General features: G+C 36.0%; 1 non-coding gene and 2 pseudogenes across 1 annotated transcript; 2 read left to right on the top strand and 1 right to left on the bottom strand.

Moving 5' to 3' along the window:
* The first annotated feature begins 12,412 nt into the window (after positions 1 to 12,412).
* On the top strand, positions 12,413 to 12,849 carry LOC124529119 (40S ribosomal protein S16-like; annotated as a pseudogene).
* Positions 12,850 to 36,050: 23,201 nt separating this feature from the next.
* LOC124529529 (small nucleolar RNA SNORA76) lies at positions 36,051 to 36,179 on the top strand. The gene has a single exon (XR_006966415.1). It is a non-coding gene; the product is annotated as a small nucleolar RNA SNORA76 (small nucleolar RNA).
* Positions 36,180 to 45,465: 9,286 nt separating this feature from the next.
* On the bottom strand, positions 45,466 to 46,345 carry LOC124529009 (40S ribosomal protein S2-like; annotated as a pseudogene).
* Positions 46,346 to 72,089: the final 25,744 nt, after the last annotated feature.

Below are 72,089 nucleotides of genomic sequence, written 5' to 3'. Positions count from 1 at the left end.
GGTCGGTTAAGCGTCGGACTTTGGCTTAGGTCATGATCTCACAGTTCGTGGTTTTGAGCCCCGTATCAGGCTCTGTGTTGACAGCTCAGAGCCTGGAACCTGCTTCAGATTCTGTGTCTCTTTCTCTTTCTGTTCCTCCCCTGCTCACTCTCTGTCTCTCTCTCTCAAAAATAAATAAAGATTTAAAAAAATTAAAAAAAATGAACACTTGTAAAAGGAATATTTGACTTAAAAAGATTTTTTCAAAGAAAACACAAATCAAATAAAATACTAATAAAGGGAGCAGGTACACTATGCAAAAAAAAAAAAAAAGTATAGGCAGAGTTGACATTTTATTCTTTTTTACTGATAATACAATGTAAAAACAATGATGACCTGATAGGTCTAAAAAGAAGTTGGCCAAAGAAATCAGACATTATTAAGAGCTTTAATTTATGTGTTATTTACATTCTCTATCATAAGATTGAACTTCATAGATTCTGTGTCTCCTTCTCTCTCTCTGCTTATCCTCCACTCATGCTGTTTCTCTCTTTCTTTAAAAAATAAATAAAACCATTAAAATTCTTTTTAAAGTAACCATCCAGATTATGAAGCCAAAAGTCTACAACTTGTTCAGTTATTTTATAATACTCAATGAAGTACCCTATTATTTTCTGAGCTGAATGATGAGTAATTTAGAAGCCTCTTTTGAGGTTTCTTGATTTTTTATTGTTTTTGATGATTTACCCACCATGCACAGCTATGCTTTCTCTTGTCTCTTTCCCAACCTCCCTTGTAGCAAGAGGGGGCCATGTGTTCTCATCACATCCAATCAGGCATGGGCAAAATCTGTTGAAGGACATTGGCTGATATTTTTTTGCTGACATAAGCACAGCTGGTACTGTTTCTTCCCTCTGCCTCTAATCTTTAATTTGGTCTTATTAGTGGGAATACTGGCCACAGAAAGATGGAAGAGCTTGGTGTCTGCTGATATTCCTGAGCAGGTGCACTAGCCGTGGACCACTGCCCTCCATACTTCTCCTTATAACCTACCTGACTCTCTTACCCAAGCCAATATGTTTGGAGTGCTTCTTTAAAAAAATTTTTTTTAATCTTTATTTATTTTTGAGAGAGAGAGAGTGTGAGCAGGGGAGGAGCAGAGAGGGAGACACAGCATCTGAAGCAGGCTCCAAGCCCCGAGCTGTCAGCACAGAGCCCGATTCCGGGCTCTAACTCTCGGAACTGTGAGATCATGACCTGAGCTGAAGTCAGACGCTCAACCGACTAAGCCACCCAGGGGCCCCTGGAGTGCTCCTTTTAATTTATAGAGATTTTCTAATGTGAATTCAATCATGTTAACCATTTCTTTTGTTATTTATACCACACTCTGTTTCCCAGAATCTTTGAAGTGACATAATTGTAATACAGAAAAAAATAAGAATAAAATGGATAAAATTAGTTACCTAAATCTTAGTATCAACAAAGATCAGCTTTAATAGTTTCATAGCGTAGCCCAGATTTTTTTGAACACTGATTTTTAAAAATTTTTTTAAATGTTTTTATTTATTTTTGACGGAGGAAGAGAGAGAGAGAGAGAGAGTGAGAGAGAGCATCAGCAGGGGAAGAGCAGAGAGAGAGGGAGACACAGAATTTGAAGCAAGCTCCAGGCTCTAAGCTGTCAGCACAGAGCCCGATGCGGGGCTTGAACTCATGAACTGCAAGATCATGACCTGAGCTGAAGTTGGACGCCCAACCAACTGAGCCACCCAGGTGCCCCAACACTGATTTAAAAAAAAGTTTCTTTATTTATTTTGAGAGAGAGAGAGAAGGAGAGAATGAGCAGGGGAGGGGCAGAGAGAGGGGGAGATAGAGAATCCCAAGCAGGCCCCATGCTTACAGCATGGAGCTTAATGTGGGGCTCCATCTCGTGAACCATGAGCTCATGACCTGAGCTGAAACCAAGTCGGATGCTTAACCACCTGAGACACCCAGGCATCCCTGAACACTGATTTCTAAATAGCATTTCTTATGTGGATCTTGATATGAGGACCACTGAATGATACAGGGGGTAATGTCTTCTGCAGCCTCACTGCATGAACTACAATTAGGAATTTTACAGAGTTGCTTGTATGCATTCTTCTACGGAGTGAGTCAAAGGCATCAGTAAACAACTCAATGACATCAGTTATGGGTGGGGCCGATAGCAGCCATATATGGTACTCTGTAGTGAGATATTCTGATATGAAGCAGGATTTTTAATTTATAAGGGAGAGATTGGCTTTCAGTTTCCCCCCCGAACATCATAGTTCCCTCAGGTTGAATTTTGATGGGCATAGAAGATCTGAGAGATCAGCATTCTACTCTTTGATGAAAGCCAAGAGAAGAAATATTCTGCATTTCTGTTCAGAGCAGATCCATATGTCCAGGAAACAGTAAAATTGGTCATGTGTTCTATATCCTATAAGCAATACTTGATGTATACAGTGAAGACTCATAACTGAATATAAAACCATCACACTTTGCCTGAAGGTGGCCTCATGGGTACATATTTTCTACTGAGGCATTTCTGGGTCCCTTGTAACACATAAACTAGTGATAAATTAATTTTTAGATTTCTGCCTCATAGAAAATCATCAAGATGATTTTGGCTGAGAAATGTTCAAAGTGGGTATTACCACTTACCCATCATAGCTATAGTACCATCACACACACCCTCCCACCCAGACACACACACACACACACACACACACACACACACACCCTATATCCTATGTTATATTCTCCTATTTTATCTGGTTTTGAGCAACATGATTTCCATCTGAAAGCATTAGAACAAATTCTCTGAAGAACAAGCTGATAGAAAATGTAGATATTCCCTATGACATATGAGAACTTGGGCATTAAAATATTTAATCTGAAGTCACACTTTCTGACAGTGGTTTCTTGGGTAACCTCCAGTTTGTGACAATTAAATTTTACAGTCAATGTATAAAAATCGTATTTTCATACTTTCTTGGGGGAAACAAGGAAAAGTGTTTTCTCTATGAGGTACATAATAAGAGCATCTTCAGATGTTTTCTAGAATATGTGTCTGAAGTGAGAGGAATAAAGTTATATTCATTCATATGTTCTACCTTAAGGCTAAGAGCAGGAAGATAAGGTAAGCCAGACTTTTTATAGATTGTGCCTGAGTGTTTATTCTTGTCTGGGGGTGTCTCTCCTTATATCAGATTTTAAAATGAATAAAAATCTAAAGAATTAATAAGATATACATTTAAAGGACAAAATGTGAAAAGAAATTTTAAAAATTTTGCTTACTGAATGAAGTCTCCATCTTTCCTCCCCTCCCTGGCGTTTTCTATGTTTTAGAGATAATACAAATGATAGTCTGACACTTTAACTGGCAGATAAACTAGTTTATGTTTTAGTGTAAACATGCTCCTGAATTATTTCATTTCTTCAGCTACACCCTACTGAAAGAATTAAGTTAAAATATGACCCATATTTTTCATTTTCCTTCACTTATAGCAGGTTTTTCCAAACAACAAAATCTTTCTTTTCCTTTATGGTTCTGGTTTGTTTCCCAGGGCTTCACCATCAGCGTCTGTGTTTATCTTCTTTATCAAAACTTAGTCTATGAAGTCATTTTTGATCATTTCTATGTAGCTTAGCCCCACAAAATCTATTATTCTGAAGCTAGGATAGCCTGCCACATCCCGCCTCTGCCTGCGCTGCATAGGCACTTTGAATGATGACAGATCAGAGAAGATGGGCCTGAATGCATAATTATTGTGACCTGTAGTTAATGTTAGTTGATAAAAGTAGGCACACATAATTAAGAGAACATGCTTGATAAAACCAGGCAGTTTATTAAGGACCTGGGTGGAACAACTGTGAGGAGTTACAAGGATTCATAAACTTCCTTTTGCCTCCTTGAATGTCAGTGTCTCCGATTGTCTTTGCAGTCAGTGTTTAAGGTTTGTCTCATGCATAATAATCTCTCTCTTTCCCCCCACCCCATTCTAGAACAGTTTTGCCTTTTCAACTAGTTACTGTTACCACCATTTAATAAGAAGGCTTTGCTGGGCTTTCTAATCGAAAACTTGCTTTTATCTTTCTTCATGAAAGAATTGAAATGGCTTCTTTCAGGTTGCTGTAGCCTCTGGGGAGATAAGGACCCTGCGGTTAACAGGATGAGAGATTTTTGTTTAGAAATTTTTATTTAGACAATGAAAAATGACCTCTGTAAACTCAAAGCTATCTTATTTTGGGGCTTTAGGCTTCTGGCAGATAAATCAATTGGGCCCTTGGGACAGCAAAGGAAAAACCTTTGCAGTAACTATGTCAGGGCAACGCAATAGATTTGTTGTGAGTATGCAGTTGTATTGAATGTAGAATGCACTTAAAAATAAATATCATTTTATTTTCTATTAAATATTCAGGATCTGGATTCTACTCTTTTCAGCTTTTGCAAAGAAATATTTCTCTGTGTGATGCAAACTGGAGAAAGCAGGTCTTTTTTTATGTATAAATTATGTGGCTATTGTTGGTATTTTGATTTTGACTTTTTAATTATTTACCTGTGCATTCTCTAATGGGGACTATTTTTGAATTTAGATTCTTAAAGTTATATCCTTATATTTAAAAAAAAATCAGTGTTATCAACTGCTCTTCTGTGGGTAAACAATTTCATTGTTACCTAAATAATACAATAGTAGTTTGTCTAAAATATGCTTTTCCAGATTGTTGCAACATTTTTCACACCTGTTCCTAGGCTCAAGGAGCTTTGCGGATCTTCACAGCATGAATTTGCGCTGCACATTCACTCGCAAAAGAAGGAGTGTTGCACTTGGCTGTGTGCTTTTTTACCTATGTCATGTAGAGTATGGATTCAGGGTGAAAAGTTATGCAGAATGATCTGTAAATTTGACAAGAAAGCAAAACAGGGGACAGATGCTCACTCAATGTGCATGGATTTGCAGTTGTTACTGATAAGAGTGTTAATCAACATAGTAAAGAAGCAGTTCTGAAGGGGTTAACTGTTTTTTTCATTGCACATGAAACCTTCACACACATTTTGCAACGTCATTAAGACTATAATGCAAACTAATAAACACATGAGACCAGAAATTAAAGTATACTGGAAAATAGAGGTGGAAAGTGACGTAGCAAATATCACATGAGGAATCACAGTCAAAACAGTAGAAAAGACAGAAGTGAGATTAGAGAGATAACCAGGGAATATTTTTTAAAAAGCCATGTTCCCCCTTCTAGTTTTTTACTTTAATCATGTCTGACCATTTTGGAGTGAGGGCAAGCCTATTTGGTAAACCTCTTGTATATGCTCTCATTATTTTCTTTAAATCTCCTTTTCATTTTTTCCCACCTCACATGCAAATTTGATTAGTGTTAGGCTATGGTCAGAATTAATGGATAAACCATGTTTTACTTATTTTTACAAGTCCCTCTATTTAGAACTCTGAATAACACACAGATATACAATAGAGATATTACTTAAATATCCATGATTTGACCACAGTGACTCTTTATAGTGATCAGATGTGGGCTTTAATTTGGGGGACTTGGGAAAAGATAAGTGGCCTATATTTGTATTATGGTTTTGTTGTCCAAAAAATAATGGTCATAGCACCAATTTCAATGTATTGCTCTAATACATGTAGTAACAGCAGGTAAAGATTTTTGGCACTTGCCTGGGTAGACACTATTTATGTGTATTCACTTATCTAATTTTCACAAGAATCCTATGGGATATGTGTTACTATAATAATCCCAATGATTGGAGAAACAGCGGCACATAGAAGTTAATTAATTTATCTGCTAGTAAGGGGCAGAGCTGGTAATCAAGCCAAGAAGACTTTGCTCTTAACTCTTACACTGTGGCCCTCTATGCCAGGTGCACACTGCATTCAGTAAGCATGGACATCCCATTGCTTCCTTTCACTGGTGTACAATCTATTGACCAAAATATCTGCGATCACTTCTTATGATTTGGATATTAAAGAAACCTATACATTTAAATTTAAAGGTGTAATTACGTTATTAGACCAAAGTATGCCTGTTTATACCCTTTTGCTTAACATAATACATTGTGAGTATTTGGTTCAATAAATCATCAACATTTACCATGCCCCTAATACCACACGGTCTGCAGTGGTTATGTAGAATGAATTTGGATGTCTCAGGCTCTTCACCCATAAACATTTTAAAAAGATGGAAAGAGTAAGTTTACTTAAAACCAATAGAAAATGATTTAAAATATTACTATCGATTGATAATTTAAATAAAATCACTGTTGGGCTATATAATGCAGATAATAAATCCCGTGAGCTATCAGACTGAAAGATATTATATTTGGTTACAATGACTAATAAATGCCTCATGGAAAAAATTTTGAATATAAGTTTATTAGACGCTGTCTGAAAATTTGGTTCTTCATACACACATAAATGACATAAAAGATCAATTATATTTATAAGCTATTAATAGGATCCATGCTTATGAATCTTCACTGGTTCTAATATCTGACTTCTTATTTTTAAACTTTTGAAAAATCATTGTAAATTCAGGGGTGGGCTTCACAAAGCTATAAAACAATTGTAATAATCACCAAGTCAATTTACTAAAAGTCCATACATGCTCTCTAAGGTGGTCCCCAGACTCCCACTCAGGACTGGTTATTATGCTTAGTTATGTTTCCAAGGTAACTGTAGATTCAAAATACCAAATAAGAAAGAAAAAAGCGGACTTTCGGGGTCATACAGATGACACTACAAAGTCCTATGCATTATTGGTTGTGCCTAGCTCAGTGTCTTCTGTTGATGTCCTGTAAATATGTGTTGAGTAAAGTGGCAGTAAGGAAAGAGAAATCAAATTGCGAAAGTAAGTAGAGAAATAGGACTGCACAAGAATCTATGATTTCTTACTACAGGAGCCAGTGCAATGTTTTAAAACTCTTAAAAGCATTACTTTAGATTATTTTGTGTTTATAAACAATGAGATTTTCTTATCAAATAAGGTTGACTTCTCCTCTAAATACTTTGTTTAAAGCACCAAAGTTTCAAATTATTTGAAGGCTTTAATAAAAGATCTTAATATTTTAGCAAATATTTAAAAATCTAACCAAGGAGATAGAAAATTAAAACAAAGAGGTAAAAGTGAACATCAAAATAATTAGTAACTAGTGACATAGTGATGTTGAGAAACAAAATAATCAAGACACTAAGATAAATGGGAGTATCAATCAAGGTCCCATCCGGAAATAGATGGCACATCTGTTTAGGTAAATTGAAAATTGCTATTCTTAAAGGGACCATTTACAAAGGTGTGGATGAGGTGAAAGGGAATTCCAAAAGGTGGAGTTCGTAAAAATAAATAAATAAATAAATAATAAATAAATAAATAAATGAATAACAGCTGTTGTCACTTCGGTCCCAAAGGGAGGAGAAGGAGCAGTTACCAAAATCCAGAGAGAGAGAGAATTACCTTGGAAGTAGTGGTGGAAGAACATAGTCAACTGAGGAGATCTGGCAGGGGAGAATACAGGGCAGTAATATCTTGAGGTCATTCTCCATCTTTCCAATCTGTTGCTGGTGCGCCTCACTAACTATATCCAACTCTAAGCTGGAAGGCAAGGAAGCTTGTTGATGGAGTCTATCTAGAGTCAGCCTCTTATGGCAGAGAGAAGAGTAGAGAGACTTTGGAAAGATCAATGGAAGATACCTGGCATTATGAGCAAAAGTCAAATAATGTCTTAAAGCCTAAAGCACTGCGCAATCAAGATTTTATTTAAATTATTGGTGAAACTTAAGAAGGAGTAGAAAAATTGAAAAATTTGAAAAAATGGTTAAAACTTTGGGAAATAAAATTCTGAAAAACACCGAGAGGAAATGTAGAATTCTATAAGTAAAGATGAAGAAACAATTTTGTGTGCGTGTGTTGTGTGTGTGTGTGTGTGTGTGTGTGTGCTTACGTGGAACCAGAGAAGGAGGAAAAAAAACTATAGGCTAGAGGATATTGATTTGGAAAAAAAGTTTATATTAAAATTTTACTTCTATGAGAGCAGACTCCCTAGTATATTCAGACACCCTATTTTACTTTGTAGGGTGAGGCCAATGAGATACAAAGTGGAAAGGAACACCAATACTAAATAATCAAGATAAATATTTGAATGCAATATTTTTTAAAAATGTGAAAAAATCCACAATGAACAAAATATTTAAATTTTTTTAAATACAGATTTATCTTTCTTTTTATGATCCTGCATTATAGTCTGATTGGTGTAGTGGTTTCCAATTGATCCTCAGTCTTCCAGCTCTGTGAGTGCTATGGCCAGCACTGGTTAGGTTTATAAGGGTTGAACACGGCATGCAAACACATTGAGCAGTGTGGGGTTTTTATATGTAACTATGCTTTTGATTGTAAAAACCATGGTTTTTATTGACTTTTTCCACTGGGTTCAAAATATGGGAAGACATTTGATGAGTCGTATAGAGGGGCACACATTTTTCCTTTTGCCTCAGGCTCCAATATGATTCAGCACATGACTGTTGAACACTGTAATACATAGCTGATAATTGATGTTTATTGAATGAAAGAATGATTAAATGAATTAATGTGGTCATTTCCTACTCCAAATATTATTACATATTTGGTGTCCCTTCCAGCTCATTTTTTTTTCCTTTGGCTGCATAATTTATGGCCTCGCTCTGACATTCTTACTCAAAGTCACAAGGGCAGGATTAAGGGCATGATTAGGGACATATAGATGCTCAAAGAAGGGTGTTGTAAAGAACTCATGAATAATCCACTAGGTAAGAAATTTTCATAATAACAGTTTACCAAAATTGCCAGTATTTTTTGTTGTCATTGTTTGTTTTGTTTTGTTTTTTGTTTTCCTTTCTGTTACTACTCTTTACCTGGAATCTTCCTCAGTTTCTTCTCAATCCTATTCAATGCATGCTTTTCATACTCAATTTGGTTAAACATTCTGAATGTTTAATTTTAAATAATCATATATCAGTATAGGAGAACTTTAGATTTGCGATATTCTAAATTTCCATCTTTCTTTTCTTAGTTGTTCCCTCCTGTTATTCTCAAGTGTGTTTTTTAATTCATTTTGTATGCTCTCTTGTTTGGAACTATGTATATCTTAAAACTATATACATCTTAAAACTCTCTGCAATACCTGGCAGATCAGGGAACAATAAATATTAATTAATGATAATTGTAATAGTAATGAGTAGCAATTTAATTTGCTCACATATTCTGCCTTAAGACCCCACTGGAATAATATGGATTTTTACAACAAGCGTAATTTCTTGTCCTTGAAAGCCTTTTCTTTGGTTTCCATTTTAATGTCTCCCATTATTGTTTTGTTAGACATAGATGATATGAAGACAGACTCTGATGCATTATTTATCTTTCCCATAACTAATATCTGGGAAAAAACAAAAGTGAAATTTGACATAGAAAAACTTTTATCTAAGAGCCAGATCATATAAATGCATGTGGTTAAGATGCATTTTTGAGAGTTTTTTGGAAAGATTATGTGGAATGTTGATTTTGTAAGTAAATAAGAAACAGTGTCCTTTGTGTCTTATATATTATTTATGATTCTATTTTTTTAAATATTTTTTCACAAGAATATTTTGCTTGATCTTCAAATCGTCCATGTGTTGGGACTAGTTCACCTACTGGTCCATATCCACATAACTCATGCTTTACTGTCATAGACTGATGTGACACAGTGTAATAGAATATGATGCATTGCCTGAATTTAAAGGAACATGGACTATTTCTGGATCTGCTGTGCAGCATAAGATCTGTATCACATTTGAAACAAAGCTAACCAAGCAGACAGAGCAGAAAGATATGTATAGCATCCATTAATCAGGGTAGAGTATATATTTTTTCAGCATCTTACTCTATTTGCCTGGTATATTTTAAGTCTGAAACACAGAACAAAAATAGCCTTAGTGACCGTTCATATTGTTTTTTACATTACTGTCCTTAGAGAATCATCCCCTCAAAAAGATGAAAGCGATTTCATTTTGATTAAAAATGGTTAAATACGTTGTATTACATATATTCCTTCATTCCACCTTTTCTCACTGGGGAAACATTAAATATTCTGCAATGTATGCATTTTGATTAATAAAGAAATATATGACTATTAGTACCAAGCTGAGCTACTATCTGCCATTTAACCCAATCAAATTCAAAATAATTTAAAGCATGTTTTTTATAAGAACTGCAGGTATCAAATTATGTCAGATTTGAACTAAGGAGAATAAATAAGGTAATAGAATTAACTAAAAGAAGCATATTTACATAAGTGTGTGAAGTTATAGAAGACCTTCAGTTTAAGTAATACTTTAGAAGCTCTTTGAGGCATAACTGCCACACGTGCTCTAAAGAAGGCAACTTACAGGGGTGCCTGGTGGCTCAGTTGGTTGAGCATCCAGGTCTTGATTTGGCTCAGGTCATGATCTCAAGGTTGGTGGGTTTGAGCCCACATCAGGTTCTGCACTGACAGAGTGGATGGAGTCTGCTTGAGATCCTGTCTCCTTTTCTCTCTGCCCCTCCCCCACTTGCTCTCTGTATCTTTCTCAGAATAAATAAAAATAAGCTTTTTAAAAAAAGAAGGCAACTTACATCTCTCTCTGTTTGATAAGGTATGTTACCCATTTTCAAGTTCTTTTCATATAAGTTTACCCCATCTTTCCTACATATTTTAATATGTAAAATCCTTAAAGTTGGGCCACTGCTTCTTTCCTCCATTCATAGAATTTATTCACCCAGATTAGAGAAATAGGAACTACCAGATGTCAGACTGGCACATGTTTTCCCCATTTGGTCCCCCATTCTGGAAAGAGGTAGTAAAATACCTCTAACCTTACTGCAGTGAGGCATTTACTATTCAGACCCCACCCTTATCCAGAATTTCACTAGTATTTTTCAGGGTTTTTTTCCTTATCCATATGTCCTCTCTCCTGCTTTCCCTCATAGCTACATTCCATTCCTCTGAGATAATTACCCCTTGACCTTCCGGTTACTGACAAAATTACTTCTCAACGGTCTTTAAGTGATACAAACTATCAGTACATGTAGCTTGCTCCCAAAGCTTATCTCCATCCCTGACCTACTCACATCTTCCCAGATGCACTGAGATCACCTGTCTTTAGAAATCAGCCAGATGTGTTATGTCACATATGTGTCTTCCACCCCAAAACAATCATCTGTTCACCATTCCACCATGCTCATTAACCTTATCCTACTTTCCCAACTGGCCAACCTGTGCAACATGACTGGACACCTGAAGGTTGGAGAAGGGAACGTATGCTTGTGGGATGATGTTCAGTATTTATTTGATCTGTTCAGTTAACATGATCCCTCACAGCCAGTCTGTAAATAACATTTAGCAATTTTCCTTATAATTTTTCTATGTTTCCCTCCCCATTTTTTGTCTCACACCCACCCTGAACCCAGATGCAGACCCATTACTACATATGTGGTTTCTTCCCTCATCATTCTCATGCTGCAATCTATTTGAGGTGCAAAGGCTAGAATAATCTCTCACACATCTGTAATGTTTCCTTTCTCCTTACTGCATAAGAGTGACACTCTCCCATCCTCTTCCTGTCCCTTTCATCCCAATCAACTATATTTTTTTCTTAGTCCACTTCATGAATGATTCATTCAAGTCTATGTAATCTGTTGTTTGCAGAGAAATTGGAGTTTGGAAAGGAGAGAATTGGAAAGGAGAAATTCTCAGTTTCTTTGCATTTTTCCCTTCCCTTCTCTTTCCTTCCTTTTGTAAATGTATCCATTTATAGCCTCCTCCCCTCCCCTCCCTTCCCCTCCTCTTTCCTCTCTCTCCTCTCCTTTCCTTTCATCTATCTCCTCTTTCTGTCCTTTACTTTCATTCATTAGATACTTATTGAACACCTGATATGTTTAAGTACCTTGGGAGCTAGAAACTAAATCAACGTAATCCTACTTCAACTCAGGGAAGTAAGTAGCATGACATTAATCCTCGCAGCACATTTGTTAGGAAGTATTATTATCTATATTTCATAGAAGAGGAAACTAAAGTTGAGAAAGCTTTCATAATAAGTGGAAGTCACAATGCTAATAACAAATAATCTGAGATTCAAATCTAGGCATTCCCAATTCCAGAAATCATATTTTCCCCCCACAAAACTACTTGATTGAAATCTTTATCCACGAAATCTAAGGTACTAGTGAAGATATGGACTTCAGAAGATATGGATAAATGAATCCGAGGTCATAAAACAAAGCCAATATGCATAGAGGTAAAGAGGGGACAGTGGGATTTTGTGAAATAAACTGGAGGAATTAGAGAGGAATTTGTGCACCACTTGGTGAGGAGGTCTTGTCTACATTCACGACCATGCCATCTAAGGGTCCTCTGCAGTCCAGTGCAGGTCCTCAGATGCAAGAAGAAGGTCATAGCCGTGGAGCACTGCAAATGGGGCAACAGCATCAACAGGGTGAATGGGCAGGCCCTGGAAGATTGAGCTGCTCATGCAGCAATACAAACTACTGCACCTGTTTTGTTTCTGGGCAAGGAGTTGTTTGCCAGGGTGGACATCTGAGACTGAGTAAAAGGTGGTGGTCATGTGGCCCAGATTTACAGTCTTCCAGTCCACCTCCAAAGCTCTGGTGGCCTATTATCAGAAATACGTGGATGAGGCTTCCAAGAAAGAGATCAAAGACATCCTCATCCAGTACGACCAGATTCTGCTGGTTGCTGATCCCTGGTGCTGCGAATCCAAAAAGTTGGGCAGTCCTGGTGCCCGTGCTCCCTATCAAAAATCCTACGGATAGGCCTATTGTGAGGATCAGGGTTCACCTTTATAATAAGTAACTGGTGGGAATCAGGGTTCACCTTAATAATAAACTATTGTCACGGGGAAAATAAGGAATATCTAGGACATAAAATGGTAGAATTTTATGATGAATTTGGTATATGGATTACAGGCTAGAAGGTTTCTATAATGACTCAGAGGCTTCTGCCTTACATAATGGAATGTTTGATCTAGAATGGGATAAGGAGGTAAAATATTAATTGACTGCATGTGCATGTGTGAGACAGAAGAAAATATAGAATAATGAAAAAGAAGTATAGGACCAAGTTGTGAAGAGCTGCAACATTGACAGAGGGGCGATCTTAGTCAAGGGCCAATGAAGAGGAAATATGCTAGAAAGTACGTGCAGGAAAACAACAAGGGGAGCAGAAGAAAGATTTTAAAAGAAGGAATGTAAATAGCATCAAATGCTATTAAAATTAACACTGAAGTTTTTCATCAGATTTGGTGACTAAAGATCATAGCTAACCTTAGCAAGAGCTGTTTGAAGGGAAGTTTCCAGAGGTCAGAATGGGAATGGGTAAAGTTAGAAAATGGAGTCTGAAAGAGCAAGGGATCCTGCTATGGAGAAGTAGTGGTGCTGATCAAGAAAAGTTTTTAGAAGAAGTCATATTTTTTCCCCGTTTATCTTAACAACGTTTTGGAAAAAAATTCCAAATAATTAAAATAATTTGAGAATGTAGACTTGTAGTATAGTTTCCATATGCGTATTTAACTAGTCTCATATTTTTCACTAGTTTAATTCTATCTTTATTACTCTATTTTAAGAGCCTTAAAAGGACAGATTCATAAATCTAATTATTTTATATCCAATTATAATCTTATTTTAATGTAGTACACATATCAATATTGATCAATTAGTCATCGACTATTTATTGCAGATATACTATACATGAAATAGTTTTCTACTACAGACGGAAGTTCTCTATCAGAACTTCACTTAATATTATGTTTTCATTCAAATGATAACCTTAAAGTAGTAATTAATCATATTTTAGATTATGCCGTGAAATTTGAGTACCCAGATTTGCATTTGTAGTTTGCACTTTTTTTTTAATTCCCATATAAAGCCATGATTTGCTCTATGAAAAACTGTGTATTGATTCAAATGAAGGAATGTTGGGGGAAATTACATCCACATATGTATGTAAACCTCCAGATCAGAGAAGGCTATTCTGTGTTAACAGAATCACATTTGGTTAAATAACACATAACAATAAATAGATCCATCTGTATAGGTACCAAGTTTTTAAAACAGCAAATAATGAATGTACAATGAAATTTTATTTCTGTTTTTAAATGTTTATTTATTATTTTTGAGAGAGAGACAGAGTAAGCAGGGAAGAGGCAGAGAAAGAGGGAGACACAGAATCCAAAGTAGGCTCCAAGCTCTGAGCTGTCAGCGCAGAGCCCAATGTGGGGCTCAAACTCACAAGCCGTGATGTCATGACCTGAGCTGAAGTCAGACACTTAACCAACTGAGCCACTCCGGTGCCCCATGATGTTTCATTTCTCATTCTAATGTCTAGCAATAACAGATTGAATATCTATTTGAAATAGAGTATAATAGCAATAATATAAACATCTTATTCAAGGAAAAATGCAACTTTAAATAATCAAATAATACCTTATTAAATTAGGCAGACTCATGGTTAAATATGAGATCTGTTTTTCTTGAACCAGCAAAATATTGAAGTCATTAATAATTCTCACTTTGTACAACATCTTGGTGAATAGGGATTCTCCACTTTAAAATATTAAACTCAAAAATGCAAAGTCATATCTTATATAGAACTGGGCTTGTGCCTATCTCTTCCTACAAGTTATTCAACAATGGACCTTGACCCAGGGATATACAAGAACATACACAGTTGCAGTTCCACGAACACAGAGGTCCAATGGGCTCTGATGCCAGTGACAGCTCCAAGGAAGAAGCAAAACTTGGCTTGATCCTTGCTATAGATTGAATGTTTGTGTCCCCCTAAAGCTCATATATTGAAACCTAATGCCCAGTGTAATGGTATTTGGAAGTAGGGCCTTTGGGAGGAGCTTAGGTCTTAAGAGTAGAGCCCTCGTGAATGGGATTCATGCCCTTATAAGAGAGATCCCAAAGAGCTAGTTGTTTGTTTGTTTGTTTTCCTTTCAAAGTGAAGGCACAGAGAAAAGACCGTTTATGAACCAGGAAGTGGGTTCTTATTTCCCAGTCTGCCAGCACCTTGATCTTAAACTTCCCAGCCTCCAGAACTATAAGTTATAAAGTTCTGTTCTATATAATCCACTCAGTTTCTGGTATTTGGCTATAGCAGCCTGAATGGACTAAGGTAATCCTTAAAATTAGTATAGGCATTGACTCGATATTCTAGGAGAGGGAGACAAAATGAGCAAAAGTATATGGAGGTGCTCAGGAAAATGAGGGCTGCAGTTTAGCTGAAGACTGTGTAAAGTGATCAGAGGACATACAATTACAAAGTAGTCTGGGGCCAAGCTCTAGATTAAATGCTTTTACTGCTAGGCCAAGCCATTGAATCATATAAAGTTTCACTCTGGATTTATTGTAATTTCACACTGTTTTTACATAATTACATATCTCTTCCTGAGATTTTCAAGTTGCATAAAAAATATTTGCAAACTAGATATTTCTTCATATGAAACACATAAATCAGAAAAATAAAGAAAAAATTAAATAAAACTTTACTGAAACAACCATTGTGTTTCAGTTTAGTGTTTTTAGTGAAATTAGATTCATTATTAAGTTCACTATTCTTTTCCCCCACTATTTTGTGGCCCTTTCCTCATTGTGCTTCACATCATACCGGGAGGAAAGTGAGATAATATTCGTGTAATTACCTAACTTATTTCTTTACCACCCCATTTCTTTCTTTCATTTCATTTTTTTGTCTCTATGAAAAACATTAAAATATTTATAATTACAACCCTTTATTCCTTTCATTTTCTTTCATTTTGTTCATGCGAATTCTCCAATTGAGGAATCTGTGTTATCTTCAGAAATGTTTTGTGTCTTAAAAATGGAATAAAAAGGACAACTGATAAAGATATTGCTTTTTCCTTCATTAGTAGACCTCAGACTTAATATTTATCATTGTTTTTGTGGATGTCTTTTATATATTTAAACTGCCAACATATAAGAGATGACCAATAAAAGCATACACATACTTTTAAGTTAAACAAATTTCATTTAACATTTTAAATTAATGTACTAAATGAGAACATTGATTTGCACACTTCATGACATACTAGTTCTATTCTGATTTTCATAGAATTCTGTAAGGAAATGCCAACAGAAGAAATTACCTCTTATTTTAATATTCTCCCAGAGAAGTCATCTTACACTACAGAACACTCTTGAAAACAACAACTTGCTAAAATTTTAAAGATAGCCTCCTTCCAGCAATCAGAATTTCTTCAGAAGTAGAACCTTTTCCAAACATATTAATATTTTCAAAAAGATGATAACCCTGTCAGGGATTAGACTGTCTCCAGGGTTAAAACCATAATCTGGTAAATAATTTCAACAGAGGACTTTCTTTCTCCCTGAATAGAAAACTTCCTCACCAGGGAATCCCACAGATACTCATTTCTTCAAAGACAGGACCATTTAAACATGTCAGAATCTTCAAAGTGGAAAACATGCCACCCCTTAGCAAAATGAAGTCTTTTAAAGTAGAAGCCCAACAGCATTATGAAGGCTCTGAAAGAAAATTCCCACAGCTCTACAAAATACTGCTTTCAGTACCCAAGTCTCAGATTATAATTTAAAAATGTTATGCAGATCATACGCAATCTACTTTTTAAAAAAAAAATAGACTTCAGTTTTTAGAGTAGTTTCAGGTTCACAGCAAAATTGAGCACAAAGAAAAGAGAGATTACATATACTTTCTGCCCCCTCACATGTACAGTTTCCCCAACTATTACTATCCCCCACCAGCGTGGTACTTTTGTTGCAACTGAGGAACCTACAGTGACACATCATTATCACCCAAAGTCCATAGTTTACATGAGGGTTCATTCCTGGTGTTGTGCATTCTATGGGTTTGGACAGGTATCAATGTTATGTATCATACCAAGTAGTTTCACCCCCTAAAACTCCTCTGTGCTCTGCCTAGTCATCTCTCCTCCCCTTTAACCCCTACTAACCACTGATGTTTTTACTGTCTCCATAGTGTTGCATTTTCCAGAATATCATATAGTTAGAATCGTGTAATACATATCCTTTTCAAATTGGCTTCTTTCTATTTTTTAGAATAATAAATGTTTATGAAGCTGACCCATATTCAATGTTTATAAAATCAAAATAATATGGATAAGAAGAGACTTGAAGTCAACTCATTAAATAATAGGACTAGCATGTACTTCTCAAGGTCTTTTTTAAAATTTTAATTCCATATAGTTAACATGTAGTGTTATATTAGTTTCAAGTGTACAATCAAATTGGCTTTCAATTAGTGATATGCACATAAGTTTCCTCCATGTCTTTTCATGGCTTTATAGCTCATTTCTTTTTGGCACCAAATAATATTTCATTATCTGAATTACCACAGTTTTTCCACTCTTCTACTGAAGGGCAACTTAATTGCTTACAAGTTTTGGCACTTATGAATAATGCTACTATAATTATGTAGGTAGGACATAAGTTTTCAATTTCTTTGGGTAAATATCAAACACTGCTGTGGCTGGATAGTATGGTGAAAGTACATTTAGTTTTGTAAGAAACTGCCAAACTAACTTGCACGGTAGCTCTATCATTTTGTACATCTACCAGTGATAAATGAGAGTTCCTGTTGCTCCACATCCTTGCCAGCATTTGGTGTTGTCAGTGTTCTGACATTTGACCATTCTAATAGGTAGCTAATAGTATCTAATAGTATCTTGTGTTTTTTTTTTTTAAATTTTTTTCAACGTTTTTTATTTATTTTTGGGACAGAGAGAGACAGAGCATGAACGGGGGAGGGGCAGAGAGAGGGAGACACAGAATCGGAAACAGGCTCCAGGCTCCGAGCCATCAGCCCAGAGCCTGACGTGGGGCTCGAACTCACGGACCGCGAGATCGTGACCTGGCTGAAGTCGGACGCTTAACCGACTGCGCCACCCAGGCGCCCCAATAGTATCTTGTTTTAATTTGCATTTCCATGAAGACATATGATGTGGAGCATATTTTAATATGATTATTTGCATCCATATAATATTTGTGTGGTGTCTATCCAGAACTTTGGCCCATGTTTAATTGGGTTATTTGTTGTCTTATTGTTGAGTTTGAATGTTCTTTGTGTGAACATATATATATATATGTATATATATATATATTTTTTTTTTTAAACAACACTTTCTCAGAAATATTGTTTTTGGAAATATTTCCTCCCAAATTGTGGTTTGTTTCTTTTTTTTATTATTGTTTTGACATTCTTCTGTAGAGAAGAAATTTTTAATTTTAATAAACTCCAGTTTATCAATTCTTCAATGGATTTTGCCATTGGTGTTGTATGTAAAAAGTCATTGCTATACCCAAGGTCATCTAGAGTTTCTGTGTTGTTTTCTAGAAATTTTATAGTTTCACATTTTACACTTAGGTCCATGATCCATTTTGAGTTAATTTTTTTAAAGAGTATAAGGTCTGTGTCTAGATTCCTTTTTTTTTTTTTTTTTTTGCATCTGAATATCCAGTTTTCCAGCACCATTTATTGAAAAAAATTATCTTTGCTGCATCAATTACCTTTGTTTCTTTGTCAAAGCTTAGTTGACTATATTTATGCAGATATATTTTTGGGCTTTCTATTCTGTTCCATTGATCTATTTGTCTATTATTTTGCCAGTACCAAATTGTCTTGATTACTGTAGCTTAATTGTAAATCTTGAAGTCGGGTATTGTCATCCTCCAACTTTGTTCTTCTCCTTCAATACTATGTAGGATATTCTCAGTCTTTTGCCTTTCCATATAAAATTTAGGATCAGTTAGCTGATATCCACAAAATAACTTGCTGAGATTTTGATTGAGGCTGTACTGAACCTGCAGATCGAGTTGTGAAGAACTGATATGTTTATATACAATCTACTTTTGAAATGTTCCCATTTGATTTGAACCATTTTAACTGTTAAGTAAAATATGGTAAGATCTACTTATCAAGAAAATAAGATTAGTGTCAAAAGCTATATTTCTATATTCCTTTAACTCTCATATAAGAATCCAGGGGAAAATAGTATGTAAATGATGAACAAAACCCTATGGTTTTGAATCATGTAACACAGTTTTACCTTACTTCATGTTATGTGTGATCTCGAGGAGGAGCCTACAAGTCAGGAGAACAAGTTCTGTGATGACAAGTAAGTCATCTGGACTGCTGTACTTTTCTCTTTAGGTAAAAACGTTTATCTGCTTCATCCACTTGACTGACACACTGTGAGGTTGAGTTAATCTTAGGGAAAACTGTGAAAAGTGATGAGTGCTAAGCCATCATCACCATGGTCATCATTGTCAAGTACACAATTGCCACAATTTTCCATCCCAGAAATTTGCATGTAGCCAAATAATCCTTTTTTTTTTTTGTCTAAATTTCAAATTTGTTTGGGTTGTGAGAGTTTTGGACATAAAATGGTATCATAATTACAAGTAAATTGAATGTCTAAGAAAAGTTACTGAAATGCATAGATGTTAGAGGAAAGAACAGAAAACTTTTGCAGTAATTTTTACTTTCTACCATTTATTGCATTGTTACTTATTATTTCTATATTTACATTTTATTATTATCAGTGTAGTCTAAGTATTGTTTGTAATAGAAAATATAATTTTATTCCTATTTATAGTATTCTATTTCTAAAAACATATGGAAAGCTGATTCAGAATATATTAAATTTAAGATTATGGGGATCAGGAGCAGGTCATGGGTTAGGTTAATCCTCTTTTCTCTCCTTCAATTATTTGTTTTCCCAAGGTGGTTATTTCATTCTACAATTGAAAGAGGACTAAAACATGGAGCGTGTGTGTATGTGTCTCTGTGTGTCTGTGTCTCTGTGTCTGTCTGTATGACTCAAATATATGATAGAATAGAACTCAGTATAATAAATGATACAGTTTTATAGACCATTTAAAATGTACACATGGCCAGAACTCACCGTGAGCAAAATTAAATGAATTTGAATTTCTGAATTGAAATTTGTGGTTACAAAGGTTTGGGGTTAATTGATATTACGTTTTTCTGCCTATTAGTCTCTGTGTCTTATTCATAGTCAACTGAAGCCACCTCACAAATCTTTGTAGTTCCATATCCCAGGACAGCTTTCCACCTAGTAACAGATTCACTTAATACATTCTCAACTCTTTAGCTCTTTGGGCAAACTGATTTTCTGGACTCCCAATGCTTTTCTGACCAGAATTTTGAGAATTTTCTGACTGCTTCCCTAGGAGCAGGGCTGCCTTAGCATCCTTGCCGTGTCAGTCCTTGAACAGGAATAGCCTGTGGGAAGCGCAGCTTTGGTGCAAACTCTGGGTCTGAGAGGAATGAGCTAAGGCCCAAGGTCAATTATCCTTTGTTGCAGTTGGGAAAGATCTGAGAGGCTTATTTTCATGGCCACCATAGTGGATGAGAGCTAGTTTATTATCAAAGGAACTCCTGGGGCCAAGAAAATGAAAATATCAAAAGAAAATCAAAATGTTTAAGTACCTGTAATGTTCCAGGTGTTTTCAGTGTCTTAACACTTGTTAACTCTTTTACTTTTTATTATTTTTAAACGTTTTATTATTTATTTGTGAGAGAGAGAGAACGTGAGCAGGGGAAGTGCAGAGAGAGAGAGGCGGGGGGGGGGGGCGGGGCACAGAAGATCTGAAACAGAGAATCTGACAGCACAAAGCCCCACAGGGGCCTGAACCCATAAAAGGTGAGATCATGACGTGAACCAAAGTCAGACGCTCAAGCTCAACCGACTGAGCCATCCAGGCACCCCACACTTGTTATCTCTTTTAAATTTTACAAAACCCCAAAGAGTAAATCTTACTATCCTGATATCAAATATATAAATATGAACATATAAAAACTGACATCATCTTAATTTTAAGGAGATACTTGAATAGTAAACAACACTATGTTAAAACTCAGTTGCTAAATGGATGCCTCTGATGGGTTATAGAAAATATGTTATCAGTATCATCACCAATTTCATCAGAAAAATCTTAAGTAATGTGAAGCTCAAAGTTTATCACTGGCAGAAAACACCATTGGTTTCTTCCTCTGACAAGTTTATTTTAATCATTTTCAATAAAGTATCTCCCAAATATCCATGCCTGAATAACAATAGTTTGTCATTAATTCTTTCAAGTAAAATGATATTCCATGAAAGACTAGCTAGTTCAGCTTGTGATTCATTTTTGCAAGTGCTTCTCCTCCAGATAACCATCGTACTGCAGCATATAGCAAAAGTGCATTTTGTATACTTCCCACCTCATCACACGGTTATTAAAATGAGGTGTACTCAAGTGTCAAGATTTAATAAAATCATAAATTTCTATTGCTTTACTGAGATATTCTTAAGGGAAGCTCTTCATTTAATTAATTAGTTGAACTATTTATTTATTAAATGTGGATCTGTGGTGGTGAGAAATAACCATGACTTCTAGTGGTGTGGTGCAAACTGCCAGCAGCTGTATCCACCTCTACTTTTTGTACCATTGGTGCAATTATGAACACAGTGAAAGAAATAAAGTAAATGCGTTAGTATTATTATGACAAAGTTTGATCGTGTGTATCCACTAAAAGTATCTTGGGTGGCCGAGGGGTCCAGACCACATTGTAAAATATTGTTCACGGTTGTAGTTAAGAACTCTTGAGACTATCCTAGAATATGTGTTCCATGAGGGCAGGGATCTTTATTTTGTTCATTTATGTGTTCCAAGCACTCAGAATGATCAGTAACACATGATGTAAATATAAAAGTATTACCTGTTGCATTAAAGAAAGAAACATTGAAATCCTGAATTTTGATCCCTCTCCTCTCCCAGATACCCTCGTCACCAATCAGAGTATGTGCTGAATGGTTTTGTGATTTCCTTCTCTAATTTTTAAAAGAGATAATATAAGTACCTAGCTTACAGGTTTGTTTTAAAGATGAAATGTGAAAATGCATTAGAATGCTTCATAAAATGACCAACACAAGGTAGTGATATTCCATTATTTAAAAATATGTTGAAAAAAATACATATATTAAGGTTCAATAATTGTCTCAGTTATAGTTATAGCTGGTTCTTTTGCCTATAATAATGTTGCAATCAGAAGAGTGAAGTATCATATATAAATGAAAACTTGGGATAGCAGGTCAAGGCTTAGATGGTAGCTCCAGAATGACTTCAGGCACTCAAGCTTCTATTTTTTCTGCACTAATATCCTACCACAGGCCATGTCTTGATCTAGTGTAGCTGCTGAAGCTTCAGTTTTTGCTTCTGCAGTGCAGGCCAGAAGATGGAAGAAAGATAGAAAGGGTTTTTAAGAAGTCTGACCTCAGCTGAATCAGCTCCCTTTAAAAAGGTTTCTCAGAAGTCTCATACCTCATATTTACATTTCTTTTGGCCATAGCACCGTAACATACAAAGGAAGCAGAGAAGTTAGTCTTTTATTCTATGTGTCAATGCACCTACCTAAAAACTGGGGTTCCTATACTAAGGAGAAAGAAGAAAACTGATGGTGTCCACCTATCACTGGAACAATGTAATAGTTGCTATGTAACCTATAATGTGGGTATATTCTATCGTCTGATTGATGCAGATGCTTTTTGCTCCTCTGTGGACATAACAACTCTTTGACCTAACACTGAACTCAGCACCTTACCATAGGCCTTTAACCTTACTAAGGGACAGAGATTGTGCATCAGACTATATCTACTGCCTGTATGCTCTCCCCAGGATCAAGCGATGGGAATCTCTATGGACAGTGCATCAAATGTGATTCAGCTACACCGATGACTAACCATTTTAGGCTGAACTGAGGAGCACTACAGCTATCCACGTTTCCTGAATCTTATCCCAATTATATTTCATTTAATAACGCTCAGTGAAATATCTGGTGGCAGGGGAAATGAAACTACATGCTTTTATGGGATCATTCATCAAGAACTAATTGAAGCGTTCATACAGTTTAGCGCTGATAAAACAGCGTTACGATAAACAATAACAAAATTCACCAGAGAAGGATTTGTTTTGCCGTGAGGAAAATGGTTCCGTTTCATCCTGGGATTCCTGGTTAAAAGAGTCTCCAATGTACAAAGGGATAAACGCAGACCCCCCTGCATAATGACGGGGTGGAAGCTGTGTCAAATGTATTAGTGTTGCTCCACTGCAGCCATTCTCCTCCTAAGTATTTGCTATTGTGTGGGACTCTGGCAAGAGGCTGCAGGACCAATGGGATTTTTAAAAGTTTCTTTTTGCTATTGATTGTTACTATGCTTGAAGCAGCTCCTTCACAGCATTTATTGGAAAATACAGAAAAATCTTAAAGTGTACTTTAACAAGTTCAGCTTTTCTTAAATCCCAATTTAAGAAGTTCCTTTTTGAATACTTCTGCATATGGAGTTAGTTGGCTTTTTGTCACTGCAATCCCTGTTCCTCCACACGTGGTACTTGGACATCTGGCTGAATTGAAAAGGAGGAAATAGAAAATGGATACCTTACACCTTACCACTTTGGGGGGAGGGATTGAAAGGAAATAGTAGCAAAACGAAATGTATGAGAAATGTGCCACAAACTGCTGTGAACCTGAACATTTATTTGCTATATTTATATGACTTAAATGGCAGTAAGCGTGATACGATAGGTGCAGAATTTACTGGGTAATTGGTATATCTTATATAAAATGACCACAGATTTTATTGGTAAAACATATTACCCAGATTCAACTTAACTGTAAGCAATAAGACTAGTCTCTTCTATCAACACCACTTTAATATTGTTTAAATAGCATTATATGGATACAGATTTTAGATAAAAGATCAACATATAAGAAGGCTCATGAGATGATATGAACAAGCATCTTTCACAGACACCACTAATATATATTAGTGTGTTTTGAAAAACCTGCCTATAAAACAAGAAACTCTGGTAATATAGTTATGGTCAAATATTATAGCTTTAAGGTGCAAATTTTTGTTCAAATTTGCCTTGCATTATAAAAGTAACTTCTATTAAGGGCTTTTTAAACAGTAGTTTTCTAAAATTCTTAATACATTTTCAACAAAGCACTGCCAAGCCTAAATTATTCCCCAAAATGAGAAGGATTTTTATTTTTTTTAAAAAATTCTTTTTTTTTAACGTTTATTTATTTTTGAGACAGAGAGAGACAGAGCATGAATGGGGGAGGGTCAGAGAGAGAGGGAGACACAGAATCTGAAACAGGCTCCAGGCTCTGAGCGGTCAGCACAGAGCCCGACACGGGGCTCGAACTCATGGACCGTGAGATCATGACCTGAGCCGAAGTTGGATGCTTAACTGACTGAGCCACCCAGGCGCCCCGAGAAGGATTTTTAAAAACCACAATCACTCTTTGGATTGGCTAAGAAGTAGAATCGATGCTTAGTTTCCAGTCACTTCAGTTAATTTGTAGCACCATTAATAAGTGAACTATAAATTCCTATTATGACACATAAGAAGTATCAATTTAGTAGATATGTTGAAGGATAAAATTATGATTGTAGATTTTGTAGCTTTCATATTGTAAACCATATTTGACTTTCCATGTAGATTTGCCAAATAGAATTTGATAGCAAAGGCATCTGAAAATGGGAATGACAGATTAGCATGAATTAAGACAGCACCCTGCTGTAATTCTTCCACTGTGGTTCTCAAACACATTAGGCAGCTTCTCCACCAGTACTTCCCTTCTGTATGACACCTTCTTTCTCAGGATTCCCACAGGACTTGCTCAGTCATATCTTTCAGACCTCGAACAAATGCTACCTTCTCAATGAGCACTTCCTGACCACCTTATTTTGTATCACAACTCACACTCCCCCACCCCCAACTCATATACCCTAATGGCTACCTGACTTATTTTTCTTTATTAACACTTATTAGCATCTGACACCCTATGTATACATAGTTTTTGGCTTGGTATCTAATGACACGTTTTAGCATTTAGACTCTGTAAGGGCAGGTGGTGTGTATGTTTTGTTCACTGTTTGATCCCAGAGCCTAAAATATGACAGATTCAGTGACATATGTTGAGTGAATGGATTACGTTCTAGATCTTCCATATCTTATACACAAGTTCTTTGAGCACAGGCAAGTTACTTAGCCTACTGGTTTCTGTTTCTTTATCTACAAAACATGAGAAATAATGATGCCTGCTACATTTTGTGGATTAAATGAAACACTGTGGATGAAAGCTTTTTCTAAAGGCAAATGTTCACTGTTGGCATATCAAATGGCTTTAAGGAAACTGTGTGGAGGTAATAGATTTCGCTTTGCTTGGATTATCTGGTTCAGAGGAGACCTAGACTTGGATTACGGTGTTGGCTTTGGTATACAAATCAAAGTCAAAGCTATGAACTCTTTGCCTATTCTAAGTTGTTAGTAACACAGCAATCAGTTGATCTTGTGACAAAAAGCAGGCAGTGATTTATAAAGACATGTTTAGAGGTAACATGTAGATGCAAGATAGAATTTAAGGGATGGAAATTAGGTGGGGTGAGGGTAGTAGGATGCTAAAGCCAACTGGCCTACGTGAGAAATAAACTGGTGAGTGTGGCCTTGTTTAAAGTATGCTATCAAGAAAAGTGAGGCTTCATAGAAAGGGTAGTGTGGTGATTAATTATATGTGTCAATTTGGTTATGCTATGGTGTCAAATGCTTGGTCAAACATTAGTCTAGATGTTTCCAGGAGGTTCTTTTGTATATGTGATTAACATTTACAATCAGCTGACTTTAAGTAAAGGACATTTCCCTTGGTAATGTGGATGGTGGGTCTCATCCAACCATTTGAAAGCCTTAAGAGCAAAACGCTGCAGTTTCCTGGAGAAGGAATTCTGCCTCAGGATTGTAACATAGAAATCATGCTGAGTTTCCAGCCTGTCTGTCTGTCCTATGGATTAGCTAGCTCCCACATTCCTGGGAGCCAATGCCTTAAAATAAAACTCTCTCTCTCTCTCTCTCTCTCTCTCTTTCTGTCTCTCTCTGGCTCCCTCTTTCTTTTTCTCTCTCATTAGTTCTGTTTCTTTAGAGAACCCTGATCGATACAAGTAGTAATCTGTGGTTTACAACTGTGAAAATTAAATAAAACAGTGTGTGCTAATTTCATAATAAAATCCTAGCACACAGTAGGTGCTCAAAAATGGTCATTCTCATCATGGTGATGGTGGTGGAGGTTATCAGGTAATGTGTTTACCAAATGGAGTTTGGTCCTCAATTAGCCTATGAGAGCACCCACTGAGTACCTAAAATTTGGTGACTGATTTAACAAGTCAAATTCAAATAAATAAAAGTTCAGTCAATTATAAAACACACTCAAAATATTAAGTAGAGGAGCAAATTTGTTTATTTTTTTATTTTTTTTATTTTTTTTTATTTTTTTTAACTTTTATTTATTTTTGAGACAGAGAGAGACACAGCATGAACGGGGGAGGGGCAGAGAGAGAGGGAGACACAGAATCGGAAGCAGGCTCCAGCCTCTGAGCCATCAGCCCAGAGCCCGAAGCGGGCTGGAACTCACGGACCTCGAGATCGTGACCTGAGTCGAAGTCGGACGCTCAACCGACTGAGCCACCCAGGCGCCCCGCAAATTTGTTTATGTAGCTATAGTGAGAACAGTGTTTAGACAGGGTATAAATTTTTGAACAAACAGCCTGGGATTCAAATACCATCTTTGCATCTTACCTGTATGTGATCTTATCTGTGAAATGGGTATTGTAATGCTTTCCCCACAGACTTGCTGTGCAACTTTAGTAAAGTAAATTATATAAAACATCCAAAACTGTGCCTGTCATATTTTGCTCCTCATTTCCCTAAGGCACAATAAGTTAACATCAAGTTTCCTAATTTTTTTTTTTTAATTTTTTTTTTCAACGTTTATTTATTTTTGGGACAGAGAGAGACAGAGCATGAACGGGGGAGGGGCAGAGAGAGAGGGAGACACAGAATCGGAAACAGGCTCCAGGCCCCGAGCCATCAGCCCAGAGCCCGACGCGGGGCTCGAACTCACGGACCGTGAGATCGTGACCTGGCTGAAGTCGGACGCTTAACCGACTGCGCCACCCAGGCGCCCCAAGTTTCCTAATTTTTGAAATTTCAACTTTAGCCCTTGTATGCCAAAAGGGAGGTCAATTTCAAATTCCATAATTGGCGATAGACATTTTTCTTTTTCCCTCCAGATAACTGAAACTTTACTGAGAGAAAAGAATGTTTGATAAGGCACAAGCAATTTTTAATGCAGTCTCACATTGACTAAAGCTTCATAGAGAAGAAAAGGGTAGCTGCCTTACCAGACAGGGGGTGCATAGTTAAAGCCTCTCACCCTTATAGGCAGGTACATCAGAGAGGGGTTAGATGCACCCCAAAACCAATGATCCTCACAAGTCCCTCACAAGTCCTCTAGGGCATCTTTGGTGGACTCAAGAGCAGCAACAAGGCCCAGGGTTGAGCTCTGTCGCTGCAGAGTCTATTACGGGACACTGATAATAAAGCCGAGTGCCCTATAGAGAAAGAAACCAGAATCATTGTCGTGTTATAAAATATATATTTTACTGTATGTCCATATGATGTGTATTTTATTATCAGTAGTGCTTATTAATGAAGAGTTATTAATGAATAACTATTCATTCTCAGGAGTATCATTTAACTTGAAATAAATAAAGAAACTGAGTGTGGTTTTAATATTATAAATGTACCTTCTAAAAATACAAGAGAAAGTTGCTTTTTATAGGAAGGAAGGAATGGAGTGTTTCAATTATAATATTATTTCTTGAAATTTAGGGCATATTAAAGGATACTTTAAAAAAACTATTTTGGGGCACCTGGGTGACTCAGTTGGATAAGCCTCCTACTTCAGTTCAGGTCATGATCTTGCAGTCCACGGGTTTGAGCCCTGTGTTGGGCACTGTGTTAACAGCTCAGAGCCTGGAGCCTGCTTTGGATTCTGTGCTCCCTCTCTCTCTCTTCCCCTCCCCGCTCACTCTCTGTCTCTGTCTCTCAAAATCACACAAAAATATTAAAAAAAAATCAAAAACTATTTTGGTATGTTATAAAAGGATTATATGTCATTTAAATTATTGACAAACTTGAGGAATTGTTCCATGTAACCAAAAAATAATGATAGTAGTAGTAATAGTAATCCTTTTTAAAGAAAGTTTACTTATTTATTGTGTGTGTGTGTGTGTGTGTGAGAGAGAGAGAGAGAGAGAGAGAGAGCATGGGGAAGGGGCAGAGAGAGGAGAGAATCTAAAGCAGAGAGAATCTGTGCTGTTAGGACAGAGCCTGACATGAGGCTTGATCCCACAAACCATGAGATCATGACTTGAGCAGAAACCAAGAGTCAGAGGCTTACCCAACTGAGCCACCCGGGTGCCCCAGTAATTGTAACACTTATAAAAGCAGAATGCACATTGCCAGGTAGGCTGACAGAGTGTGCCAGGGCGAAGGCTCTGGCCAGCACCCTTGCAATAGAACATCCCTGGGGCAGCTCAGGAAGGCTGGTGAGTCTGGCACCCCATCAGGTAGACAGAAGCAGAAACTCAAGCAGGAAATGTCTGGCTGCAACATCTGGGTTCAGAGACCAAGGGCTGAAACATCTGTATTGGGGATTAACTAAGAGTAGGGTCATTAAGACAATGTCAGGAGTGGAGAGAGATGGAAGGAGAGGCAGCAGCCAGGCTGTGTTTGATGGTACTGAAAAGAAGAGCTCTGGGAGGATTAAGGCAGAAGCGAGGTCAAAATTTACCATTAACTTTTCTCCAAATTGTTAATAGCTTTATTTGATTTTAATTATATTGCAAACATATATTGAAATACTTAGATGATATAAAAACTGTAAAGACAAGAGTACAAAGTAAAATCCTGAATTCCATATATTTATAGGAATGTTAACAATTTTTTAGTCTTTACATATACAGCACATACTTTTTCATTTATTAGGTCATACTGATCCATCACCTGTTTTTAAGGATTTCATCTTCTTTCTTTTCTTTTTTTAATTTTTTAAATGTTTATTTATTTTTGAGAGAGAGACAGAAACAGAACGTGAGCAGGGGAGGGGCAGAGAGGGAGGGAGACACAGAACCTGAAGCAGGCTCCAGGCTCAGAGCTGTCAGCACAGAGCTGGATGTGGGGCTCAAACCCACGAACCATGAGACTATGACCTGAGCCAAAGTTGGACGCTTAACCGACTTGAGCCACTTAGGCGCCCCATGAATTTCATCTTATTTCAATGACTATAAATCCACATTGTCGTTTTCAATGTGTGCATAGTAATTTATTTGGTGAATATACCCAAACGTACTTTATCCATTTTCTGTAGATAGGCATTTAGGCTTTTTCATGTTTTTTTAACCAAAATAAACACTTTTGTGATAAACACTCTTTGAAACTGCTATTGCTTCCCTGTTTGTTTCAAATATAAATAAAATTTATTTTTCTTCCTGAAAATAATATAACCACGTGAAGTAAGTTTTGAAAACAGAAAAATTAAAAAAAATTATTTGCATTTTTGCCATTATAACATGTCAATCTTTTTTGTCTTTCTTGTGATCTTTTTTTTTGTCCTAATTTTTATCACTTTTAATTATGTAGTAGGTGATTTTTATGCTGCTCAGCTAAAAGACATCAATCAAACCTCAAATCTGTAGTTGTTTCCAGTCTCAGAGGTGCCAACATGCATCGAGGAGGAGTGTAGGGTGAAGTGTAGGGAGGCTGTGACAACCAGGAGCTTCTATGCGCCAGGAGAGATGGTGCTCCCTCATCCAGGTATGAGACTGGGACTTCATGGAGGCTGACTTTCTGAATCCCACCAGTTAGCCTGGTTGTGTCTGTCATCTCAAGGCCACCCGGAGCCTCTGTCCTCCAGAGTTGTTGGGTTAAGAGCAACGAGTACTGATGTTTATTAAAAAGACAAAACTGTGCTTGTAGCATTGTACATATTATCCTATTTAATACTTACTATAACAATTAGAGTTAGCTATAACAAGCATCTTTTTATAGATAAGGTGATAGTTTCAGAAAGGTTAAGTTACTTGGCCAAAAGTGCATTACATAGAAAAATTGGAATGGAAATCTGTAACTGTGGGCCTCTAAATAAACTTGTGAATAGCCTACAAATGTCCTGGGCTATGTGGTGATAGGTGGTAGTAGATTCCTATCCTTGATCATATCCTTCTTGATCGTATCCTTCCAGTTAGAGGAATGTACAGTTGTCATTTCCTGGGTTAGGAGTGTGAGAACATATAAGATGCAAAATTACCTTCATTTATGTGATAGATGGGTGAGTAATGCTATAAATTACCCATATATCTTCAGAAGATATATGGGATGAACTCTGTTGGCTTAGCTCTACCAGGTACATGGCTTGGCCAAAGGTTTTGATGATGAGAAGGAACCCAAGATGCTCTCCCTGGGGCTTACCAAAGAGTTTCAGATGATGTCACTTGTCATAATGATTTATTTTCAACTGTACCACATGCCAGGGGGGACCAGCAAGAAAGAGGGATTGACTAGGAACAACATACTTGGCACTGCAGAAAGAATAAAGTTGCTAGGACCAACATTTTTTTTTTAATAGAAATCAAAACTGATTCCTCATGATATTCATGAATCAAAGCATTCTACCTCCATCTGATCCTAAGTGAATTTCTATAGTTTAGGTGAAAAACAATCTAATATAGAGAATAGTCGAGGTAGGGCCCTAGTGCAATGGATGTCTCTTACTTTGTTGTACTGTCAACCTCCACTTTTTCTACATCTAGGCCTTTCCCAGTGCTATCATCCATAGTGTAGCAGCTGCATCAAACTTATAACCATATGACCTCTGTCAACTGGCCTGGGGTGGACAATTGGCTAGTCATACTGAGTCCTTATCCAAGAGGCTTAGAACGTAGGGTCAAGAATGTCATGCTCTCACCAGGGGTTTGGACTGTTAGGAATAGTTGTATCACCACACGCCCTAGCATGTGGACCAGAGTGAAACAGCAATGACAGTGAGAGAGAACATGAAGCAGAACCACAGAAGGCAATAGAGAAGAAAGCTGCTCATTCGAGTTTTTCCTGAAATCCTTGCGATTGTTATCTTTGGGTTTAGTGAGATGTCTCATGTCTTTATAAAATTCTGTTTTTATCTTAACCTGGTTGGAGCTGGGTTTCTATCACTTCTGATCACAAGAATTCTAACTAATATAACTAGTGTTAAACTAAGCTTGAAATGAATGGAACCAAGAAAAAAAAAATGGGGCAGCTTCCATAGTTAATACGTAAACCAGATTATCTGTATGAGAAATAGGAAAAACTTCATGGTTTTCTAAATTCAGAAGGGAGTAGCAGATGCCACTGTAGTCAACTATATTAATAAAGGTACCTCCTATTTCTTGAGGAAATATGACATTTAACTAACAGTACCAAAGGCAAGCTCTCACCTTTTGGAAAGGTCTTTTTACTCTTTAATATGATTGTTAAAATAGCAGTGGATTTTTTTTTTCTTCATGGCTGGCACCACGGAAAGATAATAGGAGTGACTTGACTGCAGTGAAAGTTTCATTTCAGAAATATTTTCAAACTAGCCATATAAAGGGCAGCCAAACAAAACAAAACCAAACCCCTCTCATTTCAGGTTATTTTATAAGAATTGTGCATTTGAGACAGCTAAAAATGAAAACAAAAGAAATTAAATCATTATATAGGATATCTACACAGTAAGTTTAATTTTGTTGGAGAGAATGCATATTGAAAAATATTTAGTAATAAATGTCTCTAACAATCTAGAATTTCTGAAAATTTATAAAAATATATATATTCTAACATTTGTATGTGATATGTTGTAGTGATACATCAAAAGAAGAACATATTGACTAGTGACTTTTAGAAATATGTTCAGGGTACAGATTATTAACAATTCTTATTTCCATTTTCTATCTAAAAAATAATAAATATAATCTTTTATCCCATGTCACAATATTCTGAGAAACATGACTTCCTGAACAGTCTGTTTTATGTCTTCACATATGTCGTTCTAGTTAATGTAGTATTTTTCTGTGTAAGCTATTTGAATAAATACCACATATTAAATAAAATAAAACTGGAAATTTTATTTTTTTAATGTTTTAGTTTTATGAATTTAGCATGTTTTCATCATAAAGGATTATATAGAATATATAAACATATCAATCTAAAGCTAAAATCACATGAAGTGTATCTTACTGTCTCATTGTTCATAATTGGTGTTGTTAATTCATACTAATATCTTTTCATATAGTTGAAAGTATAGTAAATGCGTCACAAATAGAATGGAGAGCAATGACAAACCGAGAAAGTATTTGCAACATGTAGAACAAAGAATTTCGTATTCTCTTTAAAACATTTCTACACGGATTTTAATATCTTTATATAAATATGCATACATATTATATAGTTTACAAATACATACAAATATATATTTATACATACATGTATGTGTACATCAAATTTTATGTAACATATTTAGTTAACTTCTTGCTGGAGGAAAGTTAGTCCAAATTTTTTACTCCTATAAATACAATCCTACGGGAGATATATTGTAAATAAATTCTGGAAATCATATGTAACTATTCTTAAGAAAAATTCTTACTAGAGAATTTAGTACATTAAGAGAAAGGAGCATTTAAAATATATATTTTTTAATGTTTCTTCATTTTTGAGAGAGAGAGAGACACACCATGAGCAGGGGAGGGGTAGAGAGAAAAGGAGACAGAATCTGAAGCAGACTCCAGGCTCAGAGCCTGACATGGGGCTTGAACCCATGAACTGTGAGATCATGACCTGAGATGAAGTTGGATGCCCAACCAACTGAGCCACCAGGTGTCATGAGAAAGGAGCATTTTTAAAGGCTCTTGTTATGTCTTATCTGAGGAAATTGAGAGGTGTTTTGTTTTGTTTTGTTTTGTTTTGTTTTGTTTTGTTTGGTGCAAATAGGTGTTTTTATTAAAGCACAGGGACAAGATCCTTAGGCTGAAAGAGGTGTACTGTGATTGTGAGGAGTGATTGAAACTTTACTTTTAAGTTGTGGGGGATGGGTAGAGAGAATGAAAGTCTCTAAAGAGATTTCCAATGTTAAAGAAGATTTACAGGATCCTGGAGGTCTGGCTATTGTTAAGCTAAGGTCCCTTTTAGTCTAGCAAAACATGAACATTAAGGCAACCTTGAAGCCTTGAGGAATGTCACACTCTGCTCGCCTCAGGCATTTATCAATGGGCTGTAAGTTGTAAGGAAATTTAATTTTATCTACATTTCTCTTGCTTTGTTCTCCTCATCATTTTCCCCTCAGAACCATTTGGACCCTTAAATCTTTAAGGTTGTTGAGGCTGGAAGGTCTTTTCTTCTGTAACTATTCCTGCTGAATAGGGGCAGAGAGATGTCAACATTGGTCAGTTGGGGAATTTCAGAGAATTTTTAAACTAGGTTTTAACATATGTAATACATTGTCTTTGTACTAAGTATACATAAGATGATACGTAGTTATTCACCTGGTCATGGGGCCACTTCCAATTGTATCTGCCTCCTCTCCTGCCTTGTAATAAGCAATGTCAGTAGGCTAGTGTGGCTTTCTTTCACTCATGCAAGTGTATACATGTAGAAGCGTGTTTTGTTTTGTTTTGTTTTTCACCACCAAATAGAACCATATTAATGACATTAATTGGGAAATTACTTCTTTCATTTGAAAATATTGTCACCAACCTGTAAGTCAGCAGATTAAAAAAAAAATAATTTTGATTCTTATGGTTCTCCCTTATATTTATAATTTTGTATAAATATGATTATAGCCTATGTGCCATTATTTTTTAAAGAGCAGTTATTTTTAACTCTTCTAGCCTTTGTTCTCTTCATTCAGTTTTCCCATATTTCCATACCTGCATCATGAACAGATATAGTATATAGCCAGTATATATATATACACACTGTTTCTATATATAAATGCTTTCACAATGCATACATTTATACTTGTATAAACTTATATATAAATATATATATTTGTAAATACACACAAATGCACACTTATACACCTCATGCACGCTCCATACATAAATATAGCAATATAGATCTATTTATTTAGTTTATAGAAATTTGTCTCTTTCTTTTACAGAATAATTAGTATGCTATACCCTTGATAGCATCTTGTTTTGCTCACTGAGTACACCTTGAAAGTTGAAATCATTCCCACTCAAATGTTTTAGTGCTAGCTCAATTTAATGGACAAATATCAATTCATCATGTTAATGTGCCATAATGTCTTCACATGTAATTATTGGTGGATCATGTACATTTTAATTTTTGCCAATTTAATAGTGAAATTTCAAAATCTCATTTTTTTACATTTATTTGGTTATTGTGCATTTGATCATTTTTCATACTTTTAATTTTTCTCCCGTTTTATTGAGATATAATTGACATGCAACGCCGTATAAGTTTAAGGTGTATAGCATAATGACTTGTATATTGTGAAACGATTAGCACAGTTAACATCCATCATCTCATATATATACCAAAAAAAAAAAAAAAAAGCTTTTTCCTTGTGAAAACAACTATTAGGATTTACTCTCTTAACAACGCACAGATAAATCTACCATAGAGTAGTTTTAACTATGGTCATCATGTTGTACGTTATATCTGCAGTACTTATTTATCTTATAACCAGAAGCTTGCACCTTTTGACCACCTTCATCCAATTCCCCAATCCCTCATCCCCTGCCTCCAGAAACAACAAAACTGCATCTCTTTTTCTATCAGTTTGTTTTATTTTGTCTTGGCTTTCAGTTTAGTTTTGTTTTTTAGATTCCACACGTAAGTGAGATCATATATTATTGGTCTTTCTTTGTCTAACTTATTTCACGTAGCCATAATACCCTCAGGGTCTATCCATGTTGTCACAAATGGCAGGATTTCCTTCTTTTTATGGCTGAATAATATTCCATTGTTTATTTATGCTACAATTTCTTTATCCATGTATCCATTACTGGAAATTTATGTTGTTTCCATGGCTTGCCTTCTGTGGGTAACGCTGCTACAAACATGAGGTGCATATATCTCATCAACATGGTGTTTTCATTTCCTTCAGATATATTCCCAAAAGTGGGATTGCTGGATCATATGGCAGTTCTATTTTGAATTTTTTGAAGAAACTTAATAGTGTTTTCCATAGGAACTATACCAGTTCACAATGCCACCGGTAGCACACAAGTGTTCTCTTTTTTTCACATTTTTGCCAGCACTTGTCATCTCTTCCCTTTTTGATGATGGTCATTCTAACCATCTTGGGAAAAAATCAAAATTCAAAATTCAAAGTACAGTTTCTACTGATTGCATGTTGCTTTCACATAGTGTTAAAGTCAAAATATCATAAGTTGAGCCATCCTAAGTTGGGGACTGTCTGTATATGCATATCACTCTTAGTAAATGCAGGAAAATGGATAGCTAGTTTTACCATTATCATATAGCTAAGAAGAACTGCAATTGAAACACGTGAATCAATACAGCAGTCTTTTCCTTATAGAGTTCACGTTTAAGTTATTGACAAAATTTACACATGAAGAATATTTACCCCATACCTTTTCAGGAATAGTTACACAACCAAAGGATGTTATATAATTATCACCAATATTACTAAAAATATTGAACATTTACTGCTGCTGCTTCTGTGCCCGTTGTATTTAATTCGTCCAACAACCATGCGTGGTGAGTACCCATATGTTACCCATTCACAAATGAGGCTCCTCGTGTTTAAAGAAATTATCACCTATCTCAGTGAGGAATAGCCAGTGTCCTTCTGATGTAAAACTCTTATTTTTATTCATTAAGCTTCACTGACCTTATCAATATACACATTTTTTAAAGCTGATATAAAATAATTTAGAAAAAAATTCTGTAAGAATTGAAATTATAAGCATATAATGTCAGGGCAAATGATTGGTATTCAATGCCTCTTAAACGTAACCATGATGCCTCACTGCCTTTGAGCCCCCACTGCGTCTGCGCTTGGAGCCTGGGGTCAGGCTGCAACTCCAGAGCACGCGCTTGCGCGTAAATGGGGCTGCTGGGTCATCCGCCCGCGACCATTTTAACCTCGAGAGACGGCTTGCATCGGGCCGTGGCTGCGGGCGACTGGGAAAGTAACTATGACGCGCACTTGGGTAAGATTGACAACTAATTCATTTCTTCTCATCCTTGGTCTGTGCCAACCCTCAAAAATTTTGGTTCCATCAAAGAAGCACAGTTCATCATAAAGGCAATTAAAAAATGATGGGGCGCCTGGGTGGCTCAGTTGGTTAAGCGGCCGACTTCAGCTCAGGTCATGATATGCTCCCGGTCCGTGGGTTCGAGCCCCGCGTGGGGCTCTGTGCTGACAGCTCAGAGCCTGGAGCCTGTTTCGGATTCTGTGTCTCCCTCTCTCTCTGACCTTCCCCCATTCATGCCCTGTCTCTCTCTGTCTCAAAAATGAGTAAACATTAAAAAAAAAAATTTAAAAAACGAAAACCACTTCCCTAAACAATTTCTTAACATATTATGACAGAGGTAAAGACATGTATATCTTACAAATGTGCAGTCTGTGGGCAAAGGTTTATAAAGTAGTGTCCTTATTAAGCCAAGACATTAGGACCAAACTTTTGTTACATAAATATGTGAATTTATCATTACTTGACTTTCTGGTAGTAGGGTTTTTTTTTCCAACTTTTTGAGGTTTTAAGCTTACTGTGATATATTTATTTCCCTAAGAACCCCATCCACATAAATTTAATTGTATGCCTTGTGTGTATTTTAATATTGATGTCAAATGATATTAAGTTCACTTGAGGTTTTTTTAAAAGAACTTTGCAGTTTTTCTTGATGTAATTCAGAAAAGTCCATAAAGCTTTTTTGAAAACACCCACATTTCTGTACCCTACTACAGATTTCTTTTCCAAATTTAATACAGTCAAGTTAATATAGAAAAATTATCATTTTCAGGTTATATATATCCCCCATATTTTAATTATCTCATTTTGCATATCAGATATTTCTCCATAGAATTATATAAAATGGTGTTTTCTATTAGTAAATCCTCATGACACAGTATACATTACACATGTATTATTGCATGTATAAAAAAATAATAACATTTAATTTTTTAAATTCTGGAATGGAACTTGAATTTTAGCCTTTTTTTGTTTGTTTGTTTACTATTAGTTGAAGGAACTGAGACTCCCCAAGGTTAATTGATTTGCCCAAGATCACATATGTATGTCATAAATGGTGAATCCTGGGTTGGAATGCTTATGTTAAAAACAAGTAATAGTATATAATTATTTATTTTTCTCAGATGCTAATTATATCAAATCCAGTGTGTCACAAAAATAAAAACCATTATTCAAACACACTAGCTAGAAAAAAAATTTCTTTTTTTTAAACGTGCCTTTTTCATTCAATGTAAATGGAATGAAACTGCATAAATGTTCTACAAAATCACATTAACTGTTGTCAATATTTATGTACAGTAATACATTTAGTCAACATATTTTAATTCCTTTTTTTACTAATAACACTAAGATATATATTTTGAACTTACAATGTGTTTTGATTCTTGAATTCCTAAAAAGTGGAATGTTAAGACTAAAATACTATATTAAAATCTATGTTAAAATTATGAAACAAAGCAAAATGAATTTACTTCACAGTTTTCCCAAATTATAGTCCAGTTTCTAAAACTGCATCATTTTCCTGAGATTTTAAGTATTGATATTGATTTGAGGTATTGATTTTCTATGATACTAAATATTAAGGGTATTATTCTAGTTTTCTTGAATTTTGTTTTCTCTTCCATTGCTTTATTTCTTTATAAACATCACTATATTCAATTGTTAAATTTCTCTAGATTTTCATACATGTTAAGGTAAATATAGTTTTTTTCAGTCTTTGCTTATCTAATTTATTTTTCATAAAACACTATACACAAGTTTCCTCCAAAAGATTCTATTGAAATTTGGATTAGAATTACCATTTGGCAAGTTTATAGTTCTGCCTTTTTAAAAACAGAGCTTTATATTTTCATTTATATTGTATTATCTCCCTAAGTTAATTTAATGTTATTTCTCTACATATTTCTATAGATTTTTTATTACATTTATTTTGAGAAATTTGATATCTTTATATATTTTTGGCCAATGGGAATTATTATTTTCATATTAGATTTTATATTTGACATTGGTATATAAGAAAATAATTGTTTTTCAAATGTTAGTTTTACTATCATCATAAAGAACTCTAATTTTTTAAGGTTTGGTTCTCTTTGTTTTTTTTTTTTTAGGTAGATAAAAATGTTATTTGCTAATGATGATAATTTGTCCTTCTCATTTCCAATGTTTATATATTTTGTTGTTTTTATGTTCATCTTGAATTACTTTAATAGCTTTTTGTAAAGTAATATGAAAGTATAATTTTTTTCTTATTCCTGGTTTTGGTAGATTCAGCATAATGATGACTTATATTGCTTTTTAAATAGCATTTAATTTTTTCTTTTAATTCTACAATGGATCTTGAATTTTAGCCTATAAATTTTAGACGTTTTTTGAGGTGATCTTATAGTTTTATTCTCTGACCTATTGAAGGATGTATAAATAGTCTTTGAAATACCGGAATATTTTAAAAATCACTTTGAATCATATTTTAATATATAATTAAATTTATATGCTATTGTTTTATTAAGAACTTTGACCCTAATGTTAAAAAATAAACTTTACATATAATTTGTTTAGTTATTTTTATAAGGCTTTGACATTAGATCTATAAAATCATAAGTAATAGAAAGCTTTCCTTCATAGGTTTAGAATAATTATAATAATATTTGCCAATATATTTCTGAGATATGGTTGACAACTTTCTTTGTTTTTTCCATTGTTATTGGTGTATTTAGTTTTTCTTGAGTCAGTTTTGATGGTTCATAGTTTCTAAATTATATCCATTTTAAACAGATTTGCAAATATATTAGCATATTTTGCCTGTCTAAATAGGAGAAATGTGTGTTGTTATATATTATAAATACATACATGTAATTTTTTTTTCTCTCAGCCACTATTTTGTGGTGAAAAAGAATTGCAAGCGTTCTCTGAAGCTCTGGCTGTACTGTCATCTTCAGTTACTATCCAACCAAAATAAGTCTACTATTTACTTCTTCCATAATATTCTTAATAACTAAAGGCTATCAGCATTTCCAGTTTTAGACCATATCATCTTATATTTAGATATAAGCAACAGTAAATATTAACCCAGCAATAAAGACAAGATAGGGCAGGGAAGTTACTAGCTCAATTATGTTTTAATTTGGAATTTTAAATTTTGATTAATCCTATCTTTCCATTAAGACAACTGAAAAAGAGGGAGAGGTCACCTGCTTTACAAATACCTTTTTTTCTGAGCTATAAAACTGCAGTCAGTTCTTGCTACCTAAATATAGCCAGCCACAAGGTAGATAGGTGGCTCAGTCAGTTAAGCGTCCAACCCTTGATCTCAGCTCAGGTCTTGATCTCAGGGTTGTGAGTTCAAACCCTATCTTGGACTCCATGCTGCATGAGGAGCCTACTTAAAATGGATACAAACTTATTTGTGGAAAGAATCTTAGGTGAAAGCATTGTTGTATAATTGGAAAACCCATACTTACCAACAGCCTTGTACTTGTTATGCAGTTGAGCATATTTTTCTATTTCATTCTCTTCTTCAGATACACAGATTCAATATTTGTTGGATTTAATTGTATACTCTCCTTTTCTGATTGATGTTTCCAATTTATATTTGCCTGTGCTTTTCTCAAGGTTGTTCTCCACATCATAGGTTCAATTTTTAGCATTGTTGATTCTTCATTTGACTGTTTCTAATAATATTTAAATTTTATGATGACATGATTTTTTTCTTCAAGGTATTTTCTTAGATCCTTCGGTTTAGTTTTTATTCAGTCTCTTTTCTTTCGTCTTTTTAAAATATTTTCATTTTTTTGAGAGTGCCCAGTGCTTATCATCTAAAATTTTATATTATTGTTTAATAAATTCTTCGTCTATATATGTCACACTATATTTATTTTCTTCTTTCCGTTGCAGAACATTTTTTTTTTTGCAAAAATAGTTTATAGGTGCTTTTTGTTTACTTATTCATCCTTAAATGAGCAGCTGAATGAAGAACTGCTGTTATCTGGAAAATAAATTACATGAATTTAAGTTCTCTTTTCACTCTTGTATTTTTTTTTAAAGATTTCCTTTTTTTATGTTTTTTAAAATTTATTTTTGAGAGGGAGGGGCAGAGAAAGAAGGAGACAGAGGATCCGAAGCGGACTCTGCACTGACAGCAGAGAGCCCAATGCAGGTCTCAAACTCACAAACCCTGAGATCGTGACCTGAGCCAAAGTCAGACATTTAACCAACTGAGCCACCCAGATGCCCCATTGTACTTTTTAATCCTTAAAAAATCAACCTAAAGTCCTGTACAGAACTGGGCAGCCTAGGTGTGTTAAAGAGGCACTCTCTGCTTTGTGCCATTATTTAATATTTTACAGTAACATTTGTCTTTAGTTCTTAGTTCCACTTAAATGTATTTTGCTTTGAAATAACACTTCCACAGTGTATGGAATAAACCTAACCTGTTAATCTCCACTTTCTCATGCACAATTCATTATCTAACACTGTATCTTCCTTCCAATTTTTATCTCCACCATGCCTTGTCTCTGATACCAATGACAGCCATGGTCCATTAGCCAAGCCTGATGGACAATTCTCACCTCTTATTTTCTTCAAGCATACAACATTTGACCACTCTTTTCTTCTTGAAATACTCTCATCACTTATCTTCATTTCTCTTGCCTCTTCTCCTATCTTCATAATCAGTCTCCTTTCCTAACTACTACTGAATGGAGTACCTTGAGATTGGGTCATATTTTCTTTTCTTTAGCTGTACCCTACTTCCTAGATGATGTCCTCCAAACTTTTAGTTTTAAATATACTGTAAATGCTATAGACTCCCAAATTTATATTTTAAGCTTTGACATCTTTAAATTCCAGACTTCTATATTCAAACTACCTACTTGATATCTTTTCATGAACTTTTCAAACTTAATTAGTCCAAAAGAAAATGTTGTATTTTGTTCCTTATTTCATTTATCTTCTTCCTTCTGACTCCTTATCTCAGAAGTTTTATTGTTTCTTAAGAAACAATTATCCACTCAATTTTTCAAACTAGAACTTGAGGACTCTCATCTGTATTATTTCTCAAATCTACACTCAGTAGCCAGAATGATTTGTTAAGATCATAGATCATGTCACTTTGATTTTTCTGCTAAATTGTTTCAGTAGTTTCCATTTCAATTAGAACAATATTGGAACTACTTATCACAGCTCTATTTAGTTCATGGGTCCTCATTTGTTCTTCTGCCTCCCTCTCCAAATTCCTCTTGACGCTTTCTTCACTCAGTCAATATACTCTGACCATGCTGTTCTGATTTATTTTTTCTTGATCATTTCAAGCCCCTTCTTTTCATTGGACTTTTACTGTGGCTTCTAAAACTGCTAGGATGCTATTGTCCTGTCTCTTTGAAAGAAAAGTTGATTATCACCCATTAGTTATCAGCTTAAATGTTGTTTTCAGAGAAGCCTTCATAACCACTGCCTCTAAGTCAGGTTCCTCATCTTCCATTACTATCTGATGGCATTTATCACAATCTGTAATTCTCTTTATTTATTAACTTTTTTTTTTTTTACAACATTCTTGAGAACAGGGACCTCATCTATCTAATTCATAGTATTATGCCACCTCCTGGCATGGCGTCTGCAGGTCTAGACAGACTCTAGAAGCCCTAAACATTGATAAGAGGGTAGAGCTCTCCTTCACCAAATACTATTTAAAATATATGGTGGGGCGCCTGGGTGGTTCAGTTGGTTGAGCATCAACTTCGCCTCGGGTCATGATCTCACAGTTCGTGGGTTCGAGCCCCGTGTCGGGCTCTGTACTGACAGTTCAGAGCCCGGAGCCTGCTTCAGATCCTGTGTCTCCCTCTCTCTCTGCCTCTTCCCGGCTTGCACTGTCTCACTCTCTCAAAAATAAATAAAATAAAATAAAATAAAATAAAATAAAATAAAATAAAATAAAATAAAATAAAATAAAATAAAATAAAATAATAAAATAAGATATATGATACAAAATAAGTTTGCACTATAATACAAATTTGATAATTTTCATGGTGACTATTTTGAATAAGATGTTAAACATTAGAAATTTTCTCATATTTTTGATGCTCTTTGATGGTACTTTAAAGATGTACTTGGTTATCTTGTAGATATTCTAATATCAATAAATAGTGCTTTATTAATAAATGAAGAAATGAATGAGTGGACCTTATAAATGAGTTTGCAACATAAAGATTTCTAGTTTTTCATGTCTTAGAAAAATAAAACTGTTCGGTCCTTATACTCAGAACCCTTTTCAGTGTGAGGAATTCTCAAAACATGTTAGGATGTATGTTTTGGACTCATGTAGAGAGGGGAAAAGTGTTTATGATCAACTGAAATTTGGAAACATAACAACTTTCCTGCTAATCAAGGATGGTGTAGAAGATGGAGGAGCTCATAGTTCATAGTGAAGGAAGGTGTAGCCACTGCTTTTACTGTTGAAACTGTTACTTTTGGGGCGCCTGGGTGGCGCAGTCGGTTAAGCGTCCGACTTCAGCCAGGTCACGATCTCGCGGTCCGTGAGTTCGAGCCCCGCGTCGGGCTCTGGGCTGATGGCTCAGAGCCTGGAGCCTGTTTCCGATTCTGTGTCTCCCTCTCTCTCTGCCCCTCCCCCGTTCATGCTCTGTCTCTCTCTGTCCCACAAATAAAATAAACGTTGAAAAAAAAAAATTAAAAAAAAAAAAAAAAGAAACTGTTACTTTTTTGGAGACTGTAAGGGAGTAATTGAAGGGTGCTATTAATAAGAGGAGAGATTGAACCTGGATTTAAGGCTACAAAGGATAAGATTTCCCTTGCTTTAGGACACTGTGCTGATTATTACTCTTACAGAAGCTTTTCACCTTTATTTTGATAAAATAGTTTTATAGAGGGTTGCTTTTCCAAAATTTGCTATCTACCTGCTACTTAGAATATTTCAAAAATTGGATAACAGGTAGTGTTTTTAGATGATATATCATTATTGATTTTTAAGAGAAGCTCAATATTTTTTTTTGTCTCAAGGAATATTTTAGTTTCAAAATTCTTCTTATCCTCAACATCATCCCTGGCCCCTTACCATCTGTCCTGAACATTAGTGAAGATAATGTACTTTGCTTTTTGCCTTATATTACAGTTCCTAAAGCAAGTGATGATCCTGGGAAGTATTGTCATTTTTCAGATTTATTACCCAGGGAAGTGTTTTTAATAGGCTAATGAATGTTGCATAACAACATGCCTATATTAATATAATATTGAAAGTCTACCATAGGAAGTGCCTTCAGTAGAACTGATAAACATAAGAATTAGGTAAGAGGAATGGGCATGGGGAGTTTGTAGCATGTCTTATGCCTTCCTATTTTGTATATCTATCATGGATTTGATGCGGAGAAAGACCCATATTGTTACATTCAAGATCCTCCAATGTCAGCTTTGACATAGAAGATAAAGGGAAGTAAAGCAATTTAATCACAAAAAGAGGAGATTTCTAATGACTTTTGACACTGGGACAGCATGACATGGATGAAGGAAAATAATAAAGTAAAATAAGCCCAGAATGAAGAAATGTAAATACTGTACCCAAATTAATCACATCTGAAATAGAATGTAGGTATGTTTTATTGTTCACTTTGATTGATGTCTGTGAGTGGCTAGATGAGAGACAGTCTTATAAATCTGTCCCTGCATTGCAAGATCTCCTTCAGCACTTTTTCATGGCTTAGAATCAACTGAAACAGAGGTGATTATTTCTACAGCATCATTGCAGGTGTTCCTTGCCTGTTAAACCTAACATCCTACTACTAACATTTAAATTTACAGTACAGATAAACATAGGAGTGATTATTTGCATTACAAAATAATATGTGATTTTTAACAAGATTCTTTTATATAATAAGCCCTTCTCTCAAGTTCACAAAAAACGGGAATCAATTTATAAGATGTTAATTATTCCTCCTTTCAGGATCATAACTATTATGTTTTCTATGAGGTAAATTTGCTTTTGGAAATGAATACTTTCAATGCTTGGCACTTTTCCTAAAGAAAAATAGCAATTAGTGATAACAAGTCACTTGACTATAGTTCAGAAACCCGTCATGTTTGTGTGGAATAAAGGCTTAAACAATCCACAGCTTTCCTAGAGGCAAGCAGAATTTCCTCTTTACTGAAGTAATGTGATCAGTTATTCCAGTTTTTGTATGCCTTTACACATTACCAGAGTCTGCACTAGCTTTATGCAGCTAAGAGTAGAGGTGACAGGTAGGCCAGAATATAATGAATTACGGTAATCCTAGCAAGAAATAATGGAAGCACATCTGAAGGTTTTTCTGTCCCTTGGAGACTCAGTGAGATATATCCTAGAAAGGCTTCTAGGATGATAATAAGATGACTTTGCAACCTGATTAATATGGACATCAAAAACAAAGCTCAGAATCTAAAATCAGTTCAGTGTTATGAGCCCTGAGACATTGAGGAGGATATACTAGATGTCAGAGGGAAGAACTAAAAAGAAATATAAAGATTGATGTTGAGGAGACCCTATGAGTAATAATTTAGTCTTGTCTACATTTAGCTTTAAAAAGTTGGATGACATCCAAGCCTGAATGTCACAGAGACCATTATGTGCCATGCAGAAAGCCATCACAAGGCCCATGGGGATGTGAAACAGACCGAAGTGTCATCTGTGCTTATTTGACACAGAAATGTATTGGTTCTAAAGCCAACATTCATAATAAATAGGCAGATATAAACATAAAACTATATACTTATATTTCATATATAAATAAAGCAACATATTAAAATTACTATTTTTGTTTCATATAAATACAAATATATGCTATCATTTAAAGGACATAGTCCTACCCTCAAAAAGCTTATATTTCAAAACAGGTTACAATGTGAATGGTTTCCGATTATAGGATACTATTAAATTGCCCTATTATTTTTCAATGTTGTTTTTCAGAATATCCCATGAACTTTTAGCTATTTCTCTCTCCTTGGTACTTTTTGAGACTCAGGTGCAGGGGTTAAAAAATTGCCCGATGGCAACAATTATAGAATAGTGGAGGCTGCAATATTGAGGATTATAGACCTCTATAATCAATGGACCATAAAGTTCTGACACTTAAGGATTTATTCCCAACAGAGAAAACATTCTTTTTTTTTTTTTTTAACAATCTTTAATTCACTTTATTTTTCTTATACAAAACTATGTGGTGGTCACAGCTGGAGCCTGGGTCCTTTGCACTGAGACTCTGGTGTGGATCTTTACAAGATGGTCAGTGAATTCCTGACAGACTTGGTGAACACAGTCTCTTTCCAAAGGTTAGGGGCGAGATAGATGTAGATCTTGGAAACGGCACCAAAAGTGGCCTTGGCGAAATTGCCCAGGATGGCAGTACAGCCCATGGCTGAGGTGTAGCAGTCCTCAGTACTGGTTATCATCAGCAACTTCTTTGGCACAGGGGTTGAGACAATGTCAGTGCCTCTGGCGGCTGGGATGAGGCATCTCAGCACAGGGCCACAGTGCCTCATCACCTTGCATGGGACACTGTGGGGCTTGCATATCTTGTTACCCCAGTAGCCTCACCGCATGGGGACAATGGAAAGCTTGGCCAGGATGATGGCCCTACAGATCGCAGTGGCTACCTCCTTGGAGCACTTAACACCCAGACCGACGAAGGTGTCCATTGTAATCCCCAATGGCAACAAACGCCTTGAACCTGGTCCACTGGCCAGCCTGGGTCTGCTTTTGCACAGGCATAATCTTAAAAACCTCATGTTTGAGGGATGCCCCCAGGAAAAAGTCAATGATCTCAGATTCTTTGATGGGCAGGGAGGAGATAGATCTTATGTCCTTGACCAGGCAGGCCAGCACGGTGACAGGAATCCACTCCTTGTCTTTGGTCTTGCCTCCACAAGCTCCTTGGTCTACCCCCTACCGCCTGCAACCCCCCCCCCCCCCGCCCCGCCCCGCTGCGGCCAGGCCTGAAGGCCGTTGCTGAAGCCTCCACAGAAACCACCACAGCCTCCCATTCCAGGGCTGTGGGTCCTCCAGGCCCTCTGGCAGCACCAGCGTCATCGACCATTTGGTGTTTTGCCAGAGAAGAATAGAGAAAAGTCTTATCTGTAAACTATAGTGCATTTAAAAATGTTCAGTAATGTAGTTTTGTGTTTCATAAGAACAGTAGGGAATTAAATCTAGATTCTTGGAATAGAATACTGAACTTGTAATGATAGGTTTGTTTTTGCACATGGGGTTTTGTGTTGGAATCAATTGGTTAAGGACTGCATCCACTGGACTGAAGTATGCAAAGGAATGCTGGGTTTGATCAGTCTTCTAGATGTTGGCCACTAACTAATTGGTTTGCTCTGGGTGGATGTGATTTCAGTATGATGGCCTGAATCATGTATATACTGGTGAACAATTCCTTTTTAAAAATTTTTCCTGGAAGCTTTATTTCAATAATCTGATTTTAAACAGCCTCCCTAACATGCCCTAAAACTATTTCTGAGATAGCAGTGAAATTTACCTATCTTCAATCTAGGCCATACTCAACACAGGAGGATATTGCCTGATCCATTCTTCTCAACTTTTATTTATGAACTTTTACTTATGAATCTCCTAATTCAAGGTTATCTTTGAGTTTTACCAAGTGCCAAAAATAATGCTATTTCTTTATACTTACCCCAGTGGTATGTATGTATGACTTTTCACCAGACAACACATTTAAAAAAAAATTAACGCTTATTTATTTTTGAGAGAAAGAGACAGAGTGGGAGGGGGAAAGGGACACAGAGAGAGGGAATTGTCTGTTTGGAAGATATTAAAAAGTACTGGGAAATATATGAAATGATGTTTCTATAATTGTCCTTAGAAACTCACACTTGGCTGTAAAGATAGGAACCATGATTAAACTTATTAATATAATTAGCAAATAACTTAAATATAATACACAGCTTAATTTAAGTAACTTATATTTAAGAACTTAAATATAATACACAGAATTGGAAGCAGGCTCCAGGCTCTGAGCTGTCAGCACAGAGCCCCATGTGGGGCTCGAACTCACGAACTGTGCGATCATTTCCTGAGCTGAAGTCGGACGCTCAACCGACTGAGCCACCCAGGTGCCCCCACATTTAACGTTTGGACATTGAGAATGATTAGCTAAGAATTTTCCTCCTTTTTACAGTCTGAAATTATGTTAAAATTTTGAGACCTCTTAAATAGCATAATGTGGTGTATTATTTTAATGCCTCAGTAAGAATCCTTGTATAATATTAGATACCTCCTGCAAGTTATACATTTATATTTGTAAGATCTTGTTCAATTTTATTCATGATCATGTGGTTTATAAATATTGAAAAGCATAGGGTTCCACTGATTTCATTTATATTTTAAACTAGAGCTTTCATCCCATTTATGTATTTTATGAAAATGCTTATGTTGTACTAGTTAAATAAGTGGGCAGTATGTTGCCCAATTTACCCACTTTTTTAGAAGGATTATAGTTCTTTATGATCCAGGTACATTTAATTGCAAGATTAACCAGGGTTACCAAACCTGTTCATTTCACTATAATAAAATTTCCAATTCATTGAGGGAGGACTGATTTAATATCTAAGAAAATACTCTTAACTTTGGGTAGCAGACTACTCATTGTGACAACAAGTAGTTTCTTGGTCTGTTTGGAATATGTCAAAATTTATGTGCTATTTCATGCACTAAGAAGAGACACAGTAAGAGAATATGTCCAAGGGGAATGGAACATACATGGTGTTATTTTTAATCCCATGTGTTATGTTAGGATTCCAGGACTTAAAAATTATAACTACAAGGGGCACCTTGGTGGCACATTCAGTTGAGCCTTTGACTTCAGTTCAGGTCATGATCTCACTGTTCATGAGTTAGAGCCTCATGTTGGGCTCACTGCTGCCAGTGCAAAGCCTGCTTCTGATCCTCTGTCCTCCTCTCTCTGCCCCTCCCCCACTTGCAATGGCTCATAAATAAACATTAAAAAAAACTATAACTACTATGCTTCATATCTATACTGTAAATTTTAACTTCATATTTTCAACTTCTATAGTTATCCTACTATGTTACAACAATTGTGCCAATATTTAAATTCCATTAAGAAATATTGTATGTTTGCTACTAGGTCTTTAAAAAGCCAATTTTTTAAAAAATACTGAAGTAAATTAATTCTTCTGAGAAAGATGTGTATTATATTTAAGTTACGTGCTAATTATATTAATAAGGTTAATCGTGGTTCATCTCATTACAGCCAAGTGTGAGTTTCTAAGGACAATTATAGAAACATCATTTCATATATCTCCCAGTACTTTTTTAATATCTTCCAAACAGACAATTCAGCAATAAAATTGCTTCAAATGACTATTTCCACAATTTGTACATAATAACAATCAAACTATTTCTACCTAACATTTACAAAGGTTTATTTTTTAATACATGCATAATTTGTCTAACAGTTTACTGTTGCAATTAAGAAAATTTGGTTATAAGCCAACATGGGGTATGTAGAATATCTGAAATAGAGGTGCATGCTATAATGTGTTAAGTAGCAAGTGGTTCTTTGTTTTCTTAACCTTTATCCATTATTTGTCTATTTCTTGAAGGATTTTTTTGTTTTAAATCCTCTGTAATTTCTTTTGCAAAAATAATACTTTAGGCTAAAAAATTAGAATGATCTCACATATATATCATATCACATTATGGTATATTTTATTCAAAACACTTATATCTCACTTTCCATTAACACAATCCTTTCTTTTATTCTTTTTTAAATTTTTATTTATTTATTTATTTTAATATATGAAGTTTAGGGTCAAATTGGTTTCCATATAACACCCAGTGCTCATCCCAAAAGATGCCCTCTTCAATACCCATCACCCACCCTCCCCTCCCTCCCACCCCCCATCAACCCTCAGTTTGTTCTGTTTTTAAGAGTCTCCTATGCTTTGGCTCTCTCCCACTCTAACCTCTTTTTTTTTTTCCTTTCCCTCCCCCATGGGTTTCTGTTAAATTTTTCAGGATCCACATAAGAGTGAAAATATACGGTATCTGTCTTTCTCTGTATGACTTACTTCACTTAGCAAACACTCTCCAGTTCCATCCACATTGTTACAAAGGGCCATATTTCATTCTTTCTCATTGCCACGTAGTACTCCATTGTATATATAAACCACAATTTCTTTATCCACTCATCCACTCTTTGTCCACTCATCATGATGGACATTTAGGCTCTTTCCATAATTTGGCTATTGTTGAGAGTGCTGCTATAAACATTGGGGTGCAAGTGCCCCTATGCATCAGTACTCATGTATCCCTTGGGTAAATTCCTAGCAGTGTTACTGCTGGGTCATAGGGTAGGTCTATTTTTAATTTTTTGAGGAACCTCCACACTGTTTTCCAGAGTGGCTGCACCAATTTGCATTCCCACCAACAGTGCAAGAGGGTTCCCGTTTCTCCACATCCTCTCCAGCATCTATAGTCTCCTGATTTGTTCATTTTGGCCACTCTGACTGGCGCGAGGTGATATCTGAGTGTGGTTTTGATTTGTATTTCCCCGATGAGGAGCGACGTTGAGCATCTTTTCATGTGCCTGTTGGCCATCCGGATGTCTTCTTTAGAGAAGTGTCTATTCATGTTTTCTGCCCATTTCTTCACTGGATTATTTGTTTTTCAGGTGTGGAGTTTGGTGAGCTCTTTATAGATTTTGGATACTAGCCCTTTGACCGATATGTCATTTGCAAATATCTTTTCCCATTCCGTTGGTTGCCTTTTAGTTTTGTTGGTTGTTTCCTTTGCTGTGCAGAAGCTTTTTATCTTCATAAGGTCCCAGTAGTTCATTTTGCTTTTAATTCCCTTGCCTTTGGGGATGAGTCACGTAAGACATTGCTACGGCTAAGGTCAGAGAGGTCTTTTCCTGCTTTCTCCTCTAGAGTTTTGATGGTTTCCTGTCTCACATTCAGGTCCTTTATCCATTTTGAGTTTATTTTTGTGAGTGGTGTGAGAAAGTGGTCTAGTTTCAATCTTCTGTATGTTGCTGTCCAGTTCTCCCAGCACCATTTGTTAAAGAGACTGTCTTTTTTCCATTGGATATTCTTTCCTGCTTTGTCAAAGATTAGTTGGCCATACTTTTGTGGGTCTAGTTCTGGGGTTTCTATTCTATTCCATTGGTCTATGTGTCTGTTTTTGTGCCAATGCTATGCTGTCTTGATGATTACAGCTTTGTAGTAGAGGTTAAAGTCTGGGATTGTGATGCCTCCTGCTTTGGTCTTCTTCTTCAAAATTCCTTTGGCTTTTCGGGGCCTTTTGTGGTTCCATGTGAATTTTAGGATTGCTTGTTCTAGCTTTGAGAAGAATGCTGGTGCAATTTTGACTGGGATTGCATTGAATGTGTAGATAGCTTTGGGTAGTATTGACATTTTGACAATATTTATTCTTCCAACCTATGAGAACAGTATGTTTTTCCATTTCTTTATATCTTCTCCAATTTCCTTCATAGCCTTTCTATAGTTTTCAGCATACAGATCTTTTACATCTTTGGTTAGATTTATTTCTAGGTATTTTATGCTTCTTGGTGCAATTGTGAATGGGATCAGTTTCTTTATTTGTCTTTCTGTTGCTTCATTGTTAGTGTATAAGAATGCAACTGATTTCTGTACATTGATTTTGTATCCTGCAACTTTCCTGAATTCATGTATCATTTCTAGCAGACTTTTGGTGGAGTCTGTCGGATTTTCCATGTATAATATCATGTCATCTGCAAAAAGTGAAAGCTTGACTTCATCTTTGCCAATTTTGATGCCTTTGATTTCCTTTTGTTGTCTGATTGCTGATGCTAGAACTTCCAACACTATGTTAAACAAGAGCAGTCAGAGGGGCGCCTGGGTGGCGCAGTCGGTTAAGCGTCCGACTTCAGCCAGGTCACGATCTCACGGTCCGTGAGTTCGAGCCCCGCATCGGGCTCTGGGCTGATGGCTCAGAGCCTGGAGCCTGTTTCAGATTCTGTGTCTCCCTCTCTCTGCCCCTCCCCCGTTCATGCTCTGTCTCTCTCTGTCCCAAAAATAAATAAACGTTGAAACAAGAGCAGTCAGAGTGGACATCCCTGTCGTGTTCCTGATCTCAGGGAAAAAGCTCTCAGTTTTTCCCCGTTGAGGATGATGTTAGCTGTGGGCTTTTCATAAATGGCTTTTATGATGTTTAAGTATGTTCCTTCTATCCCGACTTTCTCAAGGGTTTTTATTAAGAAAGGGTGCTGGATTTTGTCAAAGGCCTTTTCTGCATCGATTGACAGGATCATATGGTTCTTATCTTTTCTTTTATTAATGTGATGTATCACATTGATTGATTTGTGAATGTTGAACCAGCCCTGCATCCCAGGAATGAATCCCACTTGATCATGGTGAATAATTCTTTTTATAAGCTGTTGAATTCGATTTGCTAGTATCTTATTGAGAATTTTTGCATCCATATTCATCAGGGATATTGGCCTGTAGTTCTCTTTTTTTACTGGGTCTCTGTCTGGTTTAGGAATCAAAGTAATACTGGCTTCATAGAATGAGTCTGGAAGTTTTCCTTCCCCTTCTATTTTTTGGAATAGCTTGAGAAGGATAGGTATTATCTCTGCTTTAAACGTCTGGTAGAACTCCCCTGGGAAGCCATTTGGTCCTGGACTCTTATTTGTTGGGAAATTTTTGAGAACTGATGCAGTTTCTTTGCTGATTATGGGTCTCTTCAAGCTTTCTATTTCCTCCTGATTGAGTTTTGGAAGAGTGTGGGTGTTTAGGAATTTGTCCATTTCTTCCAGGTTGTCCAATTTGTTGGCATATAATTTTTCATAGTATTCCCTGATAATTGCTTGTATTTCTGAGGTATTGGTTGTAATAATTCCATTTTCATTCATGATTTTATCTATTTGGGTCATCTCCCATTTTTTTGAGAAGCCTGGCTAGAGGTTTATCAATTTTGTTTTGTTTTGTTTTGTTTTTTTCAAAAAACCAACTCTTGGTTTCATTGATCTGCTCTCCAGTTTTTTTAGATTCTATATTATTTCTTCTCTGATCTTTATTATTTTTCTCCTTCTACTGGGCTTAGGCTGTCTTTGCTGTTCTGCTTCTATTTCTTTTAGTTGTGCTGTTAGATTTTGTATTTGGGATTTTTCTTGTTTCTTGAGATAGGCAATCTAGATTGCAATGTATTTTCCTCTCAAGACTGCCTTCACTGCATCCCAAAGCATTTGTATTGTTGTATTTTCATTTTCGTTTGTTTCCATATATTTTTAAATTTCTTCTCTAATTGCCTGGTTGACCCATTCATTCTTTAGTAGGGTGTTCTTTAACCTCCATGCTTTTGGAGGTTTTCCAGACTTTTTCCTGTGGTTGATTTCAAGCTTCATAGCATTGTGGTCTGAAAGTATGCATGGTATGATCTCAATTCTTGTATACTTCTGAAGGGCTGTTTTGTGACCCAGTATGTGATCTATCTTGGAGAATGTTCCATGTGCACTCAAGAAGAAAGTATATTCTGTTGCTTTGGGATGCAGAGTTCTAAATAGATCTGTCAAGTCCATCTGATCCAATGTGTCATTCAGGGCCCTTGTTTCTTTATTGACCGTGTGTCTAGATGATCTATCCATTTCTGTAAGTGGGGTGTTAAAGTCCCCTGCAATTACCACATTCTTATCAATAAGGTTGCTTCTGTTTATGAGTAATTGTTTTATATATTTGGGGGCTCTGGTATTCGGCGCATAGACATTTATAATTGTTAGCTCTTCCTGATGGATAGACCCTGTAACTATTATATAATGTCCTTCTTCATCTCTTGTTACAGCCTTTAATTTAAAGTCTAGTTTGTCTGATATAAGTATGGCTACTCCAGCTTTCTTTTGGCTTCCAGTAGCATGATAAATAGTTCTCTATCCCCTCACTCTCAATCTAAAGGTGTCCTCAGGTCTAAAATGAGTCTCTTGTAGACAGCAAATAGATGGGTCTTATTTTTTTATCCATTCTGATACCCTATGTCTTTTGGTTGGTGCATTTAGTCCATTTATGTTCAGTGTTATTATAGAAAGATATGAGTTTAGAGTCATTGTGATGTCTGTAGGTTTCATGTTTGTAGTGATGTCTCTGGTACTTTGTCTCACAGGGTCCCCCTTAGGATCTCTTGTAGGGCTGGTTTAGTGGTGACGAATTCCTTCAGTTTTTGTTTGTTTGGGAAGACCTTTATCTCTCCTTCTATTCTAAATGACAGATTTGCTGGATACAGGATTCTCGGCTGCATATTTTTTCTGTTCATCACATTGAAGATTTCCTGCCATTCCTTTCTGGCCTGCCAAGTTTCAGTAGAGAGATCCATCATGAGTCTTATCGGTCTTCCTTTATATGTTAGAGCACGTTTATCCCTAGCTGCTTTCAGAATTTTCTCTTTATCCTTGTATTTTGCCAGTTTCACTATGATATGTCATGCAGAAGATCGATTCAAGTTACGTCTGAAGGGAATTCTCTGTGCCTCTTGGATTTCAATGCCTTTTCCTTCCCCAGATCAGGGAAGTTCTCAGCTATGATTTCTTCAAGGGCACCTTCAGCACCTTTCCCTCTCTCTTCCTCCTCTGGAATACCAATTATGCATAGATTATTTCTCTTAGTGCATCACTTAGTTCTCTAATTTTCCCCTCATATTTCAGGATTTTTTTATCTCTCTTTTTCTCAGCTTCTTCTTTTTCCATAATTTTATCTTCTAGTTCACCTATTCTCTCCTCTGCCTCCTCAGTCCGAGCCATGGTCATCTCCATTTTATTTTGCAGCTCATTAATAGCATTTTTTAGCTCCTCTTTGCTGTTTTTAGTCCCTTGATCTCTGTAGCAATAGATCCTCTGCTGTCCTCTATACTGTTTTCAAGCCCAGCGATTAATTTTATGACTATTATTCTAAATTCACTTTCTGTTATATTGTTTAAATTGTTTTTTTATCAGTTCGTTAGCTGTTGCTAAGTCCTGGAATTCCTTTTGAGGGGAATTCTTCCGTTTCATCATTTTGGATAGTCCCTGGAGTGGTGCAGAACTGCAGGGCACTTCCCCTGTGCTGTCTTGAATAACTTGCGTTGGTGGGCGGGGCCGCAGTCAGACCTGATGTCTGCCCCCAGCCCACCGCTGGTGCCACAGTCAGACTGGTGTGTGCCTTCTCTTCCCCTCTCCTAGGGGCGGGATTCACTGTGGGGTGGCGTGGCCTATCTGGGTTACTTGCTCACTGCCAGGCTTGTGGTGTTGGGGATCTGGCGTATTAGCTGGGGTGGATCGGTAGGGTACACAGGGGCGGGAGGAGCAGGTTCAGCTTGCTTTTCCTTCGGTGATCCGCTTTGGGAGGGTCCCCTCTTCCCCGGGCCTCTTGTCTATGCTTGGCTCAGGAGAATCCATTCTGCTAGTCTTCTGGCGGTTTTCTGGGTTATTTAGGCAGGTGTGGGTGGAATCTAAGTGATCAGGACGCGGTGAGCCCAGCATCCTCCTACGTTGCCATCTTCCTTTTCTGAATCCTTTCTTTTATTCTAAGAATTAGCACATGATTGTTACAGGATTAACTTTATTTTGTTAAATACAAGAAAGTTATGTACATAATTTTTAATCATATTTTTAATCATTTTTTTTACTTGATGTAAAATCTCAATTAGGCCATTGCCCCCCTGATTAATTACAATAGAAATTTGATCCCTCTTTTTAAATGATTTTATTCACAATGGCTTTTCTTCCTGAATGAATAGTCATATGATAAAAAGGGTTTCTGGTATTTTTACACTCTAAGAAGCATCCATTTAGAATAGGGAAAGAAGGAAAGGGAATTAACATATATTTGACTCCAACTGTGGAAGAAGATACTTACTTTTCTTATTTTCACAATAGTCATTTGTTAGATATTATTGTCATCATTTTACATCTCTGGAAAATGAAGTTCAGAGATATTAAATAATCTATCTGAGATCACACATTGAGTCAGTGAAAAAAGCTGGAATACAAGCCTGGTACCTCAGATTCCTAAGTTTTTTGCCAACTTTTAACAGCTTTGGGAAACATCTATAGGAGCACCTATCTTGCTACTAGGAACCAGATGAATAGATAGGCTTATTATGATATTTAGTTCAGTGAAAGTAGGAAATGTGACAATATTAGGAATATTGTTCTTGATCAATTCCAAATAATGAATAGAATTGAGAAAGATAATGCTGACATCATTCTATAGTATATTATCTTAGTAATTTTAATAATGGAGAATACTTAATTTGCATAAATTTAAATTTAATTTTTTTTTAATGTTTACTTTAGAGACAGAGATAGAGAAAGAGCACACCAGTGGGAGAGGGCCAGAAACAGCTGATGTCATATGTGCTTTGGGTCATTCCATGAAGGAAAAAGAATGACCTCCAAAGATGTCACTGGATCCCTAATAAACTGAAAGGCCTGATTCTATTGTCCATGATATTTTAGACCATCCAAGCTCAAGGATGAGCTGAATTTACTCTCTAGATCAGGAATCAGTAATATAAGACCGTGAGCCAACTCTGGCCAAACATTTGTTTTGTATATCAGGTTTTGCTGGAACAGAGACACTCATGTGTTAATATATTATCTATGACTGCTTTCATATGGCCCCCAAAGCCATGTGATTGTTACTGTCTGGTCCTTTGCAGAAGCTTTATCTACTAACCCTGATCTAGGTTAAAGCACCAGAAACAGTGCTCATTTGCCATATTCATAGTATTCAAACATATTCTCTTTTTTAATATTTACTCTTAGTGTCATTCAATAAAATGAGGTTTAAGAATTGGTGATATCAGCCTTCAGAAGTCTCTTCTGAAACGTCTATCTACCTTACCTTTTTTCTCTCAACATGCCTTTTCTTGCCTTCCTTTCTCCTCTCTTTTTTTGTGTAATTTCTTCTAAGTCCCCTGTATTACATTTAAGTATTGCTTTATTTATAGTGAGCATAATGCATTGAATGATTTCACAGGATGGTGTGTGCCCTGGCATATTATCTTGTTGAACTATTCAATTAAATATGATAATGTTGAGCACACTGACACTGTTAAACACTCAGGTGAATGAGCAATTCACCGTGAAGTGCAGAAATATTTGAAATCATCTGCATGTCTACAAGCAATATTTATTTTTTTTTATGAGTACTTCAGGTTTCTAGTAAATGATACATGCTAGGGAAAGAAAAACTACCAAGAAATTAGAATATATAGAAGACTTAAAAGATCTCAGAAAAATAATAATTTTTAACTGTTTTGTGACATATACAGAAAGTAAGTTGGATATTAAAACTTTTTCCCCAACATTTACAAAGTGGTTCAAATTATAAACATTGTATTTAACTCACTTCTATGAAGCATATCAGCATAGTTCCAGCCTTTCTTTTTTTTTCTTTTTTTTTTTTTAGTTCCAGCCTTTCTTGAAAATGTATCATTTGAAGATATTTTCCTCAAGTACAATATGTAGTTAGTATTATTCCATTAAATTTTGTATCATTTATTTTGGAACCACTCTTCCCGGAAGTTGGATAGTAAAATGTACCTTGGGCTTGTAAAAGCATGTTTAGGTGTGAAAGTAAGTAACACTTTGGAACATACAAGGGCGGGACATCTGGGCAGCTCAGTTGGTTAAGCATCTGATTCTTGATTTTGGCTCAGGTCATGATCTCACAGTTCGTGAGTTCAAGCTCCCCATCAGGCTCTCTGCTGACAGCTCAGAGCCTGAAGCCTACTTTGGATTCTGTGTCTCCCTCTCTCTCTGCCCCCCCCCCACTCTGTCTCTGACTCAAAAATAAATAAATGTTATAAGCTTTAAAAGAAAAAAGGACATCTAGGGGCATGAAAATAAAGGATGTTATCAATCAGTGGCATGTAGGTGGCAAGTGAAGAAAACTATCCCTTAATATGCTGAAAATTCAAATTAAATGACAGAATTTGAAGTCTTTGTTTCTGAATGTTGCCTCTTTTTTAAAATTTTTTTCTAAAAGTTTATTTATGGGGCGCCTGGGTGGCGCAGTCGGTTAAGCGTCCGACTTCAGCCAGGTCACGATCTCGCGGTCCGTGAGTTCGAGCCCCGCGTCAGGCTCTGGGCTGATGGCTCAGAGCCTGGAGCCTGTTTCTGATTCTGTGTCTCCCTCTCTCTCTGCCCCTCCCCCATTCATGCTCTGTCTCTCTCTGTCCCAAAAAAAATAAATAAACGTTGAAAAAAAAAATTAAAAGTTTATTTATTTATTTTGAGAGAGAGAGTGTGTCAGTGAGTGTAAAAGCAGGGGAAGACAGAGAAAAAGTCCCAAGCAGACTGCACTGTCAGTGTAGGAGCCCAATGCAGGGCTCAAACCCACGAACCATGAGATCATTACCTGAGCTGAATACAAGAGTCAGAGGCTTAACCAACTGAGCCACCCAGGTGCCACTCTGAATGTTACTTCTACCCCTCTGAATGTTACTTCTACTGAGAAGCTCTTTTGTTCTGTTGGAAAACTCCTATGTCGGGCAATAAAGTGGTAGAACTCCATTATTTTTCACTATGACTTAGATAGATGTGTTCCAGTTCTGTGAAAAATGGTGTTTGTATTTTGATAGGGATTGCACTGAATCTATAGATTGCTTTGGGGTCAAAGCAAAAGTAGACATTTTAACAATATTAATTCTTCGAGTCCATGAGCATGGAATATCTTTCCATTGGTTTGTGTAATCTTCAATTTCTTTCATCAGTGTTTTACAGTTTTCAGAGCAGAGTTCTTTCACCTCCTTGGTTGAGTTTATTCCTAGGTATTTTATTCTTTTTGACACAATTGTAAATGAAATTGTTTTCTTAATTTCTCTTTCTATGACTGTTATTAGCAAACCAAAATGCACCCCAATTTTTGTGTATTATTTTTGTATTCTGCAACTTTACTGAATTCATTTATTACATCTAGCAGTTTTTTTTGTGGAAACTTTAGGGTTTTCTATGTATAGTATCATATCATCTGGAAATAGTGACAGTTCAATTTCTTCCTTACCGATTTGGATGCCTTTTATTTCTTCTCATCTGATTGCTGTGGCTAGGACTTCCAGTACTATGTTGAATAAAAGTGGTGAGAGTGGACATCCTTGTCTTGTTCCTAATCTTAGGGGAAAAGCTCTCAGTTTTTCATAGTTAAGTGTGACGTTATCTATAGGTTTGTCATATCTGGCCTTTATTGTATTAAGGTAAGTTCTTTCTAAACATACTTTTTTCATAGTTTTTTATCATGTATAGATGTTGAATTTTGTGAAATGTTTTTTAATGCATCTATTGAGGTAATCATATGATTTTTATCCTTTATTTTGTTGATGTTGTGTATAATGTTTATTGATTTGCAAATATTGAACCATCCTTGCATCTTTGGAATAAATCTCACTTGATCATGGTAAATGAGCCTTTTAACATATTGCTGAATGTGGTTTGCTAATATTTAGTTGAGGGCTCTTGCATCTATGTTCATTAGGGATATTGGCCTGTAGTTTTCATTTTTTTGTAGTGTCTTGGTCTAGTTTTGGTATCAAGGTAATGTTGAGCCTTGTAAATTGTGTTTAGATGCTTTCCTTTCACTTCTATTTTTTTTTTTTATTTTGAATACTTTGTGGTAAATAGATACTAACTCTTAAATATTTGGTAGAATTTGCTTGTGAATCCATGTGGTCCTGGACTTCTATTTGTTGGGAGTCTGGTTACCAATTCAAATCTGTGACTAGTAATTGGTCTGTTCGTATTTTATATTTATTCCTGATTCAGTTTTGGAAGTTGTGTGTTTCTCAAAATTTACCTCTTCTTCTAGGTTGTTTAATTTGTTGACAAATAATTTTTCATAGCACTCTCTTATAAATCTTTGTATTTCTGTGGTGTTCTTTTATTTCTGATGTGTTTTCTCCCTTTTTTTTTTCTTGATGAGTCTGGTTAAAATGTTAGCAATTTTGTTTATCTTTTCAAAGAATCAGCTCTTGATTTCATGGATCTTTTCTGTTGTTGTTGTTATTATTATTATTATTTTAGTCTCTCAGTTATTTATGCTCTGATCTTTATTATTTTCTTCATTTATTTCTGCTCTTTTTTTATTTCCTTCCTTCTACTAATCTTGGGCTTTGTTTGTCTTTTTCTATTCCTTTAGATGTAAGTTTAGATTGTATAGTTGAGCATTTTCTTGTTTCTTGAGGTAAGTCTATATTGCTATAGTTTTTCCTCTAACAACTGTATTCACTCTCCCAAAGATTGTGATCTGCTGTGTTTTAAATTGCATTTGTCTCCATGTATTTTTTTAACTTCCTCTTTGATTTCTTTGCTGACCCATTGGCTATTTAGTAGCAAGTTGTTGAGCCTCTATGGGTTGTATGCTTTTTCTACATTTGTTTCTCATATCATATCATTGTGGTTGAATGGGTCATTCTGTATGCCGGAAATAATACAGTGAAACTACAAGCATATAAACAAACAGCAGTTTAACAGCATATAAGCAAACAAACAGTGCTGGTTTAATGGAAAAAATAATTTATCCACAAAATGTAAGATGCACTTAAGATAATCTCTGGTATTCAAAAAATGGCAAAAGAGTTAAAGTTGAAAGATATATTTCAGTGAGTGGAAAGGAAAAGGAACAATTTATAGGAAACATAAATGGAACAGAACTAGTAATCAAGTGATGAAGAAGAAAATGATGAAAAGAGACACATTCTAGATGCATCTTAAAATATTGTAATGAATTCATACTATATTTTCAACTGAGTAATTAGCATTTGGACACAAAAATCAGTGATAAAAAAATTAGGCCAGGGGCGCCTGGGTGGCGCAGTCGGTTAAGCGTCCGACTTCAGCCAGGTCACGATCTCGCGGTCCGGGAGTTCGAGCCCCGCGTCGGGCTCTGGGCTGATGGCTCAGAGCCTGGAGCCTGTTTCCGACTCTGTGTCTCCCTCTCTCTCTGCCCCTCCCCCGTTCATGCTCTGTCTCTCTCTGTCCCAAAAATAAATAAACGTTGAAAAAAAAAATTAGGCCAGTATTATATTTTCTTTATACAACATGACTTTATAGGTGACATTGGAGCAAAATCTATTGGACTGAAAAGGCAAAAGATTATGATGTGCAATTTTTATTCACCAGTGAGTTATCATTAAATTGTGAGATCAGTAGAAACATACACTTTTACATATAAGATCTTAGATAATATTTTCCAATTTTTACTCTTTATAAATACAAATTTTAATAATATATCTAAGGGAACAAAATTAAAAGTTAAAATATTGGGAACATGTAGGCAATGTCTGATCATAAGCACTGAAATCAAGTAAAAATGTAGTTGAATCTAAACTAAGAAGCAATATCACTTAATGGTTTGGAATATATATTCTGGGAAGACAAAATTAGGTTCAATTCATGGGTGGGCCACGTAGAAATTTGTGGCCTTGGCTTGAGGTTTCTCTAGCCTCGGATTATTTTGACTTAAGTGGAAAAAACAATGGAACCAATCTCAGAAGGTAATTTAGTGATCAAATATATTTTAAATGCTCTACATTGTTGCTAGCATAGTATTACTAATTAATATTGTTTTAATTATGATGATCAAATATAATGGAGACTTTCTTCTTGAATTAAACCATATGTAATGTGAAAATAATAATAATGCAATCTCAATAGTCTGGGTCTAAAATTCTGGACTGCCTTGTAAGAGGCAGAGTAGGGGTGAGGTGGGAGTGGAATGACTGGCAGGAAAGAGGGTTTTAAACTTATGATAAAATACTAGGCTTATATTTATTCTTTGATGTTTGAAATTAGATTTAAGTTTGAAACATGTTGTAAAAATAAGATAACCTAAATTCAACTAAAAATCAGATATGATCATTCAAATCACATATGAAATAAGTAGAACAATATAAATAGGAAGGGGAACTTAAAAAAATTATAAGAGGAGCACAAACTAAATCAATAGACTAAATAGCACAGAAAGAATAAAGACTGAAAAGAATAATTAGAATATTTGGGTTTTAAAATTTTTTATATAGATACAGAAGTACAAATTAATTTTTTTAAAAAGTTATAACTGTTACCTAAACATGGCTGTCATACAAATCTAGGGAATATATGTCAAAGATGTACTTGCCTATTTACATTAGTAATGAAGGAATGGGTGAGATACAAAGCTGGCTCAAAGATCATTTAAAGGACTATTTACCATAGTCTGAAGAAAAAGTGTTGGAATAAAATTGCTAATTAAAGTACATATAAAGTTCTTCAAAGTTCTACATGGCAATAAAATCACAACTTTTATGACAAAAATGTGAATCTTGTAGGATAAAAAAGTTACATCTCTATACACCAAAATTAATAAATTAGCATGTAATTTCATAACCTAAACCTTGATTAACAGTAAATAATGGATAAAGGGAAGTTACATTACCCTTGTGAATTAAATACTCCATGGGTGGGCCTGTTATTCAGTCCATCAGTATGACATTGAAAGAACACACGTTACTTATTTTACTTTATTCCTAAGATTTGGATAATGTTTCTTAATAGCAGATACTTCTTGTTCTCTATTTCTGTACCACAAAGAAGGGTTTATTTAACAAAAATATGTGAGAAAACTCGGCCATCTGTTTTGAAAACAAATTATAACCTAAAATTTATATCATTTATCAAAGTAAATTTCATAGATTAAAGGGTTACAAATGAAACAATTTAAAAAGTATTGAATACTTAACAAATATTGAGAAGAACACATAAAAGAAATAATGATTTTGAATACCTAAAAATTTAAGTTTACTTTAGTAAAAATGTTATAACTCTAAATAGTGAGATATTATTATTAATAAATGTGAATGTATTGATTGCTTGTCATAAAGTATAAAATTATTTAATATTCCAAAAAATATACAATTGAACAATCTAAAACACAAAGTACAAATAGCCAATAAACATGAAAATATGTTCAATATCAATTAAAGTTCAAATTAAGACAACAATGAGGTCCCCCTATATTTGTTCTGTAGAAATTTTAACATTTTAAACTATTATTCAGAGTTCTGGTGGAATTATAGATTAGTACAAATTTACTGGGAAGAATTTTGGCGAAGAAATCAAGTCTTTGAAAGTTCTCTTGTTATTTGATCCAGTATGTCTGCTTACCTAATATTATTTATAAAAGGAAATTTTAAAGGACCATATTTTTCAATAATGGGGATTATATAATTATAATACATCAATTAATAGAATATGTGGCCAGTAAAATTATACATTTGACAAATATTTACTATTGCAATGTTTTAAGTATAATTGCATTGAAAGAGTTATATAAAGTATTCCAAATTTGTAGAAATTTACAATTATGCATAAAACATCCTTGGCTTGTTTCTGATTTTAGTGGAAAGTTCAGTTTCTCACTGTTAAGCATAATGTTTAGCTGTGTGGTTTTTGTAGATGCAGCTTCTTAAGTTGAGAAAGTCTCTTCCTATTTCTAATTTGAGGATTTTGTCATGAAAAGGTTTTGGATTTTGTCAAATGCTTTTCTTGTGTCTATTAAGATAATCATATTTTTTCTATTAATATTGTGTATTACATTAAGTGATTTTTGAATGTTGTGTAACCCTTTTATTCTTGGCACAAATACCATTGTTTATGGTTCATAATTCTTTTTATATGTTGCTGAATTTGGTTTGGTAGTATTTAGTTAAGGATTTTCGTATCTATATTCAAAACTAATATCAATTGATAGTGGGTTTTTTTTCCCTTGTGAATCTTTGACTTTGATATCATGGTAATAGTGGCTTCATTGAATGTGTTTCAAGTATTCCTTCCTCTTCAGTTTTTTGGAAAAGTTTGTGAGGGTTTGGTATTAATTTTTTTTTAATGTTTGGTAGAATTAACCTGTAATTTAGGTTTGTGATTTTCTTCATGTGTTTTTAAGTTAAAAAATATTTATTTATGTATGATTAATATACATTATATTAGTTTCAATTGTACACATAATATTTGATCCTTGTGTATATTGTAAAATGATCACTACAGTCAGTCAACATCCATCATCATACATGGTTATAGAATTTGTTTTTTCTTACAATCAAAACTGGTAGGATTTACTGACTTAGCAACTTTCAAATGTGCAGAATTTATTAAATTATACTTGCATGCCATTTTACATCTTCATGATTTATTTATCTTATAACTGGAAATTTATATCTTTTTTATTCCCTTTACCCATTTTGCCCACCCTCCAGCCCCTGCTTCTGGCCACCCCCCAGTCTGTTGTCAGTATATATGAGTATGAGCTTGGATTTTTATTTTTGTTTTTTTAGATTCTACATGTAAGTGAGATATATATATATTTGTGTGTGTATATATATATGTTATATTTTATATATGTTATATATATTTTTACCTGTATAAATACATATTTTGTATATTATGTGAATGTTTTATATGTTATATTTTATATATATGTTATAACATATATATAATTACATGTAAGTGGGATCATATATATATATCTTCGGTCTATAAGGCTGTCAAGGTCCATCTCTGTTGTCACAGATGGCAAGATTTCATTCTTTTTTATGATTGAATAATATTCCTCTGTGTGTGTGTGTGTGTGTGTGTGTGTGTGTGTGTCTGTATTGAATTTTCTTATTGATATGTCAGTGGACACTCAAGTTGTTTTTATATCTTAGTTATTGTAAATAATGATTCAATGAACATGAAGGTGCATATATGAAGTTAGTATTTTTGTTTTCCTTAGCTAAATGCCCATATGTGTTATTACTGGATTGTATGGTAGTTCTATCTTAATGCTTTTGAGAAATTTTCATATTGTTTTCCATAGTGGTGTACCAATTCATATTCACCCCAGCATTGCCCTGGGTTTCCTTTTCTCTACATCCTTGTGACTCTTGTTATTTCTTGTCTTTTTGATACTAACAAATAGCTGGTCTAAGGTGATGTTTCATTGTAGTTTTAATTTGCATTTTCTTTTTTTTTTTTTTTTAATTTTTTTTTCAACGTTTTTTTATTTTTGGGACAGAGAGAGACAGAGCATGAACGGGGGAGGGGCAGAGAGAGAGGGAGACACAGAATGGGAAACAGGCTCCAGGCTCCGAGCCATCAGCCCAGAGCCTGACGCGGGGCTCGAACTCCCGGACCGCGAGATCGTGACCTGGCTGAAGTCGGACGCTTAACCGACTGCGCCACCCAGGCGCCCCTTAATTTGCATTTTCTGATGTTAGTAATATTGAGCATCTTTTCATGTATCTGTTGGCTGTCCATATGTCTTCATATGTCTTCTTTGGAAAAATTCCTTTTCAGATACTCTGCCCATTTTATACTTAGATTTTTGTTTTTTTGTTTTTGTTTTTGTTTTGCTGTTGTGAGTTCTTTATGTATTTTAGATATTAACCTCTTATCAGGTGTATGATTTACAAATTATTTTCCCATTTGTTTGCTTGCCTTTTCATTTTGTTGATGGTTTCCTTTGTTGTGCTTAAGTTTTTTATATTTTTTAAATAATTTAATTATTAAAAAATTTTTTTAAATGTTTATTTTTGAGAGAGCCAGAGACAGAGTGCATGCAGTAGAGGGGCAGAGAGGGAGACACAGAATCCCAAGCAGGTTCCAGGCTCTGAGCTGTCAGCACAGAGCTCAATGAGGGGCTCAAACTCAAAAACCAGGAGATCATGACCTGAGCTGAAGTCAGACACTTACCTGGCTGAGCCACCCAGGTGCCCCATGTGCATAAGCTTTTTATTGTGATGTAGTCTTACTTGTTTATTTTTGCTTTTGTTGCCTTCAGTATGTTGTGAGAGTAGTCTAGTTTAACTCTTTTGTACGTGGATGTCCACGTTTCCCAGTACAATTTATTGAAGAGACTGGCTTTTCCGCACTGTATATTCTTGACTTTTTATGGTCATAATTTAATTGACTATATATATACATAGGTTTATTTCTGGGCTTTCTGTTCTCTTCCATTGATTATTGTGTTGCTTTTTGTCAATACCACCTGATTTAATTAATAAGCTGTGTAATATAATTTGAAGTCAGGGAATATGTTGCCTTCAGTTTTGTTCTTTTCAAGATTGCTTTGGCTCTTCAGGGTCTTTTTGTGGTTCCATACAAATTTTAGAATTGTTCATTCTATTTTTTTTGGTAAATGGCATTGAGTTTTGATAAGGATAACAGTAAATCTGTATAATGTTTTGAGTAGTATGGACATTTTTACAATATTAATTCTTCCTATATATGAACAAAGTATATCTTTCCATTTATCTTTGTTGTCTTAAATTTATTTTATCAGAATCTTTTTTTTTATATATATATATGAAATTTATTGACAAATTGGTTTCCATACAACACCCAGTGCTCATCCCAAAAGGTGCCCTCCTCAATACCCATCACCCACCCTCCCCTCCCTCCCACCCCCCATCAACCCTCAGTTTGTTCTCAGTTTTTAACAGTCTCTTATGCTTTGGCTCTCTCCCACTCTAACCTCTTTTTTTTTTTTTCCTTCCCCTCCCCCATGGGTTCCTGTTAAGTTTCTCAGGATCCACATAAGAGTGAAACCATATGGTATCTGTCTTTCTCTGTATGGCTTATTTCACTCAGCATCACACTCTCCAGTTCCATCCACGTTGCTACAAAAGGCCATATTTCATTTTTTCTCATTGCCACGTAGTATTCCATTGTGTATATAAACCACAATTTCTTTATCCATTCATCAGTTGATAGACATTTAGGCTCTTTCCATAATTTGGCTATTGTTGAGAGTGCTGCTATGAACATTGGGGTACAAGTGCCCCTATGCATCAGTACTCCTGTATCCCTTGGGTAAATTCCTAGCAGTGCTATTGCTGGGTCATAGGGTAGGTCTATTTTTAATTTTCTGAGGAACCTCCACACTACTTTCCAGAGCGGCTGCACCAATTTGCATTCCCACCAACAGTGCAAGAGGGTTCCCGTTTCTCCACATCCTCTCCAGCATCTATAGTCTCCTGATTTGTTCATTTTGGCCACTCTGACTGGCGTGAGGTGATACCTGAGTGTGGTTTTGATTTGTATTTCCCTGATAAGGAGCGACGCTGAACATCTTTTCATGTGCCTGTTGGCCATCCGGATGTCTTCTTTAGAGAAGTGTCTATTCATGTTTTCTGCCCATTTCTTCACTGGGTTATTTGTTTTTCGTGTGTGGAGTTTGGTGAGCTCTTTATAGATTTTAGATACTAGCCCTTTGTCCGATATGTCATTTGCAAATATCTTTTCCCATTCCGTTGGTTGCCTTTTCGTTTTGTTGGTTGTTTCCTTTGCTGTGCAGAAGCTTTTTATCTTCATAAGGTCCCAGTAATTCACTTTTGCTTTTAATTCCCTTGCCTTTGGGGATGTGTCGAGTAAGAGATTGCTACGGCTGAGGTCAGAGAGGGCTTTTCCTGCTTTCTCCTCTAAGGTTTTGATGGTTTCCTGTCTCACATTTAGGTCCTTTATCCATTTTGAGTTTATTTTTGTAAATGGTGTGAGAAAGTGGTCTAGTTTCAACCTTCTGCATGTTGCTGTCCAGTTCTCCCAGCACCATTTGTTAAAGAGGCTGTCTTTTTTCCATTGGATGTTCTTTCCTGCTTTGTCAAAGATGAGTTGGCCATACGTTTGTTGGTCTAGTTCTGGGGTTTCTATTCTATTCCATTGGTCTGTGTGTCTGTTTTTGTGCCAATACCATGCTGTCTTGATGATGACAGCTTTGTAGTAGAGGCTAAAGTCTGGGATTGTGATGCCTCCTGCTTTGGTCTTCTTCTTCAAAATTCCTTTGGCTATTCGGGGCCTTTTGTGGTTCCATATGAATTTTAGGATTGCTTGTTCTAGTTTCGAGAAGAATGCTGGTGCAATTTTGATTGGGATTGCATTGAATGTGTAGATAGCTTTGGGTAGTATTGACATTTTGACAATATTTATTTTTCCAATCCATGAGCAGGGAATGTCTTTCCATTTCTTTAAATCTTCTTCAATTACCTTCATAAGCTTTCTATAGTTTTCAGCATACAGATCCTTTACATCTTTGGTTAGATTTATTCCTAGGTATTTTATGCTTCTTGGTGCAATTGTGAATGGGATCAGTTTCTTTATTTGTCTTTCTGTTGCTTCATTGTTAGTGTATAAGAATGCAACTGATTTCTGTACATTGATTTTGTATCCTGCAACTTTGCTGAATTCATGTATCAGTTCTAGCAGACTTTTGGTGGAGTCTATCGGATTTTCCATGTATAATATCATGTCATCTGCAAAAAGCGAAAGCTTGACTTCATCTTTGCCAATTTTGATGCCTTTGATTTCCTTTTGTTGTCTGATTGCTGATGCTAGAACTTCCAGCACTATGTTAAACAACAGCGGTGAGAGTGGGCATCCCTGTCGTGTTCCTGATCTCAGGGAAAAAGCTCTCAGTTTTTCCCCATTGAGGATGATGTTAGCTGTGGGCTTTTCATAAATGGCTTTTATGATGTTTAAGTATGTTCCTTCTATCCCGACTTTCTCAAGGGTTTTTATTAAGAAAGGGTGCTGGATTTTGTCAAAGGCCTTTTCTGCATCGATTGACAGGATCATATGGTTCTTCTCTTTTTTTTTGTTAATGTGATGTATCACATTGATTGATTTGTGAATGTTGAACCAGCCCTGCATCCCAGGAATGAATCCCACTTGATCATGGTGAATAATTCTTTTTATAAGCTGTTGAATTCGATTTGCTAGTATCTTATTGAGAATTTTTGCATCCATATTCATCAGGGATATTGGCCTGTAGTTCTCTTTTTTTACTGGGTCTCTGTCTGGTTTAGGAATCAAAGTAATACTGGCTTCATAGAATGAGTCTGGAAGTTTTCCTTCCCTTTCTATTTCTTGGAATAGCTTGAGAAGGATAGGTATTATCTCTGCTTTAAACATCTGGTAGAACTCCCCTGGGAAGCCATCTGGTCCTGGACTCTTATTTGTTGGGAGATTTTTGATAACCGATTCAATTTCTTCGCTGGTTATGGGTCTGTTCAAGCTTTCTATTTCCTCCTGATTGACTTTTGGAAGAGTGTGGGTGTTCAGGAATTTGTCCATTTCTTCCAGGTTGTCCAATTTGTTGGAATATAATTTTTCATAGTATTCCCTGATAATTGTTTGTATCTCTGAGGGATTGGTTGTAATCATTCCATTTTCATTCATGATTTTATCTATTTGGGTCATCTCCCTTTTCTTTTTGAGAAGCCTGGCTAGCGGTTTGTCAATTTTGTTTATTTTTTCAAAAAACCAACTCTTGGTTTCGTTGATCTGCTCTACAGTTTTTTTAGATTCTATATTGTTTATTTCTGCTCTGATCTTTATTATTTCTCTTCTTCTGCTGGGTTTAGGCTGCCTTTGCTGTTCTGCTTCTATTTCCTTTAGGTGTGCTGTTAGATTTTGTATTTGGGATTTTTCTTGTTTCTTGAGATAGGCCTGGATTGCAATGTATTTTCCTCTCAGGACTGCCTTCGCTGCGTCCCAAAGCGTTTGGATTGTTGTATTTTCATTTTTGTTTGTTTCCATATATTTTTTGATTTCTTCTCTAATTGCCTGGTTGACCCACTCATTCGTTAGTAGGGTGTTCTTTAACCTCCACGCTTTTGGAGGTTTTCCAGAATTTTTCCTGTGGTTGATTTCAAGCTTCATAGCATTGTGGTCTGAAAGTATGCATGGTATAATTACAATTCTTGTAAACTTATGAAGGGCTGTTTTGTGACCCAGTATATGATCTATCTTGGAGAATGTTCCATGTGCACTCGAGAAGAAAGTATATTCTGTTGCTTTGGGATGCAGAGTTCTAAATATATCTGTCAAGTCCATCTGATCCAATGTGTCATTCAGGGCCCTTGTTTCTTTATTGACCGTGTGTCTAGATGATCTATCCATTTCTGTAAGTGGGGTGTTAAAGTCCCCAGCAATTATCACATTCTTATCAATAAGGTTGCTTCTGTTTATGAGTAATTGTTTTATATATTTGGGGGCTCCGGTATTCGGCGCATAGACATTTATAATTGTTAGCTCTTCCTGATGGATAGACCCTGTAACTATTATATAATGTCCTTCTTCATCTCTTGTTACAGCCTTTAATTTAAAGTCTAGTTTGTCTGATGTAAGTATGGCTACTCCAGCTTTCTTTTGGCTTCCAGTGGCATGATAAATAGTTCTCCATCCCCTCACTCTGAATCTAAAGGTGTCCTCAGGTCTAAAATGAGTCTCTTGTAGACAGCAAATAGATGGGTCTTGTTTTTTTATCCATTCTGATCTCCTATGTCTTTTGGTTGGCGCATTTAATCCATTTACTTTCAGTGTTATCATAGAAAGATACGGGTTTAGAGTCATTGTGATGTCTGTATGTTTTATGCTTGTAGTGATGTCTCTGGTACTTTGTCTCACAGGGTCCCCCTTAGGATCTCTTGTAGGGCTGGTTTAGTGGTGACAAATTCCTTCAGTTTTTGTTTGTTTGGGAAGACCTTTATCTCTCCTTCTATTCTAAATGACAGACTTGCTGGATAAAGGATTCTCGGCTGCATATTTTTTCTGTCTAGCACCCTGAAAATCTCGTGCCAATTCTTTCTGGCCTGCCAAGTTTCAAAAGAGAGATCAGTCACGAGTCTTATAGGTCTCCCTTTATATGTGAGGGCACGTTTACCCCTTGCTGCTTTCAGAATTTTCTCTTTATCCTTGTATTTTGCCAGTTTCACTATGATATGTTGTGCAGAAGATCGATTCAAGTTACGTCTGAAGGGAGTTCTCTGTGCCTCTTGGATTTCAATGCCTTTTTCCTTCCCCGGTTCAGGGAAGTTCTCAGCTATTATTTCTTCAAGTACCCCTTCAGCACCTTTCCCTCTCTCTTCCTCCTCTGGGATACCAATTATGCGTATATTATTTCTTTTTAGTGTATCACTTAGTTCTCTAATATTCCCCTCATACTCCTGGATTTTTTTATCTCTCTTTTTCTCAGCTTCCTCTTTTTCCATAACTTTATCTTCTAGTTCACCTATTCTCTCCTCTGCCTCTTCCATCCGAGCTGTGGTGGTTTGCATTTTGTTTTGCATTTCCTTTAAAGCGTTTTTCAGCTCCTCGTGACTGTTCCTTAGTCCCTTGATCTCTGTAGCAAGAGATTCTCTGCTGTCCTGTATACTGTTTTCCAGCCCAGCGATTAATTTTATGACTATTATTCTAAATTCACTTTCTGTTATATTATTTAAATCCTTTTTGATCAGCTCATTAGCTGTTGTTATTTCCTGGAGATTCTTCTGAGGGGAATTCTTGCGCTTGGTCATTTTGGATAGTCCCTGGTGTGTTGAGGGCCTGCAGGGCACTTCCCCTGTGCTGTGGTGTATAACTGGAGTTGGTGGGCGGGGCCGCAGTCCGACCTGATGTCTGCCCCCAGCCCACCGCTGGGGCCACAGTCAGACTGGTGTGTGCCTTCTCTTCCCCTCTCCTAGGGGCGGGATTCACTGTGGGGTGGTGTGGCCCGTTTGGGCTACTTGCACACTGCCAGGCTTGTGATGCTGGGGATCTGGCGTATTAGCTGGGGTGGGTAGGCAAGGTGCACGGCGGCAGGGGGGCAGGCTTAGCTCGCTTCTCCTTAGGTGATCCACTTCAGGGGGAGCCCTGTGGCAGCGGGAGGGAGTCAGATCCGCTGCTGGAGGTTTGGCTCCGCAGAAGCACAGAGTTGGGTGTTTGCGTGGAGCGAGCAATTTACCTGGCAGGAACCGGTTCCCTTTGGGATTTTGGCTGGGGGATTGGCGGGGGAGATGGCGCTGGCGAGCGCCTTTGTTCCCCACCAAACTGAGCTCTGTCGTCCGGGGGCTCAGCAGCTCTCCCTCCCTTTGTCCTCCAGCCTTCCTGCTTTCAGAGCAGAGCTGTTAACTTATGACCTCCCAGACGCTAAGTCGCGCTTGCTGTCGGAACACAGTCCATCAGGCCCCTCCGCTTTTGCCAGCCACACTCAGGGGCTCTGCTTGGCCGGCGAGCCGCCCCTCCGCCCCGGCTCCCTCCCGCCAGTCCGTGGAGCGCGCACCGCCTCGCTGCCCTTCCTACCCTCTTCCGTGGGCCTCTCGTCTGCGCTTGGGTCTGGCGACTCCGTTCTGCTAATCCTCTGGCTGTTTTCTGGGTTATTTAGGCAGGTGTAGGTGGAATCTAAGTGATCAGCAGGACGCGCGGTGAGCCCAGCGTCCTCCTACGCCGCCATCTTCCCTCCAATCCTTATCAGAATCTTAATAGTTTTCAGAGTACATGTCTTTCATCTCCTTGGTTAAATTTATTCCTAGATATTTTAGTTGTTTTTTTTAAATGTAGTTATAAATGGAATTATTTTTATACATTTTTCTGGACGTTTGTTATTAGTATATAAAATGCAAAAGAACATTCCTGAATATTGATTTCGTATCCCCTTTACTGAATTCATTTATTAGTTTTAACACTTTTTGGTGGGGTCTTCAAGGTTTTCCATACATAGTATTATTATCTGAAAATAGAGTTTTACTTTCTTTCAGATTTTGATAACTTTTCCTTTTCTTGCCTAATTGCTGTGGCTAAGACTTCAAATCCTATGTTGAATAAAAGTGGTGAGAGTGAGCATCCTTGTCTTATTCCTGATCCTGAAGTAAAAGCTTTCAGCTTTTCATCTTTGAGTATAATGTTACCTATGGGCTTGTTCATATATGGTCTTTATTATATTGAGGTATGTTCCCTCTATACTCGCTTTGTTGAGAGTTTTTCTCATATTTGTATGTTGAATTTTGTTTAATGTTTTTTCTGC

The sequence above is a fragment of the Lynx rufus genome, unplaced genomic scaffold (assembly GCF_022079265.1).
Source record: "Lynx rufus isolate CCGP_SWC_20201006 ecotype Redwood Valley unplaced genomic scaffold, mLynRuf1.p SCAF_6, whole genome shotgun sequence".
Lineage (NCBI taxonomy): Eukaryota > Metazoa > Chordata > Mammalia > Carnivora > Felidae > Lynx > Lynx rufus.
This window is presented reverse-complemented; position numbering and strand designations above follow the sequence as displayed.